Source organism: Phocoena sinus, chromosome 10, assembly GCF_008692025.1.
Source record: "Phocoena sinus isolate mPhoSin1 chromosome 10, mPhoSin1.pri, whole genome shotgun sequence".
NCBI classification, from domain to species: Eukaryota; Metazoa; Chordata; class Mammalia; order Artiodactyla; family Phocoenidae; genus Phocoena; species Phocoena sinus.
This window is the reverse complement of record NC_045772.1, coordinates 12,355,041-12,415,988: the sequence shown is the minus strand read 5'-3', so window position 1 is coordinate 12,415,988 and position 60,948 is coordinate 12,355,041. Positions and strand designations below refer to the sequence as shown.

Below are 60,948 nucleotides of genomic sequence, written 5' to 3'. Positions count from 1 at the left end.
TTCGCTCAAGTTCCAGCTCTTCCCCACCTCTACCTCCCTCCTGCTCACTCACTTCAGGGAGAGGAGAAGGCAGCAGGGGGCAGGACCAGGGCACTCATTTCTCAATCATCATAATTATAAAAACATATCCACATGCAACTAGAGAGTGTCATACTAAGCGAAGTAAGTCAGAAAGAGAAAGACAAATACCATACGATACCACTTATATGTGGAATCTAAAATATGACACAAATGAACCTACCTATGAAACAGAAACAGAATCACCAACACAGAGAACAGACTGGCGGTTGCCAAGGGGGAGGGGGTTGGGGGAGGGCTGGAGTGGAAGGCTGGGGTTAGCAGATGTAAGCTTTTATATATAGGATGGATACACAGCAAGGTCCTACTGTATAGCACAGGGAACTATATTCAATATCCTATGATAGGGACTTCCCTGGTGGTCCAGTGGTTAAGAATCCGCCTTCCAATGTGGGGGACACGGGTTCAATCTCTCATCGGGGAACTAAGATCCCACAGGCCACAGGGCAAATGAGCCTGCGTGCTGCACCTACTGAGCCTGCACACCACAACTAGAGAGAAACCCGCACAATGCGACAAAGAGCCCGCATGCCACAACTAAGACCCGACACAGCCAAAAATAAATAAATATATTTTTTAAATCATATGATAAACCATAATGGAAAAGAATATTTTTAAAAAGGATGTATATATGTATGTATAACTGAATCACTTTGCTGTACAGCAGAAATTAACACATCGTAAATCAACTGTACTTCAATTTTTTAAATATTAAAACAGAAAAAAAAAGAATAGCTTACAGGAATGAAGTGATTGAGAAAAAAATAGTTGACAAATCACATGGAAAAGCTTCTTTTAAAAACTGTTTTTTATATGTCACTTTTTATTAAAAAGAAAATATCAGTTACAAATTTTAAAACAACATATCCACGGAAATAATTACTTTTTATCGCACGATTATAACAAGCCAGGCACAATGCTAAATATTTGACATGGATAATTTGATTTCACACAAGCTAGGAGGTAGATACTATAATTATCCCCATTTTACAGATAAGAAAACCCAGGCACAGAGACAGTAATAGACTTGGCCAGGTCACACGGCTTATTACTAATGGGATTCAAAGCCAGGTCTAGATGTGTTTAACCACCAGGCTTTATAAAGAAGGAATAGCATCGTTTATAAGTCTGTTTCCCTTTGTTTAGTGAGCATCTCCCACTTGACACAAAGGCACTTTTCCTAAAAGTCCTACATAATCAGTCATAGGCCTAATAAAGGCAAATTAAAAATCTGGTAATAAAAAGCATCTAAACTCTGCCACCAGCTAACTGGATCTCAGTTTCCTTGTTTACCTTATGAGGAGGTTTAACATAACCACATAGTATTCTTGCCAAAAATGTTTCGCCAGAATCTAATCAGGAGGTATTTGTTTTTCTCTTTCTGACTTACTTCACTCAAGATGACAGACTCTAGGTCCATCCACCTCACCACAAATAACTCAATTTCATTTCTTTTTATGGCTGAGTAATATTCCATTGTATATATGTGCCACATCTTCTTTATCCATTCATCTGGCAATGGACATTTAGGTTGGTTCCGTGTCCTGGCTATTGTAAATAGAGCTGCAATGAACATTGTGGTGCATGTGTCTTTTTGAATTATGGTTTTCTCAGGGTATATGCCCAGTAGTGGGATTGCTGGGTCATATGGTAGTTCTATTTTTAGTTTTTTAAGGAACCTCCATACGGTTTTCCATAGTGGCTGTATCAATTTACATTCCCACCAACAGTGTAGGAGGGTTCCCTTTTCACCACACCCTTTCCAGCATTTATTGTTTCTAGCTTTTTTGATAATGGCCATTCTGACCAGCGTGAGGTGTTACCTCATTGTAGTTTTGATTTGCATTTCTCTAATAATTAGTGATGTTGAGCATCTTTGCATGTGCTTCTTGGCCATCTGTATGTCTTCCTTGGTGAAATGTCTATTTAGGTCTTCCACCCATTTTTTAACTGGATTGTTTGTTTTTTTTGATATTGAGCTCCATGAGCTGTTCGTATGTTTTGGAGATTAATCCTTTGTCTGTTGTTTCACTCACATATATTTTCTCCCATCCTGAGGGTTGTCTTTTTGTCTTGTTTATGGTTTCCTTCCCTGTGCAAAAGCTTTTAAGTTTAGTTAAGTCCGATTTGTTTATTTTTATTTCTGTTACTCTAGGAGGTGGGTCAAAAAAGATCTTTCTGTGGTTTATGTCAAAGAGTGTTTTTCCTATGTTTTCCTCTAAAAGTTTTATAGTGTCTGGTCTTACATTTAAGTCTTTAATCCATTTGGAGTTTATTTTTGTGTATGGTGTTAGGGAGTGTTCTAATTTCATTCTTTTACATGTAGCTGTCCAGTTTTCCTGGCACCACTTAGTGAAGAGGCAGTCTTTTCTCCATTGTATGTTCTTGCCTCCTTTGTTGTAAATTAGGTACCCATATGTGCATGTGTTTATCTCTGGGTATTCTATCCTGTACCATTGATCTATATTTCTGTTTTTGTGCCAGTACCATACTGTCTTGATTACTGTAGCTTTGTGGTATAGTTTGAAGTCAGGGAGCCTGATTCCTCCAACTCCGTTTTTCTTTCTCAAGATGCTTTGGCTATTCGGGGTCTTTTGTGTTTCCATACGAATTGTAAGACTTTTTGTTCTAATTCTGTGAAGAATGCCATGGGTAGTTTGATAGGGGTTGCATTGAATCTGTAGATTGCTTTGGGTAGTAGAGTCATTTTCACAATATTGATTCTTCCAATCCAAGAACATGGTATATTTCTCCATCTGTTTATGTCATCTTTGATTTCTTTCATCAATGTTTTATAGTTTTCTGAATACAAGTCTTTCACCTCCTTAAGCAGGTTTATTCATAGGTATTTTATTCTTTTTGTTGCAATGGTAAATGGGAGTATTGTTTTCCTTTTTTAATATTTATTTATTTATTTGGCTACGCCAGGTCTTAATTGTGGCTCACGGGATCTTCGTTGCAGCATGTGGGATCTAGTTCCCTGACCAGGGTTCAAACCTGGGCCCCCTGCAATGGGAGCAAGGAGTCAGCCACTGGACCACCAGGAAAGTCCTGAACATGGGACATTTTCAAGGCAACTGACCTAATTTTTCAAAACAATTCTTCACAAGTTAATGTCAAAAGATACTGTTAAGGGCTTCCCCGGTGGTGCAGTGGTTGAGAGTCTGCCTTCCGATGCAGGTTCGTGCCCCGGTCCGGGAAGATCCCACATACCGTGGAGCGGCTAGGCCCGTGAGCCATGGCGCTGAGCCTGCGCGTCCGGAGCCTGTGCTCTGCAACGGGAGAGCCCACAACAGTGAGAGGCCCACGTACCGCAAAAAAAAAAAAAAAAAAAGATACTGTTAAAAGATCCTAGAAAGACATGACAAGCAAAAGGAAGGTGTGAAACTTGACTGGGTTATGGGGGAGGAAGGTGTCTTTTAAAGAGCTGTTTTGGGGATCCCTGGGGAAATGGAATGTGGACAGAGGTGAAGGACGTCATGGAGTCAGCGGTCACCTTCTTTAGTGTGATGATGATAGCATGAGCCTTTTCTCTCACAGGTGAAGGGTTATAACAGTGCTGCAAAAAAGAATGCAGGCAAACCTCTTTTTACTGTGATTGCAGATACAGCATTTTTTTTACAAATTGAAGGTTTGTGACAACCCTGTGTTGTCAGATGATAGCATTTTGTAGCAGAAACTATTTTTTAACTTTTTAAGTTGAAGTATCGTTGATTTACAATGTTGCATTAATTTCTGCTTACGGCAAAGGGATTCAGATATATATAGATCTATAGATATATATTCTTTTTTAAAATACTCTTTCCATTATGGTTTGTCATAGGACATTGAATACAGTAGGACTTTGTTGTGTATCCATCCTATATATAAAAGCTTACATCTGCTAACCCCAACTTCCCACTCCATTCCTCCACCGACCCCCTCCCCCTTGGCAACCACCTGTCTGTTCTCTATATCTGTGAGTCTGTTTCTGTTTCATAGATAAGTTCATTTGTGTCATATTTTAGATTCCACATATAAGTGACATCGTATGGTATTTGTCTTTCTCTATCTGACTTACTTCACTTAGTATGATAAGGAAAGTATTTTTAAATTAAGGTATATACATTGCTTTTTTAGATATAATGCTATTACACACTTAGATTACAGTATAGTACAACTTTGATATGCACTGGGAAAATCAAAAAATTTGTGTGACTCTCTTTATTGCAATCTTGGCTTTATGGAGGTGATCTGGATCCGAACCTGCAAATATCTCCAAGGTCTGCCTATAAAAAAGAAAAGGAGGGAGAGAAACAAAAGCAGCAAAGTGTCATCAGTGTGTGACCTCAGGGACGGGTGTGCTGGTGCCCACCATGCTGTTCCATTCAGCTTTTTGGAAGGTCTGAAATGCTTTCACAATAAAAAGGGAGAAAGGGAGAAGAGGAGAGGAAGGCAGAGTTGGTAAGTCTGGTCTCTCAGGGTCCCTCCAGGTTTTGGAGTCGGGGACCCCATGTTAGTTTGCTAGGGATACCAGGACCAAATGTCACAGACTGGGTGGCAACACACATTCATTCTCCCAGTTCCGAAGGCTGGAGGTGCAACAGTCAGCAGGGCTGGTTTCTTCTGAGGCCTCTCTCCGTGGCTCGCAGATGACCCTTCCTCTGGGCATGTGCCCCGGGGCTCTGTGTATCTCTCCTCCTAGAAGGACACCAGTCACATTGGATTAGGGCCACCCTAAGGGCCTCCTGTTAACTTCATCTCCAAACACAGTCACATTCATGTGTAGAAGTTAGGGCTTCAACGTATGAATTCTGGGGGGACACAATTCTTCCTAGAACATTCCTTAAGTGCTACTGAGTCCAAGCTCGTACCGCTCACTGCACGACAGGCCAATAAATCAAGAGGCATGGGTTTCCCTGGTGGCGCAGTGGTTGAGAGTCCGCCTGCCGATGCAGGGGACACAGGTTCGTGCCCCGGCCCGGGAAGATCCCACATGCCGCGGAGCGGCTGGGCCCGTGAGCCATGGCCACTGAGCCTGTGCGTCCGGAGCCTGTGCTCTGCAACGGGAGAGGCCACAACAGTGAGAGGCCCGCGTACCGAAAAAAAAAAAAAGGCAAGTTGTTGGGGCAAGGAATAGTGACTTTATTCGGAAAGCCAGCTGACCGAGAAGATGGTGGACTAGTGTCCCAAAGAACCATCTTACCCAACATAGAATTCAGGCTTCTTTTGTTCTAAAGCAGTGGGGGCGGGTGTTTGGTTGTTGTAGACTTCGTGTTGTCAGAATCCTTTGTTCTTGCAGCTGTCCAGGTAGGTCAGGTCATGATGTTCCTGGAACCCTCCAACAAGACAAATGTTATTCTCTGTTCTGCAACTTTTTTTTTTTTTTTTTTTTTTTTGCGGTACGCCGTCATCTCACTGTTGTGGCCTCTCCCGTTGCGGAGCACAGGCTCCGGATGCGCAGGCTCAGCGGCCATGGCTCACGGGCCCAGCCGCTCCGCGGCATGTGGGATCTTCCCGGACCGGGGCACGAACCCGTGTCCCCTGCATCGGCAGGCGGACTCTCAACCACTGCGCCACCAGGGAAGTCCTGTTCTGCAAATTTTATCTCTATATGCATGGAAAAGTGTTAGCCCTTTAAAGGTCAGAGCCCTCAGAATGGGCTATCCTGTGTATTTCAGGCTCTAGGCAACATTCTTAACTTGTAGCAAAAGCAATAGAGTACAAAGGTTCAAGTAAAAGAAACAGAACCAATGTGGAGCTAGGTTCCTTCTTTCCTATTGCATAAGGCTATCTTGAACTTCATCCCATACTCCACAGGGGCACATATCAGCCTTATCAGCCAATTCTGCTTCCCCTTCTCGCAGAGGCCGAGGCTGAGCTCCGGGCGGGAGGAGGGAGGGAGGAGAGCTCTTCCTCCCCCTTGAACACAGCACCAAGCTTCTCCTCCATTCCTTATTGCCTCTTCCACCACCCCACTGCATCCCTGCACAACACATGCACACACAACACAGGCACACACACATACCTACAACCAGCTGCCCAGCCAACTGCTCAGGGCAAAGTCACATACTGATGTACTGGGGGTGAGGGCTGCCAAGTGACCTGTGAGAAGGCTCCTCCCTACCCTGGGTGCAGCATCACAGACCTCTTCCTAGAGCCCCAGAATCCTTTCTCCTTTCCTGAGGGGCTGGGCCCCGGACCTCTAGCTGCCTTCACTCACAGGACCCCGAGGTGGTCCTTCCCCCAGGCTGTCACTCAAACAAATGAAAACAACCCCCCCTCCCTCTGCTTCAATAATAAAAGTCATATTTACTATAGAAAATGTGGGAAATATTCAAAGTTTTAAAAAGCAATAACTTACTTTTACCTATAATTAGGTAAAAGACTCTAGAGGCCTTAAAAATATGTTTATGCTTTGACCCAGTAATTCTGCTCTCAGGTTTCTATGGAAACCCATAGTCAAAAATGCAGGAAACACTTTTTCAAAAAACTTTCTTTTACTGAAGTATAGCTGATGTACAATGTTGTGTTAGCTTCAGGTATACAGCAAAGTAATTCAGTTATACTTATATACGTATATATTTTTTCTCAGGTTCTTTTCCATTATACGTTATTACAAGATGTTGAATATAGTTCCCTGTGCTAGACAGTAGGTCCTTGTTGTTTATCTACTTTATATAAGGAAACACTTTTTGCCTGAAGATGTTCCTTTTGTTGTTATTCACAATGATGTGTAACCCAGTGTGTGCCTCCCTGGTGCCCCAACTTCTTGAATTATGTAGAAACACCCTGTTTTTTAATTTTCAAATACAAAGTCCCCAGCCCCCCCCCACCAAGGCACCTCTTGTTGGGGGAGCTCACAGTCCCCCAGGCCACCCCCCTTTGCCCGCATTTCTTTCTTCTGAAGCCTCCATCTCTTCTCAGGGAACCCAGTTTTTCATTCCTGCAAAGATCGCTGCCTGAGACTTTTGTGAACTGCAGATTTTGACTGAGGGTCTGGGGTGGTGGACGAGAATTACAGGGCACGCAGCAAAGGCAGCACCTTAAAGTTGAATATTTGCTACCTCTGTCCACAAGCCCAGTGGCCATTCACCACTTTCTCACCCTAAGCCTCAGTGTAGCAGCTGGGCTGTATCCTGACTTCCGTGGGCTGACTTTCCAGCTTCCGCTGAAGGACCCTGTCTCAGAAGCCGCTCCCCCTCCACCCTTTCTCCTTCTGTTTCACCTTCTCCTTTCAGACCTTGTGGGGTGGGTGCGAGGCAGCAAAGCATGTTCCAAAATCAAAAAGGCAAATCTCTGACGTGAATTATGCCCCTCCCCTGCTATATGAAATCCACTGAGGTTATTTGTGTTTGTTTGTTTTAAATACTCATCTTCCCCTTTTGATAGAAAAAAAGGAAAAGAAAAGAAAAAGCAACCCAAAGGTTAAACATAGGGGCTGGCCACTTAGGTATATTATATGTTGAATGAATATATATGTCCACTTAGTGGATTTTTGTGCAGCCTTTGAAATGATGCTTACAAGGGGCTTGTGATATTTGAGGAAAACGGTTAAGTAAAAGGGGAAAAAAAGGCACAAAATAAACATGATCACAACATATAGAATTTGCAAAGAAAAAGGCTGTAAAGAAAGACACCTATTTTTTAAGCTGTGCTGTTTCTTACATATCATATTGTATACTTACTCCTTTGTGAGTATGACACTTTTTCATTTGTTCAATTAAAAAAATGCTAGCATATTAACACTGATTGTCTGCAAGTGTGAGATTACAGATTTCACTGTTGCAAATAGCCATGCAGTACTTTCATAACTGGTGGGTAAATGAGATTATTTTAGAAATTTATCTAAGCTTCAAGGATGATAATAGACCATGGAATGTCATTAAGTGAAGGGAGCTTATCTTGTCCCTCAGGTATTTTTGTTGTTGTTAATTTCTTTTTCTTTAATTAATTAATTAATTTTTGGCGGCATTGGGTCTTCGTTGCCGCACGCGGGCTTTCTCTGGTTGCGGTGAGCGGGGGCTACTCTTCGTTGAGGTGCACATGCTTCTCATTGCTGTGGCTTCTCTTGTTGCACAGCGTGGGCTCTAGGCACGTGGGCTTCAGTAGTTGTGGCTCGCGGGTTCTAGAGCGCAGGCTCAGTAGTTGTGGTGCACGGGCTTAGTTGCTCCACGGCATGTGGGATCTTCCCCGACCAGGAATCAAACTCGTGTCCCCTGCATTGGCAGGTGAATTCTTAACCACTGGCCACCAGGTAAGTCCCTGTCCCTCAGTTTTTAGATGGGGAAACTGAAGTCTCAGAGAGACAACCAAGTATTTATTGAATCAGGCAGAAGGAAATCGCTGATCACTCGGCTGGGCCAACCACCTTCGAGGCGCTGCCGCAGTTCCCACACTGCTGAGGCAGTGAGTGGCGGTGTCACTCGCTCCAGGTCATTTGTTAAGGTACCCTGTGAACGTCTGCCATTCCAGAGCTCATGTAAGCCTCCCAACAGCCCTGCACGGTTGGCCCTGGTGTTAAACGGCTGTTGGCTCTCAGAAAAGTGAGGAGTTGGGGAGGACGCGGCGGTCAAGGCCGGCACGCTGTCCCCTTCCTGAGGACTGCTTGGGCGCCAGCGCACGTAGCCGGGCTCCGCCTGCCCTGCTGAGTAATCATTTCCCAGCGGGTACAGCTGAGTCACGGTCCCCTGCGGCTTTTCGCTGAGTCACGGTCCCGAGATGTTTTCGCTGAGTCACGGTTCCAGCTGCTCCCGGTTTAATCTCTCTGGGCAAAATCCCCGCTGCCGGGCGGGCGGAGGCGGTGACTCCTTGGATCCCGCACGTCCCCACGGACAGCGGAGTCCAGCAAGGCGAGCCCTCCTCGCCTCCTCCCTTCCCCTCCTCCCCAGCCTGCTGTCCTCGCCTCATCCCTGTTTTAGGGAACTAACATTTCTTGGCGGCCAGGCGCAGTGCTGGAGGCTTCACACTGCAGATTGCAGAGTCCAGTGGGGTGGGCGTGATGATCCTCTTTAGGAGATGGGGATCTAGTCAAAGGCAGGGTCGTCTGGGAAACAGCCAGTCCGGAGCATCCCCAAACGACAAAGTCATGAAACAGAGGCTGCAGAGGGCAAAGAAGCAGGACGACTAAATGCAATGCAGCATCTGGGTTAGAACCTGGACTGAGGGAAAGGGCTATAAAGGACCTTTGAGGGCAATTGGTGAGATTTGCATATAGGCTTTATATAATGATTTGTATAAAAGTCAAATTTCCTGATGTTTATACTTGTACTGCAGGTTACGAGAGACAGTCTTCCAGATATAATACATACTAAATGAGCCAGGAAAATTTTATTTTAAATAAATATATATTATATGGGGACTTCCCTGGCAGTCCAATGGTTAAGACTCTGCAGTCCCAACGCAGGGGACATGGGTTCCATCCCTGGTCAAGGAACTAAGAGCCTGCACACCGTGTAGTGTGGCCAAATAAAATTTAAAATTTTTTAATTAAAAAATAACGAATAAATAAATATATATTATATGAAAAAGAGTATGTGTATATATAAAAAATCAAGAGAGAGACAGGATAAATGATAAATGTGACCAAATGCTAACCCAACAACTGGTGAATCTAGGTGAAAACGCAGGAATTCTCTGTATTATTCCTGCAACTTCTGCATATTTGGAATTATTTCAAAGATTACTTTTTTGAGAAAAAAATAAAGATGGGGAATCTGATATTCAAAACTCCCAACTGAGAGCAAGGTTTGTCAGATGTTAGTGACCCCACCCTACTGAGAACCATCCAGAGACTTCTAGATAGGAAGAAGGCTCTGGGGGATCCTGAAAGGGGAACTGGATGCCCCTTTCTGACCAAACAACGCCTAACACTCATTACAGGCTTCCTGTGCCAGGCCCGGCTCTGAGCTTCCCACAGATATTAAACTGATTTAATCCTCACCACATCCCCTTGAGCTGATGCAATTATGTCTCCTCGTTTTGTCAGACAAGGAAATAAAAGCTTAGTGGGGTTGAAGTATACACATGAGGTAAGTCATGAATCCCAGATTTGACGGCAGTCCTTTTGCTTAGGGTTCATTGTTTTGACCAGTCTACACTACCTACAAGTGCTGTGATCAGATTGAACCAGGTCCAACCAGGTCTTGGAGCCATAGTCAGGCTCCATATTGGCCAAGCTCTCCAGCCGTCTAAGCTCCCAAACACTGGACTGCTGCCTGGTCTCGCCATAGGTCTTCAGCCCCTGGACCTGTGCTAATGGAGGCTAGGCAGTGTTGGAGAAAGGTACTGGTCCTTCTCCATCCCTCACTGCCTTAGGCCCAGCTCAGTGTTGTAGAACTTCAGCATGCTTTAGAGCCAGACACACCTGGCCTCAAGTCCTAGGTGAGCTGTGTGACCATCGGCAGGAGATTTAACCCTGCTAAGCTTCATTCATTTAATACATACCGATTTCTTGCCTTGTGCCAGGCTCTGGGCATAGAAGTGACACGGTCCTTACTGTCTTCAAGGAGCTCATGGTCAGGATGGGGGCAACTGGGACACAGGAACCTCAGTGGGGGGACCCCATAAGGCGAAGGGGAGAACATCAGCAAAGTCTGGGCTGAGTTACAGCTTTATGGAGATGTAACTGACATGCAATAAACTCTACATATTTAAAGTATGCAAACTGATGAATTTTGACATATGTATACCATGAAACCATCTCCACAATCAAGATAATGAGCTTATCCATCATTCCCAAAAGTTTCCTCATGGTCCTTCGTAATCCCCCCCTCCAATGAGATAACCACTGATCTGATTATATTAGTTTGCATTTCCTGAAACTTTACATAGTTCTATATACATTTCATACATAATTTATATAAATGGAATTATACAGTAAGTGCCCTTCTGCGGGGGGCCTGGCTTCTCTTACTCAGCATAATCATTTTGAGACTCATTCATGTTGTGTGGGTCAATGGTTCATTCCATTTCTTCGCTGAGTAACCAGAGTATGTTCATAGCACAATTTGTTTATCCATTCACCTGTTGATGGGTTGTTTCCAGTTTGAGACTTTTGCAAATAAAGCCACTGTGATCATTCATGTACAAGTGTGAACATACGCTTTCATTTCTTGTAGGCAAATGTGTACCTAGGAGTGGAATCACTGGGGTGTACGGTAGGTGTATGTTTAGCCTCTTAAGAAGTTGCCAGACCGTTTTCCAAAGTGGCTGTACTGTAGGGGAGGAAAAAACCTTTTTCTTCTACCCTCCTAGGTTCCCAGCTGGGGGCCCTGGAAATTAAGCCGATGAAAGATAAATTAGGGACTTCCCTGGTGGCGCAGTGGTTAAGACTCCGAGCTCCTAATGCAGGGTTCGATCGTTGGTCAGGGAACTAGATCCCACACGCATGCCACAGCTAAGAGTTCGCGTGCTACAACTAAGGAGTCACGTGCTGCAACTAAGGAGCTGGTGAGCTGCAACTAAGACCCGGTGCAACCAAATTAATTAATTAATTAATTTTTAGAAAGATAAATTAATAAGAGAGAAGCAGAGTGTATTAACCCACGCAGCGTACATCCACATGGGAGGAACACAGTGCTGAGTAACTCAAAAGAGTGGTCAGAACTGGGGCTTATGTAGCATCTTAGAATAAATGTGTAGACAGGTGACAAGAAAAAGGAAAAAGACTTTAGGCTTCGGGGGGCAGCAAGCTGGGGGAGGGTAAATATATGGGGGAAACTAATGGAAGATAAGGGTTAATCTGGTAAGTTGTGTTATGCCGATTCCTCTGAGTGCCATCCCTGGGCTAAGAGTCTGGAGTTGTCCAAGCCTGCTTTGAAGCAAGTAAGGGGGAAAGCAGAGAATGGTTTGCTGGGATTTGCTCTTTCTCAGTTGTCTTCAACTCAAAATAACCCTCATACCAAAGTGGTAGTTTGGGGGGTGTCACACTCTGGCCTCCTGCGCGTACCATTTTACGTTCCCACCAGCAGTAAATGAGTGTTCTCATTGCTCTGCATTCTCAGCAGCAGGAAGAACCAGCTTTTAATTTTAGCCATTAGGATAGGTGTGTAGTGATGTCTCATACCAGTTTTAATTTGCATTTCCCTAACCTATGAACTTGAATATCTTTTCACGTGTTTAGTTAGCATTCACATATCTTCTCTGGTAAATTGTTTTTAAAAATTCACTTATTTGCCTTCTTATTATTGAATCATATCGGTTCTTTACATATTCTACAGACAAGTCCTTTGTTGGATATATTTTTGCAAATATTTTCTTCTAGTCTCTGACGCCTCTTTTCTTGGTCACAGTGTCTTTGAAGGGGCAAAAGTCTTAACTTTTAATTAAGTCCCACTGGTTGCTTTTTTTCTTTAATATTTTGTGCTTTTTCTTTTGTTTTTTTTTGGTTGTATTTGAGAAATCTTTGCCAAATCTAAGGTAAGATTTTCCTTTATGATTTATTCTATATGTTTTGTAGGTTTAGCTATTTCATGGAGGCCTATAATCTGTTTCTGGGCTGAGTCTTGAAAGGTGACCAGCCCAGCAAAGGGACAGGAGAGAGCATTCTAGGCAAGAGGGACCAGAGGCGTGCGAGCCTTGGTAGTTCAGGGGGAGGTAGGTATTCCTGAGACTGGCACACAGGGTGTGACGGAGCAAGAAGGGTGGGATCCCTCCCACTGGAGACGTGGCCGAGGGTGTGATGGAGCAAGAAGGGTGGGATCCCTCCCACTGGAGACATGGCCGAGGGCTGGGAGTGCCAGGCTAAAGAGTTTGCACTTTATCTCAAGGGCCATGTGGAGCTAGCCATGCGTACTGACCAGAGGAGTGGTGCCAGCACTTCAGTTGCCTTCTCAGCAAAATCAGGGGCAGGAGAAGGAGTACAGGAGATAAGGAATGAAAAGGTGTTCCATCAGGGCCAGGGCCCCCCGCTTCTCCTGCATTTTTGTGGATGAGGGCACCCAGCCCTCCCAGGAAGGTCATGATAAGCAACCCCTATCAAATGCTAACATTGGGGCTTTCCTGGTGGCACAGAGGTTGAGAGTCCGCCTGCCGATGCAGGGGACACGGGTTCGTGCCCCGGTCCGGGAGGATCCCACATGCCACGGAGCGGCTGGGCCCGTGAGCCGTGGCCGCTGAGCCTGCGCGTCCAGAGCCTGTGCTCCGCAACGGGAGAGGCCACAACAGTGAGAGGCCCGCGTACCGCAAAAAAAAAAAAAAAAAAAAAAAAAAAATGCTATCATTTCCTGGTGACCGTCTTACTGCTTTGGGGAGCTCTTTTTTTTCCCTCTCTCTTTTTTACTTTATTTGTGTTAATGTACAGTTAATTTACAACGTTGTGTTAGTTTCAAGTGGACAAAGTGATTCAGTTATACACATATAACATGGGGAGCTCTTTTATTAGGAATGTTCATCTTTTGTCTGTTACACGTGGAGCAAACGTTTTTCTCCCATTCTCCTGGTGGGGTTTCAACCTTCTTTATGAGGTCTCTCAGAACCCTGAAAGATTCAGCGTTTTACAGTCCAGACTGAGGATGGTTTTCACGACTTGGGCTCGTCTGCCTTGCGGAGAGGAAGGCTGTGGTCCATTTAGGCTGCACGTCACCACTGCGCTCCCCATGCCACCCCCCGCCCCACACCCGCTGGGTCAAGGTCCGTGTGGGGCATGGGTGCGGTCAGGACACCCTGAGTGACCCTGTTTACCCAGGCGGGGGTCCACCGATTCCCCTGGAATACCGGTCCAGCTGAAGCTAGAGGCCACCCACCCCTCAACCCCGTGTTCCCCCAGCCTCAGCGGGGGCCTCGCCTCTGTTTTTCACTTTGGAGCCTCGGGAGCTGCAGCCCCGACCCCTCCCTGCGGTCCAAACCACTTCTGTTTTCCAGGCAGGCGGGCGGGCGGCGCCTTCGCAACGCTGAGTCTCCGTTTCCACGTTGCCCTCGCGCCAGCTGCGTTTCTGCTGTGTCATGGTTGGGAGGGGGGACTGGAGGAGACAGGAAAGGCAGATTTTGCTGAGTCACCAGCTGCTTCCTCAGCCTCCAACGGGGCGCTTGGTGAAAGGGCAGCTTTCACAGCTGGCAGGAGGAAGTGAAACTTCTAGAAAAGGGTAGAAGCTTCCCACTCAAGTGTTTGCACAGCGTTGGCAAAGCCCCGTCCCATACATCTCAAAATGGATTTGTCCAAGACTGAGCCGCTGAGGTCCCCCACTGCGGTAAACTGACAATTCCATCCTCCCACTTGGCTGAACCAAAATCTTTGGAGTTATCCTTGACTTCTCCTCTTTCTCACAACCCATTTCCTGTTCTTCGGACATTCTTGGTAGCGCTGCCTTTAAAATATGAATGTCCTAGGCCACTTCTCTCCCCGTCCTTTCCAAGCCACCATCATCTCTCCCTGGATTTGTGCAGTAGATAACCTTCTGCCCATGTCCTGTGTCACCCATAGCAACCAGTGATTGATCCCAGGAAACCCCAAGTGAGACCCCAGCACTCCTCCCCTCCAAGCCCTGCAGTCTCCCCTACTCGCAGAAGGTCCTTGCAAGGGCCTGCAGGCCCTACAGGCTCTGTTCGCATCTCTTCTGCTCCCATCTCTGCTGCAGCCACACTGGCCTCCACGCTGCTGCCTGTCCCTGCCGGGTCTGTGCCACCAGGGGCCTCGGCTGTGCCTTTTCCCTGCGGCCCCCAAACAACGTCTCACCCCTGACATCTCCCAGCCTGTATGGCCCACCCTGACCTGACTGTGATTTAGCATCACGATCGCTGAGTCCTTCTCACGCTTCATGTCTCTCTGACTTCTCCTGCCAGGTCTCTTCTGCCTCCAGCCTGGGAAAGTTCTCTACTTTTAAGGGCTCCTGTGACTAGACTGGGCCCACCCAGAGACTAGAGGGTGATCTCCCTACTTTGAGGTCTGTAACCTTAATTACATCTGCAAAGTATGACCCTATTCGATGGTAATAGAACATATTCACAGGTTGCAGGGATTAGGCAAGGACATCTTTTGGGGGACCATGATTCTGTCCACCACAGATAAACGCCCACCTCCTGGGTGCGGGGAGGATGAAACGTGGCCATACTTGGGAGAATGCTTGGCTCAGAGCAGACCCCAGTGTTTCTTTCCGATTTCCACTCACATTTGTCTCTGGTGCCCCCTGCCCCCTTTCTGGATCATTTCCCCAGGCCCAGACTTCGTTAGGACCCTGAGCACCCACATTCTGTCACGGTGGGCTTCTAGCCTCTTCAGCTTCGTACCTCCAGCACACATACATAACTGGCCCGTTTCAGCTGCTCAAGCATTTGACTCTGAAAGGAAATCCCAGAGAGAGGGTGGTGGGTTCTCTGATGCAATAAAGCTGTAACGCTGGGAAATGGCAGGAAGGGTCTCTCTATCCATCCCTGTCCTGCTTCCCGAAGCTGTCGTGGCAGATACCACAAACACAGTGGTTTGAAACAACACAGATAGATCCTCTGGAGTTCCGGAGGTCAGAAGTCCTGAAATGGGTGGGCAAGGCTGCATTCCTTCTGGAGTTCTAGGGGAGAATCTACTTCCTCGCCTTTTCTAGCTTTTGGAGTGTGCCTGCTTTCCTTGGCTCGTGGCCCCTAACTCCATCTTCAAAGTTAGCAGCACAGCATCTTCCAATCTCTCTGTGTCCTGCTTCCCTTATCACATCACCTTCCATACCTGTAACCCTCCAGCCTCCCTTTTATAAGGACTTTTCTGATCACATTAGGCCCATGAGGATAATGTAGGATAGTCTCTCCATTTTAAGATCCTTAATTTAATCCAATCTGCAAAAACCGTTTTGCCATGTAAGGTAACATATGTGGGGGTTCTGGGATTAGGATGTGAACCTCAGCCTACCACAGGAGGAGAAAGAATACCATTCACATCGTTCCAGTTGCTTGAGGACAGGGAAGGGGTAAGTCAGGAAGCTGAATCAGCACGGAGAAGGGCCACAAGCTCAACACTGGGACAGACGAGACACTAGATCAACTCTTACCCGGCCTCCTTTGCCCTGGGGTCCTCTGGGACGGAGGGGTAGTCTCTTCTTACCAAGTCAGGGGCTCCCAGGGAAGAAGCTGGAATGAGTAGCAAACCCGGACTGGGAGCCAGGAAGTCTGGGTCACTGAATGCTCTGTGTCCTACGGGGCACAGCCTGAGGAAGTCACTCCCCTCTTGGGCGCTCTGCTCTCCCATGTTAAGTACGAAGATGTCAGATCACACGAGCTTTACCTTCTGGGGTTTCTGAACAGACAGGCTAATGGGAAGCATTCAGACCTTCACACGCTTATCCTCTAAACTCCTGGAGAACAGACTAGCCCCCCTGTAAGAAGGCATGTGGTGTGGGGGTCAGGAGTATGGGCTGTGGCTTCAAAGTGCCATGGTTTGAATCCTGGCTCTGTTATCACTAGCTGTGTGACTTGGGAAAACTACTTAACCTCTCTGTGCCTTAATATTTACATGGACAAAACGCAGATGAAAATGACAGAGCTGTTGCCAGGATTAAATGCAATCTTGCACGTAAAGGTTCTACACATAGTAAGTGTTCAATAAAGTTTGGCTCAGATCGCAATTTGTAATTGTAGCCTGATTCCAGCCCTCCCTGGCAGCCTAGCAATATTATCATGTTTACCAGAAAGAGATTTTGTGGTAACTATTTAGTTATTCATTCATTCAATGTTGTCTGCTACTTGCCAGGCGTGGCTCCAGTCTCTGGAGATTTCACAAAACAAAGCAAAGCCCCTGCCCTCCTGGAGCTTACATTCTAATGGGGGCAACTGTTTCTAACAGTTCTTGCAACTCTTTTTTGAAATCTTTTAGCAGCTCCAGTTCTAGGTCTGACCTCTGTGAATCTTGTGAACAAGTAAATGCCACCCTCTGTAGAATGAGCCTTTCGAGGACAACCTCGGAGATGACTTCTGGGCTGTAGTGGGATAACCATGTTCCTTCGGGTGGTCTCCCCCTCCACTGTATTCTGGGAGATGACACTGCACCTTAAATTTTGAAATCTTTGTGCCACACTGCTTGAGTTCAAACCCTTAACCTCTCTGCCTCAGCTTCCTCATTTGTAAAACGGGGACAATAACAGTACCAACTTTATGGAGGTGTTATGAGGATTTAATCAGTTAATACATGCGTTCAGTACAGAGTCTGGCGCACAGTAAGTGCTCAGTGAACATTAGCTGTTAGTATTGCTATCACTGTTCATTGAAGCAGAAGGTGGGTATATAATTTATACCAAGAGCTGAACTCCTTGGCCTATAGCCCTTCTATCTAGGAGGCTCAGCAACCCCCGGGTCACTGGATTGATTTGGTGACTGAAATTCAGGTCAGTGACCCTGGAAGAGTGTGGATCATGGGCCAGAGCTCTGACTTTGGACTGGATGGACTGGACACACTGACCTCCCATACCTGCCTGGTTCTTCCAGACTTCCTCCAAACATTGGAGACTCCTATAGGGGTACAGCTGGGAAGGAATGCCTCAGCCACCGTAGTCCCCCAGTTGGGGAATCCGTGCTTGACGGGCGGTCCTCAAGCCTGTACTCACATTCCTTCATAAATGGGGCACTTGCTACCCTGTTTACAAACAACATCCTTGTAACGAGTCAAAATTACCTTTTTTGTTTGTTTAATCTAGAATCCAGTATTGCAGCATTGGGAAGGGGCTTTAGGAATCATCCTCGCTGTTTGTTTTGTCATCTGGGCTCACCCAGTGACATACTTATCCCCAGTCCTAAGGGATCAATCACCTGCATAATTCATTCCATAGTGGATCAGAGAGCCAGCTCCGTTCCAGGCCTGGTGCGGGCACTGAGGATGAGGTGAATCGGACCTGATGAGTCTTGGAAGCGCGCCCTACTCAGGTAAGCAGGGAGGTGGTCTGGATGACCAGCATTGCTGTCCAGTTGGGTACCAAGTGCTAAGAAGGCCTGGAGGAGGCAGGCAGCCACCTGGACTCACCCTGGGGCTTGGGTCCCGTCTTCCTGCTTTATGTGTGACCTTGGGCATGCCGCTTCATTCCCCAGCCTCAGTTTCACTGTCTGTAAAATGGTAGTGATCTACCCCACAGGGTAACTGGAGGGATGAACCATGAAAACAGTTCGGTCTCTAGCACGTAGTAGGTTCTCAAGAAAAAAAAAAAAAGGCCCTAAGTGGACATTTAAAGGGTGTATGAGGAGGCAGGCTGCCAGCTGAGGGACCCGGGAGGAGGTGATACTTAGGGAGTAGGCTGGGGAGGGGAAGCGGGGAACTGCAGGCAGGCTCTGGGGTCGGAGAGTCCCTGATGTTGCCACCCCCCACACACACACCTCCTGCTCTGAGAAGCACTGCCTCCCAGCCCTCTGGAACCATTCAGATCCCTGGAGCGTTCAAGTCCCATCACTGGGTGGGAGGCTCTGGAGGTGGCAGGATCACACAGCTGCTCAGATTTCCAGAAGTTGTTGGTTTTTTTTTTTTTTTTCTTTTCACGTCCTGTTTTAAATAGCTTTGTTTTCCAAGGGTCATATGACCGCGCCTACTCCACCCACGCAGGCCAGGGGCGGGCGGGGCGCCGGCCCTCGCGGGTGTCGCAATGTCGGGCCAGTAAGTGTGGATCGGCTGTCTGTCGGCGGCCACGTGACCCGCCCCGGGGATAAATAGACGGCGCGGTCTGGGCTTTGCACAGTCGCCCTCCCGCCTCCACGAGCCCGTCCCGAGACGTCGGAGCCAGCACCGGACCCCGCACCAGCACCACCGCAGGATGGAGCGCCCGCAGCCCGACAGGCAAGCGCGGGGCGAGGGACCGGCCTCTCCCGGGAGGGGCAGCCCCTGCCCCTGCCCCTGCTCTCCTGCCGAGCTGCCGAGACTCAGCCGGGAAGCAGGAAGCGACCTCGCTGGGCGGCCGGCCTCTTGGGCTTTGGTATAAGGAGGAGCGGGGTTCCAGTCCCGCCCGGTGGGGTAGTCGGAGCGATGAAAGATGAATTACATGCCTGGCTCCGGGTGGGTGACCCGATGGGAGTGTTGCCGTGGGATCCAACTTTGTTTTTGGCTTTGGACTTGTGTGTGCTTGGAGGTGGCCGTGTGCTGAATCCGAGATCCTGGGGGCTGTCCAAGGCTGGCTGTGAGTGCCTGCTTTTCTCACTAGAGCCCCCTCTTGGCCGCATCCACCTCTCACTACCTGTTGAATGCAGGAGCAGGACATCACCGTGGCTTCTGTGTCCCCATTTACTGATGAGAATGGCACAGCTGGGGGAGGCAGCAAGGCCAAGGTTCCCTGGCTAGCTGGGATGTGAACCTTGGTTTGTCCCCCTCCAAGTCTGGCTCCTTTCCTTCTCCCAAGAATTTGATCAGCACGTACAGAAGAGGGGATGATGTTTCTGGAAGAGGTGTGGGAGAGAAAGGAGAATGACCCTTTTCTCGGGAGGCGGATGCAGACATACGGCAGAAATACTCGCCGAAAGGGACTTTTTCTTGAGTAAAGCTGAATTGACTTAGCCTTTTTAACTCAAACACATCTGTGATGAGCAAAACATTATGAGGGGTCATGAGATTTGTATCTGAGCCCAACAAAGTTAATGAATTAAATCTTGGGTCTGAAAGCCAATCAAAGCACTTACAAAGCTGAACGTGAACGTGCATCCTGCCAACTGCTGCCTCTCCCGGGGTTGTGCTACTGCCTCCTCTCCTCCACTGAGAATAACTGGTACCAGGACTTCCCTCTCGGTTTGTTACATAGTATCTTAATGACTGAAAAGTGTGGATGGGGCTGCAACTTAAGGCAGTTGGGAGCGTGGCGGTTTATTAAGTGGGAGGCTGGATTTCTGCAGAGAAGCCTGATAAAAGCTGACATCTCTTTAAGTCTTGCCGACAGGCGGGGGTACCCTCAGAAGCTCAAGGTTGGGAGGAACTCTGCTCAGGGCCCCCCACCTTGTTCACGTCCCTCCCTTTCTCTGTAGTATGCCCCAGGATTTGTCAGAGGCCCTGAAGGAGGCCACCAAGGAGGTGCACACCGTGGCGGAGAACGCCCAGTTCATGAAGAACTTTCAGAAGGGCGAGGTGACCCGAGAAGGCTTTAAGGTATGTGGCCTGGTGGTACCAGCCCTGGCAGAGGGAATGTTGGGTGTGGGTGCTCCCAAGGCTCAGGGCAGTGGTTTAAGTGGGGGTGGGGACCAGGGATGCTGAGGGGCCAGATGGGCATATTCAAGGGAATCTTTTTACAGATCGTGACTTTGAGGCTCAGAGAGGGGAGGTGACTTACCCAAGGTCACACAGCAGATTCACAGCCTGCTATGTGGTGTTGTGGAGGGGCTGGGGCAGTACTACCATCAGCTGACCACCTAGGCTCTGCTTGGCATTTTACTTAATTTCTAATTAGTGCCTCAGTCTTGATAAGGAAGATGAGGAAGGGAAGGCTCAGAGAGACTAAGTAAATACCAGAAGGTCACACAGCCAGTAGGTAAATGGGGAAGGCCAAAATGGAACCAAGGCTGGTTTCGTTTCAGAGCTTATGCTTCTGATCTAGTTCTCATCTGCCTCTGAAGGCAAGGGGGAATGTGGGTTCGAGCCCGAGCGCATCCATTTCCTAATAGTAAGACTAAGGACACCTCATCTGTCCTCCCTAAGGTACCTTTTTCTCATCCATGAAATGAGATTTTTCAACAGCAGGGTTTTCTTTCCTTCTTCATTTTTTTTGTCTGTGCTGCATGGCACGCGGGGTCTTAGTTCCCCGACCAGGGATCGAACCCGTGCCCCCTGCAGTGGAAGCTCAGAGTCCTAACCGCTGGATTGCCAGGGAATTCCCTGCAGGGTTTTCTTAAGTGCCCGTTGTATGTGAGGCACAGGTTTTGCTATTTCCCAGTACAACTGTGAAATTCATACAAATAGAAGGAAAGCATGTGGCAAAGAACCAGGCAGGTGCTGGGTGTGAGGAAAGGCTCGTTCCGGTTGAGCTGTGGGGCTGGGAGCTGTAGCCCTCCACTCCTGACACCCCTGCCTTTTGCTTTCGGGAGCTCTCCCACTTCCAACATGAGAGGTGCTTCAGTGAAGGGAGATTTAAGGTGCAGCTCTAATGGGTTGGGGCCCTGGGCTATGCCCTTGCTCCCTTGTCCTCCTCCACCCAAAAAAAAAAAAAAAAAAAGGCTGACATACAGTTGCTGAAATGAGGCTGGGGCAGAGGCAGTGGGGACGTGGCTGCTGGAGTATCCCAACCCCAGCCACTGTAGACTTTGGGTCTTTCTTCTCAGCCACTGAGTTCAAAGGCAGCACAAAGGTCCGCGAGAGGATCCAGTGCTCACTCGGATTATGCTGATGGAGGTGGCATTTTTTTTATCACCATGGCCTCTGACTCAAGGGCTAAGTGCCCGGCTGCACCTAGTGCTTTACCTGTGTCATCCTGCTGGACCTGCACACCAGCCCATTACTGTGTGGTTGGATTACCCCTCTTTGCAGGGAAGGGAACCGAGGCTTGTGCAGAGCCACTCAGACCTCACATCGCCCAGAGAGGGCGAGTGGCTTATCCATGGTCACACAGCTGAGGACTGGCTGAGCCGGGTTAGAACCAGGCCGGTCAGAGTCGAAGGCCCAGGCTGTTCTGTACCAGGCTGCTTGGCTTTCTGCCCCGGTGAGAAATGGTGCTGCCGTGAACGTTTATGGCTCAGAAATCGTCTGGAAACCTCCACCAAAGCACTTATCTTTTGTCCTCTTTCAAACTCAAACTAGAGAATTAATGTGTAACAGGAGTTCCCCGAACCGAGGAGCACTGGCCCTGTCCCCCAGCTCAGCTTCCAGAGGGGTCCTTTGGGGAGGAGAACCATGCCCTGTAGATGGTCATCGAGAGGTCAAAGGCCGGAGGTGCCTGGCATCTCCTATAAGTACTTTCATTCACGTACGTTTTCCAGAGCCAGGATGGCCCCCCTAGCCATGCCTGGGCTTGGCTCCATTTCCATTTCTTACTAGCTGTGTGACCTCCATGTCACATACTCTTCTCTGGGCCTTAGTTTCCTTTTCTGTAAAATGGGCATAGCTATGCCTTTGTTGGATTTTTCCAAGGATGAAGTGAGGCTGCGTGTTTTATGCAGTGTGATAAAAGGGTTTTAGGCCCAGACAGCGCATGATCGAACTTCTCTCTTGTGACACTCCCTCTGGCTGCTGTGTGGAGGAGATCGGAGGGGCTGGCAGGAGGTGGGGGCCCGGCCCGGGGAGGTGACGAGGGTCCCTCTGAAGGCAGTAGTGTGAAGGGGCTGGATGGGGAGCTCTTATACCGACCTGCTCGCTCTGGTTTCAGCTGGTAATGGCATCTCTGTACCACATCTATGTGGCCCTGGAGGAGGAGATCGAACACAACAAGGAGAACCCGGTCTACACTCCCCTCTACTTCCCGGAAGAGCTGCACCGAAGGGGCGCCCTCGAGCAGGACATGGCCTTCTGGTACGGGTCCCGCTGGCAGGAGGCCATCCCCTACACGCAGGCCACCAGGCGCTACGTGCAGCGACTCCAAGAGGTGGGGCGCGCCGAGCCTGAGCTGCTGGTGGCCCACACCTACACCCGCTACCTGGGTGACCTGTCCGGGGGCCAGGTCCTCAAGAAGATCGCTCAGAAGGCCCTGGACCTGCCCAGCTCCGGAGAGGGCCTGGCCTTCTTCACTTTCCCCAACATCGCCAGTGCCACCAAGTTCAAGCAGCTGTACCGCTCCCGTATGAACACTCTGGAGATGACCCCCGAGGTCAAGAAGAGGGTCCTCGATGAGGCCAAGGCTGCCTTCCTTCTCAACATCCAGGTGAGGGTCTGGCCGCCCTGTGTGGCCGCCGTGTCCCCCAGCTGCTCCTCCAGGGACATTTTACGCAGAGCAGGGGAGGTGGGGGCCGAGGGTCACGGTTAGGGACAGGGGCTCGGGGGCCAGGGTTCCAGTTCTGCCACTTACTGGCTGGATGATGTTGGACAGATCCCTTAATCGCTTTGTACTTCAGTTTCCTTGTCTGTAAAATGGGGAAATGACATTATCTCGTAAGAGTTGTGAGGTTTAAGCGAATTTAAACCAATCAGGTCCTAATAGCACGGCCTGGCATGGCATCACCTGTCTAATATTAGCTATGGTTATTGTGGGTTGCGAGCATCACCATTGTGGCACTCTGTGGCAGTCCTCTGTGACAACATACAAGTTGCCTGTGCATTTGTGTGTAGCCAGGTTGGCACTGCAGGGGTTACGGGTGCTGTAGACGTGGCCTCCGCCTCCTGGGCCTCAGCTCAGCCAGGGAGGCTGGGTGTGTCTTTCTATAAGTGTCTCAAATCTAGGGGAAGGTGAGCTTCAAGTGAGGCCTTTCCTTGAAGGATGACTTCTTGGGCAGGGCTGGGGGTGGGTGTGTTCCCAGGGCGGGTGAGGTTTCTTCTAATCTGGATGTTTGAGAATCCCATCGCTCTCCCCGCACCTGGAGGCCCCATAGGGACTGGGGCTCCCAGCTTATGCTCTCCCTGGCTCTTTATTCCCAGCCTGGGACCCCAGAAGAGCCTTGTCCGAGCACTTCTTAATGGAGCAATGCCCCTTCCTTGCATTCCCCTAAAAAACAACATCATCACCCACAAAACCTGGTCAGTCCTCCAAGAAAATCTGTCCTTCAGAGAGGTGGTATAGAAAGAACAGGAGCTTTGGAGCCAGAGCCCCATGGGAGAGTTGGCTTGTACTGCCTGACCTCTGGGATAGCCTCGGCCCCAGGCACTGAATCTCTGGGAGCTGCAGTTTTCTCATCTGTAAACCCTGGCTAATGAATACCATGGAGCACACTTAGCAGGGGCGAATCTCACCAAGAGAATGGAGTGCCTGCTAGGGTACCGCTCGTGACATCAGTTGCAGAGCGATGCAACATAAGGGCGTGAGTGGCCACGGTGAACTCTGAATTCACGGTGGCTATTGCTGGGGAGTATTTGGGGAGGAGCAGGCAGGCGGGTCAGATGGACTTGTGACATCTTATCTCTTAAGCTGGGTGAAAGGTCCATGGATGATCAGTATCTTTTCCTGTGATTTTGGTATGTTCTCATGTTTCACAACCACACACCTCAAACCTCCCTTCAGCTGGCCGGTCCCCACCTCTCACAGAGTCATGTGTCTTTTGTCTTGCAGCTGTTTGAGGAGTTGCAAGAACTGCTGGCTCAGGACGCCAAGGACCAGAGCCCCTCGCAGGCACCAGGCCTTCGCAGGCGGGCTGGCAGCAGGGCGCAAGGTGAGGGCTTCCAGGGGGCGGCATTTGGAGGGAGTATGGCGCAGCTCTCTGGCTCCAGCACCTGTTGACTCTTCTGTCTCCTCAATGTTTTAAATGCGAAGTCGGGCGTGGGCAGAGGGCGTGGGGCCAGCCTTCAGCGGGTGACTGCAGCCACGTGGGTGACCCCTCCACGCCTCGGTCTCCCCAGTTCTAGAATCAGGGAGGTTGGGCTCGTTCTAGGTCACTGGCTCGAAAAGAAGACTTGCACACCAAGGACCCTCAGAAGTCACGGCAAAGCCCTCTCCCCTCTTAATTGAGGTTCCTTTGGGGACCTTTTAATGGTTCCCACGCAGAGACGCCCTGACATGGGGCAGGGAGCCCAGAACAGCTGCTAGCTCTTCCCCTGCCATGGACGCGGGGAAGACACGTAACCTCGGGGTCGTGTCTCGTGTCAGTCCCTCCCTCACACTTCTCAGACAGCTCTCGATGGGGTGGCTGTGCTGAGAGAACATCTGGGAAACTTCCAAAAGCACCGGAGTGCTCCACCAAATGTCCCCTGACACCCCTGTGGGTGGCAGTGTGGCTTTGGGAGTTGGGGGAGGGGAGGGGTGAGGCTCAGCCACCTGCTTGGCAGGTCACCTCAGGACTTTGCTCCCGGGGCCGCCCTCGCCCGCCTGCCCTGCGGCTTTCTCATGTGTGCTAGGCCCACGTCGACCCCTCTGTTGGCGGGATTGAGCCCGGGAACGTTGGAATGTGGCCAGTCCTGGTGGGATTGGCTACCTGGTGGGGGTGAGGGGACTTGGCCCTAACGCAATGGTTCTCAAAGTGTGGTTCCCTGGGTATCCTTGGAGGGTACTTCCTCACAATGTAGCCGAAAATGGAAGACTGGAGAGCTTGGAGAAGTAGTAAGCTCCCTGTCTTCGGAGGTATGTAAGCAGTGGCCGGAGAGCTACTGGTTTGCGTTGAGCGGGACTGTACTAGACCCTGCTGAGGCCCCTCTGCTTTGTCTTTCTGTGATGTCAGACGGGCCCACCTCTGTCCTCCTGGTGTTGACACTGTCCCTTTTCTCTTTCAGACTCTGCTCCCACGGAGGCGTCCAGGGGGAAGCCCCAGCTCAGCATCCTCTCCCAGGTGCCGCTCATGCGATGGGTCCTCATGTTCAGCTTTCTGGTGGCAACGGTTGCTGTGGGGCTTTACACCTTGTGAATGTAAGCATGCTGGCTCCTGGCCGTGAACTCTTTTTGGAGCGGGACAGCCTCTTGGCCGACTTCCCTCCCTTGGGCGTGGCGGGTGGGAGCAGCTGTTGGGGTCCCTGCCGTCTCCCTGCGTCCCTCTCTCTCTGGAAGAAAGGAGTCTGCGGCATCTCCCCCAACCAAAAGCACGTCCAGCCAATGACCTGAACTTTAGAGTGGGACGAGGGGTCCTGCCCAGCCCTGAGGGCACCCTCCCCACCCCGTTCCTGCAGTAGAGCCCAAAAGATGTAGCCAGAAGTGACCGCTGTCGTGAACCTCCAAATGCCCTGGGTCCCCGGTCTCCCTGTTGACATGCTGTGACCGCCTGCCCCCTGGGCTGTGGCAATTTTTGTATAAATATGCAAAGATGTTGTGTCTCGTGTTTCCGTCTTGTTTTTGTTGGAGCCACTTTTCGTTCCTGACTCGGCCTGAGCTGCGGTATTTTGTTGTGTTCTGTTTTGTTTTTATAACGGGGTTGGGGTGGGAGGGAGGGGTTTAACAGCACTGTGGCCTTGGTCGCTAACTTTTATGTGAAATAATAAACTACATGGCTTAATAGTAACCTGAAGTGTTTTTCTTGGGTTCTGTTACCTTTGGGGAGCTGACTTGTCCTCACTTGTTTCTTGAAAGCCTGGTGGGGAGAAGGGGTGAAGGTGGGGATGACAGGAGCTGGTTTGGGATGTTGTGCTCTGCTCTGAGGATGGGGGGCGGTGACCTTTAAGCAGTCGGTGGGCAGATCTTTGTGGTGAACGCTGCTTGATACAAGACTCAGCCTTACTGAGGATGGGATTCCCTGTTAGGCTGAAATGAGCAGATTCTGGGGTAAAATTTGTGTCCTGTACAGTGAACCCTAGGGACTGGAGTGTGATCCCTGGTTCAAATCCCTGCTACTCCATTTTGTAGCTCTGCCTTTGGGGTTAGTTATTAACCTTTTTGGGGCCCAGTTCTGTCACTTTTAACATGAATACATGAGACCCAGCTCATCTGTTTTGAGAAGCAAAGGAGATGCATATAAAATACCAACAGTGTATAATACTATTATGAAACAAGGGAGATCAGTGTTTTGTGATTCTTGCTAATCATCTCACCCATGATATCATCTCATTTGATCCTCAGAGAAAAGCTGTGAGGAGTGTTAACGCTCTCTGAGGGTCAGGGAGGATTTAAACCCGGTCCGGCCAGTTCTAAACCCAAGTCTTTTCCACTCTCCGAAGTCCCGAAAGCCACTGAAATGGTAGAAATGCAGCCTCCCAGTCTGGGAGAGTGAAAGCCCTTGGCTGGAGGTTTATTTAGCAAAGCAGGGGACAAGGCTTTTCCTTATACGACTCCTATGTGACTGAGGATTGGGTGCCAGGAGACCTCTCCCTAGTTCTGGCTTTGTCACCAAGTCTGGAACCTTGGTTAAGTCACTTCAAGTCTCCTTGAAACTAACAGTACACCTGCCTCCTACAGCTATTAGGAGGGTCCAGTGGCCTCCAAACCCCAGTCTGTGGATGGTGGCATCACAACACCCGCGTATCCTGGGCCCCACCCGGAGAGGTTCTGATTCTGGAGATCTGGGACAGGACTCCGGAATCGCTGTTTATGAAAAGCTTTGGCGCAGTGGTTAAGAATCTGCCTGCCAATGCAGGGGACACGGGTTCGAGCCCTGGTCGGGGAAGACCCCACATGCTATGGAGCAATTAAGTCCGTGCACCACAATTACCGAGCCTGCGCTCTAGAGCCCGCGAGCCACAACTACTGAAGCCCACGCGCCTAGAGCCCGTGCTCCACAACAAAGAGTAGCCCCCTCAATGAGAAGCCGGTGCACGGCAACGAAGAGTAGCCCCCGCTCGCCGCAACTAGAGAAAGACCGCACACAGCACCGAAGGCCCGACGCAGCCAAAAATAAATAAATAAACTTATTTTTTAAAAAAAGCTTCCTGGGAGATTCCAAGGTGCAACCAGGTCCAGGAGCCACTGTTCATGAGATATGTATGCCAAGGGTAGGCACGCAAAATAGCGACTTAGCTCTTCCCACCCTGGGCCCTGTTGCCAGTTTTTTGTGACAGGGGCATTGATACCATTTGTAGTGACGAAGGAAGGGAGGGAGAGGAGAGAGAACCATCTTAAATTCTACTAACAGGAAAATGGCTGAATAATTTGTATTCTCTTCACACGGTGGAAAATAAAAGCACTGTTAAATAGAACGAGTTAAAGCTATGTCTCCATGCAGAGGGACTTCCCTGAAGGTTCAGATTCGTTTGATCTAATTTTGAAACCCTATAAACAGACTCATATTTTAAACACTCCCCGTAAGTATGTGCCAATGTAGCCTATGGAATGAAAAGTTCTTTCCAATAGTTCAGGTTGCGGGACTTCCTGGTGGCACAGTGGTTAAGACTCTGCGCTCCCAGTGCAGGGGGCCCGGATTCAATCCCTGGTCAGTGAACTAGATCCCACATGTATGCAGCAACTGAGTTTGCATGCCACAACTAAGGAGCCCACGTGCTGCAGCTAAGGAGCCAGGCTGCCGCAACTAAGACCCAGTGCAACCAAATAATAAACATTAGAAAAAATAGTTCATGTTGCCAGTGAGAATGGAAAAGAAGGGAGGGGAGATTATGCAGTCCTTATTGCTGCTTGAGAATCCGTCAAGTTTTGCCAGATCTTCCCGTTTTTAAAGTCAGCCTGGGAATCTGGTCATGAATTTTCAAATTTTAAGCATTGCCAGATAATGAAAACTCTTATACAACTAAAAAAAAAAAAAAAAAATCACCAATTGGGTCTAAGGAAACATCCCTCGAGTCCCAAGTCTGAGTTTCGTCCTAGAGGCGCTAGAGACCAGAGGTGGCTTCTTGATGATTAATCCCCCACTTTTGGAAGCGTGTTTAGGGTGAGAGCTGGGACTCCAGCCGCTAGGGGGAAGCAGGCTCACACCCGGCAAGGGGTACTTCTCAGGGACCTATAGCTCTGAAAGGGGTCGTTTCCTCCTGAGACTTTGAAAAAGGTTTCAGAAGAGTACACAGAAAAGCCCTCGCACGCCCGCGCCGGCCCTCGGCCCGCCCCTCCGCCATCTTTGCGCCCCGCCCCGCCGCTACTTCCGGGTCAGTTTCGCGCCAAATTGTCCAGAACACAAAATGGAGCCCGGAAGGAGGCCAGGAGGCCTGACGTCATGCGCCCTGCCGCCAATCCTCTCCGGCGGCCCGCTTGTGGGGGGCGGGACTCGCGGGCGCAGCACGGTCCAATCGCTGGCCGCGGGGTCCCGGCGAACCAATGAGGGCGCAGCGGCCGCGGCGTCCAAACGCTGCGTCTGGTTTTTCCCGCGAAAGGCGGCGGCGGAGTGTTGGGGCTCTTGTCTCTTTGGTTCCAGGGAGCGCGGGAAAGGAGAGGTGAGGCCACTGGGGCTGGGGAGTGGGCACCGCGGAGCCGGGCGCAGGGGTCGACAGGCATCTGCACTTGGGGCGCAGTAGGTCTGGGCAGGGGTTTCTCACGGGAGAACTGGGGTAGGGGTCCGGGAGGCGGAACCGGGCTCACGCCCGTCCCGCATTCGGAGCCTAGGACTCAGGTGTCGGAGGGGGCGCCGCGCGGCCCCATAACCCCCCCCCCCCCCCCCCGCCACGAATCTGCTCCAGCTCCTTGTTCCCGCGCCAGGTGCAGTCATGTCGGGCTTCGACGACCCCGGCGTTTTCTACAGCGACAGCTTCGGGGGCGACAACGCGGCCGATGAGGGGCAGGCCCGCAAGTCGCAGCTGCAGAGGCGCTTCAAGGAGTTCCTGCGGCAGTACCGAGTGGGCACGGACCGCACGGGCTTCACCTTCAAGTACAGGTGCGGGCCGGAGCGGTGCAGGAGGGGAGGTGCGGTCCCAGCGGTGTTTCGTCCACTCACTGGGGCCCCGCACCCCCGTGGCGTATGGTTTTGTACGTTTCACGTCTAAAGTTAACGATTGAGTGAGTCACCTGGGTTCTTCGTCCAGGATTTGTTCCTGTTCATTTATTCGTTACTGTCCTTTCGTGTAATGTCTGCGATATCTTGTAAACCAAGTTTTCAGTGGGTGCAAAAGGTGAAGATGGTAGTTATGTCTTACTTCACTCATTCATTCATTCTTCATCCCACCCAATCACCTCCTGTTGACTGAGCACCTGCTGCATGCCAGGCACTGTTCCAGGTGCTGGGCTGCAGCACTGAATGAGCTGGGCAAGGCCCCTGTTCCTAGTCATTGTACATGGGTGCCATCGCACCAGATCCTCACAGGCCGTTAAAATGCAGAGAACGTGAGTTCGCAGGTCCAGGCTTGGGCCTGATTGATTATTAGCTGAGTGACTTCCAAGTGACGGTCTCTCTGGGCCTCAGTTTCTTCATCAGTAAAAGGGCACAGCCACTCCTGCCTCCATTTATTCATGTATCAGCCGGCATTGACCATCTATGTGCTGGACTCAGAGACGCAAAGATGAAAAGATTCATACTACTTGCAGTCAGTGGGAATGAGGCACAGGGAGCTACAAATAAATTACAAAGTGATGATTACCTTAAAGGAGGAATGTACAAGGGGAGTTAGGGAGGCTTCCAGGGGAGCCGAGGTGACCTTGAGCTGAGAGGAGGGTGTCAAGCATGGAAGGCATTTCAGACAGGAGCAGTTGCACGCAGGGGCAGGGTATGGGGTGGCGTGTTACAGCAAGGGGCTCTCGGGGCCAGGCTGGCTGTTGTATGCGGCTCCGGACATGAGGTAGACAGGGGTGAGGCCGAGTGGCCAGGTCAGTGGGCCCCGAATATGTTTTTGGGATAATAGTCCCATAGGATGCTCTGTAAAAAGATTCTGGTGGTTGACAAGACAGGCATGGTCTCTGCTGCCTTCAATCTCCAGGTTCTAGCCGTGTGCCTTGTTAGTATCTGAGAGAGGATTAAAGGCTCCGAGGAGTCCACTGAAAGGACTGGTTTGCAGTGAGAGTCTTCCAGACACCTGTGCACAGAACCCTGTCTGTGAGCGCTGAACTGTCCTTTGATTACTGCTTGGACCCCTTCCGTGGAGCTTTCTCTGGAGGATGCCTTTCAGCAGTGGGGGGACCTCTGCAGGGTTAAATAACAGAACCGCCTGGAACTAGATGTGTTTGGGAAGCGGGGTGGCGGGGCAGTGGTGTGGGAGACTCAGGGTGCGGGCGCACCTCAGCCAGCGTTGTCTCCTCTTCTCCTTCCCCACCCCCACCCCAGGGATGAACTCAAGCGGCATTATAACCTGGGGGAGTACTGGATCGAGGTGGAGATGGAGGACCTTGCCAGCTTCGACGAGGACCTGGCCGACTACTTGTACAAGCAGCCAGCTGAGCATTTGCAGCTGGTGAGTGGGACCTCCCCGCCCCCCGCCGAACCCCCAGGGCTGGCCCCGCTCTGGTCACTCACAGCCTGCCCCCCTCCTCCTCTCCAGCTGGAGGAAGCTGCCAAGGAGGTGGCCGATGAGGTGACCCGGCCCCGGCCTGCTGGCGACGAGGTGCTCCAGGACATCCAAGTCATGCTCAAGTCGGATGCCAGCCCGTCCAGCATCCGTAGCCTGAAGGTGGGTCCACTCAGGCCAGTTGAAGGGTGGCGGTGGCGGCTGCATGTGAGGAGGGGCTTTGGAGAGAGACCTGGGTGCCAGCTGTGTGACCCTGAGCAACTCACTCGACCTTTCTGAGCCTCTTTGCGCCCCTGAAAACTTAGCTCGTTGGGCAAATATTTGCTGAGTTCTTCCTGTGGGCAAGGCGTGAGTTGGGTCCTGGAGAAACAGTGGTGAACTCAGGACAGGCTGCTGTACCCGGGGAGACTGGATAAGCCGGTGAACATCACCCATGGTCACTGTAGATGACCGTAAGAGCAATGGGAGAAACCAGGAGGGTGATGAGAAAACGTGAGGGCCCCTCTGGAAAACATCAAGAAGGCTGCTTTGAGGAGGGCACGTCTGAGTGGAGATCTGAGGGTGAGAACAGGCAGCACGCAAACAGCTGGGAGAGAATGTTCGGGGGAGCAGGGAGGGCACAGCTGGTACAAAGCCTGTGAGGCAAGGGGGGCAGGGTGTGTGCCAGGCCGAGGGAAGGACAGCCAGCACGGCTGGAGAGTGATGAGGCCGAGGGAGAGTTTGGCAGAGCCAGTCTGCCATCCAGTCTTTTCTGGTTTTATTCAACGAGCACTTATCGAGTGACTGCCCCTCGCCGGGTGCTGGGGGACCCTCACTGTAGACAGACAGGACCTGGTTCCATGGAGCTTACAGTGGGAGAAACAGACAAGGAGCAGTGAGCTGATTTCAGGTCCTGTGATACGAGTCAAGAAGCAAAGGAAACAGGCAATGTGACAGTGGCCAGGGGTCCGGGAGGTGGTCGGAGAAGGCCCCTCTGAGGAAGTGATGTTGGCGCGAAAACCTGAGGGATAACGCAGCCCTGTGACAGCCTGAGGGAGGAGCGTTCCAGGCTCCTGGAGAAGCAGGTGCAAAGGCACTGGGGTGGGGACAGCGGCAGGTTTCACGGGACAGAAAGAAGCCAGTGTGGCTGGACCTCAGGGAGTGAGGGTGGGAGGAGAGGAAGGGAGGGAGTGGGTAGAGAGGCCAGATGGCCAGGGCCTTGGCTGCTGTGGAAAGCAGCTTGAGTTGAAGGTTAGGTAGGAGGGTGGGCCGATTCTATCTTCAAAGGTTCCCTTGGGCTGCCATGTGAAAGAATTGATACAACAGGCAGGGGTGGGACAGGAGAGCTTCCTGAGGAGGAAGTGAGAGCCTGACGTTGGTTCTTCTGTCACGAGGCTGTCGTGAGAAGCAAATGAAAGGATGCGTGTAGCTGTGCCTTTGAACTCTGGGCCCAGGTAGTGTCACCTCTGTGTTACTCACCAGAAGGCCACGCCCTGGTCTTTGCTGGAATCCCCGTGTCCTGCAGCTTGGCTGGGGTCCCTGCCAAATCCTCCTTGATTAGCACAATGGCAGTTCTGTTCCAGAAGCAGGGCTGGGCTGTGGGCTCTCGAGGCTGTGGAGCGTGTTGGCTTCATCTATGTGCCCAGCACCGGGGAGGGGACCTGGGACCGTGTGTGGAACTCACCCAAGCATCACGCATTTGCCTGTCTCCGGAGGCGGTATAGGACTTGTTTTGCGAGGCAGCTGTTTCCTCAGAGAAGCAAAGCTCAGCGCCACATGGGACAAGCTTCCTATTCTCAGACCCACTGGAAAACCCAGTGACTGGCCTGCCTCGGGTGACGGGTGTCCAGTGGTAGAGAGGGGTCCTCTCTAGAAGGATCGCTTGTCGGGGTGGCTTATGGGCTGAGGGAGCCTCAGTCTTTTCCAACCCAGGGGTCCTGGAGGGCTAGGCTTCCTGCAGCTTGTAGATAGTTTTCCAGAAGACAAGCTCTGGCGGGGGCGGGGGTTTAGCAGGTCTGGGGTCCCCGGGCCGTGGCAGCAACACATACCTCTGGTCTCACTTCTTCGGGGGGCAGCCTCCTTCCCGAACCTTTCCCCTCCCCTCCCCACCTTCTGGGATTTGAGGGGCCTCAGCACGAACCTGTAGCCTGCCTGTCTGTCCCAGAAAATCTCCTGGGAGGGGGAAGAAGAGATGATGTTGAAAGGAACTTTTCTTATTTTTTGCTTTTTATTATAAAAAAAAAATCACACAGACAAAAGTAGTGAGAATAGTGTAATGAACCCCATCTACCTTTGCTTGGATTTAATGGCTGTTAACATTTTGCCTTATTTGCTTTCTTCTTTTTTCTGCTAAAGTATTTTATTTATTTTTTAAATAAATTTATTTATGTACTTATTTATTTTTGGCTGTGCTGGGTCTTCGTCACTGCGCACGGGCTTTCTCTAGTTGTGGTGAGCGGGGGCTACTCTTCGTTGCCGTGCGCGGGCTTCTCGTTGCAGAGCATGGGCTCTAGGCGTGTGGGCTTCAGTAGTTGTGGCACATGGGCTCAGTAGTTGTGGCACGTGGGCTTCAGTAGTTGTGGCGCCACAGGACTTAGTTGCTCCACGGCATGTGGGATCTTCCCGGACCAGGGCTCGAACCCGCGTCCCCTGCGTTGGCAGGCGGATTCCTAACCACTGCGCCACCAGAGAAGCCCCCTGCTAAAGTATTTTAAAGTAAGTTACAGACATGGTCCTGTATCCCTGAATACTTCAGTACACATTAGAAAAAGATGCTCTTACGTGATCTCAGGTCTTCCCGGCTCCCTTTAACCAGCCACCCTCCCCGTGGCTCTGTTGCAGTCGGACACGATGTCACACCTGGTGAAGATCCCCGGCATCATCATTGCCGCCTCTGGGGTCCGTGCTAAGGCCACCCGCATCTCCGTCCAGTGCCGTAGCTGCCGCAACACCCTCACCAACGTCGCCATGCGCCCCGGCCTGGAGGGCTACGCCCTGCCCAGGAAGTGCAACACGTGAGTGGGCTCTGCATGGCCCTGTGGCACGGTGGGGGTGACAGGGTGACATCTCAGCGGAGATGTGAAGGAGGAGGACCCGGCCTGCACCACCTGCAGCAGGGAGGGGCTGGGGCAGCGGTGTGCCCTGTGGGCCTGGGGCAGACCTGGTACCCTGGGGCGGTGGCGTCCCTCTGCAGTGGTGAGTTCTGTCCCTCCAGGGCGCCCAGGCAACCTGAGCCGGGAGCCAGGGTTGGGAGTCCACCGGGAGTCTTCTACAGCAAACCTTGGCTCGCTGGGGCAGGTCTGGAGGGAAGGCCCAGGAACATGCCAGGCTCCTTTGTTTACACATTGCCTGTGGCTGCATTTGCGCTTCGGAGGCAGAGTGTGTGGCCTCGTGGCCCACAAAACTGAAAATGTTTGTCTCTGGCTCCTTACAGAAAACCATTGCTGACCCCTGATCGCAAGGGCCCCTACCCTCTCTGGCTGCTGGTTCCCCTCAGCTTCCTGACCTCAGGCCTCAGCCGCCTTTCTTTTCTCTATATTTAACCCCCTTGCCTGTCTCGGGCTTTGAATACCGTTTGTGTGCAGGTCTCCCCACTCCTAGCCCTGTGGTGTCCCCCGCTGAGCTGCCCTCCTTTAGGGCCTTCTCCCAGGGTCCCAGAGACCCCTAGCTTGTTGCTGGCCTTGGGGCTCTGGGGGCAGCTCTGGTGACCCTTCTCCTCCCCACCGACAGGGATCAGGCCGGGCGTCCCAAGTGCCCGCTGGATCCATACTTCATCATGCCGGACAAGTGCAAGTGCGTGGACTTCCAGACCCTGAAGCTGCAGGAGCTGCCGGATGCGGTGCCCCACGGCGAGATGCCCAGACACATGCAGCTCTACTGCGACAGGTGAGCAGGCTCCCTGGCCGTGCCCCTGAGTTGCGTGCCGCGAGTGGCCGGCTGAGTGCAGTGGGGTGCGGGGGAGGGTGGCTGGTTACAGGACACTTGCTCCGTGCCTGGTGCCGCCCCCATGCTTCCTCTCATCTCGTCTCCCCATAATCTGTGGGGGCGCGTCCACCCCTCTTTGCAGACGAGGATGTGTGACTGGCTCAGTGAGTGGAGGGGCTGGGCTGCCAGCCCGCGTTCTTCCTGCAGAGTCTCCGCAGCCCTCTTAGAACTGGGAGGCCCAGAACTGGACAGCCAGTAGCTGGGGGAGCCTCTTTCCAGCCTGACGCTCACCCCAGGCTTTCTGTTAAGATTCTTCCTTGGATGTTGCTGGGTGATTGGAAAGGGGGAGAGGGTACTGGGCCAGCCCGGTCCCCTCCTGGTGACCTGGGAGGAAGGTGTGGAGGTGTGGACTGGGCTTCTTCAGCTGGGCTCCTGCACCCCGACATCACGTGCACATGGTCTGTGCTGCACGTTTCTCGGAGGAGGGGCTCTGTAGGTCATTAGCTTCCTTAGTGGCTGTGGAAGGTGTAGAGGTCAGGCTCTTGAGCAAGTTACATGGGCTCCTTACCAGGAGAACCGGGACAGGGACAGGCCTTAACCTCGTCAGGCTGCTGGGAGATTTAAATTGGAAAATGCATGTTGAGTGTGTAGCACGGTTCCTTTTTCTTTCTTTTTTTTTTTTTCAGTCGAGATATAGTTGTTTTACAATGTTGTGTTAGTTTCTACTGTATAGAGAAGTGGAGTTCCCCGTGCTGTACAGCAGGTTCTCATTAGTTATCTATTTTATATATATTAGTGTGTATATGTCAATCCCAATCTCCCAATTCATCCCACCCCCCTTTTCCCCCACTTGGTGTCCATACATTTGTCCTCTACACTGTGTCTCTAGCACAATTCCTTAATACAGATTAAATATTCGGTATTTATTAGATTATTCAAATGGTCTATGATTAGATTATTCAAAGCTGAGGAAGTGGGGTCTGGGAAGAGGGGAGTCATAGAACGTTAACAGAGACAGTGAGGGTCCTTTAGAGGATATGACTCTCTAGTGGATAAAGCACTTTTGGGTCTCGTACCTCACTTGATCCCACAGTAACCCAGCAGGTCAGATCACTTTATCATCCCCTTCCAGGCTCAGAGAGGTGACACAGCTTCTAAGCAGCAGAGTACGGATACATGCCCCAGTGTCCTTTCTGTGCTGCACAGGCTGGAGGGGCTCAGAGACTTCCCTGCTTCTCTCTCTTTCTCTGTCTACATATATATATATATATTTATTTTTAAAGTATTTACTTACTTATTTAGCTGTGCTAGGTCTCAGCTGCGGCAACGCGGGATCTTTGTTGCGACATGTGGTATCTTTTGTTGCGGCGCTCAGGCTTCTGTCTGGTTGTGGCGCGCAGGCTTAGTTGCCCCGCGGCATGTGGGATCTTAGTTCCCCGACCAGGGATCGAACCCGTGTCCCCTGCGTTGGAAGGCGGATTCTTAACCACCGGAGCACCAGGAAAGTCCCATAACACCTTTTTTTTTTAAAGAGGAATTTAAAATCCAGAGGCAGAATGACTTGGCTGAGCTCGTGGAGCCGTGAAAGAGGCAGAAGCGGTGCGCGGCCCTTGCAGGGAGGCTGGGAGGGCGTGAGGAGGGGGGCTTCCCCCGAGATGGCCGAGGGGAGGTCCTGCAATGCGTCTGACAGCAGATGAGATGGAGGCGGGGCACCTGAGGGGCTGGGGTGGGCGCCCCCCAACTCCAACCAGCATAATGGATGAGCTCCTGAGGCCCGTGGAGGGGTCAGGCCAAGGCCTGTCTTCCTCCCAGCAGCTGGGCCGTCCAAGCATGGGCTGGGTTGTGGTGAGAGGGAGAGGGCCCTGTGCGGTGCGGGGGCTGGAGCCCACGGTGCTGGGGCCTCGTGTAGAGATGGCGAGGTGGATGGACGGTGAGTGTGACGGGGTTGGGGGAGCTGGGGGCTCCCTGCCCCCACCAGCCTCTCACCTTCTTCCTCCCCATCCTCTTCTCAGGTACCTTTGTGACAAGGTCGTCCCTGGGAACAGGGTCACCATCATGGGCATCTACTCCATCAAGAAGTTTGGCCTGACCGCCAGCAGGGGCCGCGACAGGGTGGGCGTGGGCATCCGGAGCTCCTACATCCGGGTCCTGGGCATCCAGGTGGACACAGATGGCTCCGGTGAGTGTGCTTTGGGCCGAACCCCCGTCGTCCCTCCCCTGGGCTGTCGGTGGGCCTCGTCCTGGTCTCCCCGTGTCCACCTTTGCCCCTGCGCTCTGTCCCACACGGCAGCCGGGTGAGCGGTGCTGTTCTCACCAGAGATGCCGTGTCACCCCCGTTGGCAAGATGGAAGATGTCCCTGAGGGCCCCTGTCACCTGGCCCTCCTCAGGTCACGCCCCCCCGCCCTCCACACTCTTCCGCTTGCTCACTGGACCCTGGAACACACAGGCCCATGCCTGGTGCCGAGACCTGGGGTTCTGTCTTTGCTCAGACTGACGCTTGTGCTGCTCGGCTCTGAGGGCCCTGCTCTGGGAGGCCCTGGGCCGGCCCAGGGCGATGGGCCGCAGGCAGCACGTTCTCCCTCAGGGCGCTCACGCAGGCCCCTGCTCTGACCACCCAGGCCGCAGCTTTGCTGGGGCCGTGACCCCACAGGAGGAGGAGGAGTTCCGGCGCCTGGCCGCCCTTCCCAGCGTCTACGAGGTCGTCTCCAAGAGCATCGCCCCCTCCATCTTCGGGGGCACAGACATGAAGAAGGCCATCGCCTGCCTGCTCTTCGGGGGTTCCCGAAAGAGGTGGGTGTCCAGGCCCCCCAGGTCCGGGGAGGGGAGTTAGTGACTTGCCCGCAGGAGGGCAGCTGCCAGGTGGTCAGGACATGAATGCCCTTTTCATTTATTTGCCCAGGACCCTCAGCCCCGCCTGCCCCTCTCAGGCACCCTCCCCGCCTCCCAGGCTGGCTGCCAGCCGGGTGGTGGCTGGCCCACACCCTTCCTCCGGAGCAGTTGCCCGGCTCTGGCTAGGCCGGGGCCTTGGCGGTGTGAGGGGCCTGGCCAGTGCCGGGGAGAGCTCGGGCTTGGAGTCTGAGACCAGGGTGACATCTCTCAGGGCTGCTTATTTACCTTGCGACCTTGGGCAAGAGACACCACTTCTCTGAACCCAAGTCTCCACATGAATAAGACGGGTGAAAGCCTCTTACTCAGGGGACATCCCGTCCTTTTAAAATAAAATAGTAGAGGTAGAGGAAGTAATAATATTAGCAGCTACCAGTTACCGAGTTCTTAACCACGTGCCAGACATTCTTCTGAGTGCTTTTATGTGTTTCCAACCCAGTCAGTCCCCAGATTAGCCCTGTGAGAAAGCTACAATCGAGCCCATTTCACAGATGAGGAAGTTGAGGCATAGAGAGCTAAAGGGACTTGCTCACAGGCACGTACGCTGGGGCCAGGAGTCTGTCCTCGCGGTGTCCCCTCCACAGTACCGCGTGCGGCCCGCTGGTGGCTCCCTCTCTTTCCTTCTTTCCAGCTGGGTTGGGGGGTGTTTATCAGATGCTGACTGTGTGTGCCCAAGCCCAGCTCTAAGTGCCGTTTCCTCTGAACCTCCCCTCCCTTGGAAGCAAGTTACCACGGATGAGGCTAGGGGACACAGCTCGCTATGAACGTGGCTCTCAGGCCAGAGCCCCCGCCTCCCCGCCTGCTCTGAGGCCCGTGACAGGTCGGGGGGCCGCCAGCCAGACCACTGTGACCAGCCAGCCCTGGGTTTCTCGCCTTGCTCACCTGGCCCGCCTGCCCGCCTTCCCCCAGGCTCCCCGACGGCCTCACTCGCCGAGGAGACATCAACCTGCTGATGTTGGGGGACCCGGGGACGGCCAAGTCCCAGCTGCTGAAGTTTGTGGAGAAGTGCTCTCCCATCGGGGTGAGTGCCCAGGGTGACCTCTGTCCGCCTTAGCTGCGCCGCGGAGAGGAAGGCTGCGGGCGGGGCCGCAGAGGATAGAGGAGGAAGGGGGCCGACGGCGTGTGTAGGTTTGGGGCAGCGGGCGGAGTGCTGGACTCGATGGGGTTTGTTTGGTCTCAGCCTGGCTGGTAATTGGCCGTGGGCCTTGAGCAAGTCACCCAATCTCTCTGAGTCTCAGTTTATCCATCCGCTAAGTCTTAACATCGATAGCAATAGATGACAAGGGACTCAGGGTGGGGATGCCTTTCCTGGGAGTCAGGAGTCGACCCAGCCCTGAGGCCCCTTGGAACAGTGTCACTGCTCTCCTCTCGGCCTCAGTTTGCTCCTCCGTGAGCCGGGCCCCCAGGGGCTGCTTCATGGGACAGTTGTGGGGTTCAGGTGAGTGATGGATGTGAACTCTCCCCTGTGGGAGAACCGCCAGGTTGGGGCTGGGGTGGTCCCCGCATCAGAGGAGGAACACTGAGATTGTCTGTGCTCTGCAGCCAGCTGTGATGTGTGACCTTGGTTGAGCCCTAGCTCCTGGGGCCCCTTGACTTACTGGGTCAGCATGGAGCCATGATGGGCCCTGACCCTCCCGCCTCCCTCCCCTAGGTGTACACGTCTGGGAAAGGCAGCAGCGCGGCTGGCCTGACAGCCTCGGTGATGAGGGACCCCTCGTCCCGGAACTTCATCATGGAAGGGGGAGCCATGGTCCTGGCCGACGGTGGGGTCGTCTGTATCGATGAGTTTGACAAGGTGAGCCTGGCAGGGTGAGGTGGTGGCTCAGTGGTGGTGGTGCCTGCTGGCCGCGGGCTGGGGGTGTGGCCTTCTGTGCTTGGATGGCAGAAACCACCTGTGATGTGGAGACCTCCCGGTACTATCGGGAAGTAGCTGCACCTCTCCGAGCCTCAGTTTCCGCACCTGAGAGTGGGGAGAGGAGAGCCAAGCCCACACACTGTCCCCGTGACTAGAGGTGACCCGGTTCCTGCCATCGGCCTGGCACAGGGTCGGGACTTGGGAATGGTAGCTCCTGTAGGGTTTCCTGCTGCCACCGTGCCTCGGCCCCTCACCTGGGTCTGGTGGACGTTTCTATCTCCTACACAGATGCGAGAAGACGACCGCGTGGCCATCCACGAGGCCATGGAACAGCAGACCATCTCCATCGCCAAGGTGAGCATCCTCCCTGGTCCAGCCCGGCAGAGCTGTTCCAGGGTGCTGGGAGGGGCCGGGTTCTGGCCCCGTCCTCAGGCTGCCCTGAGCGGCCCGACCTCTGTTGGCCGCAGCAGTGGTCCTGGAATCCTGTGTGTGTGCGTGTGTGGGTGTGTGCGTGCAGGCATGGGTGTGCGCACCTGAGAGGGCTGTGACCCCGCGTTCCCATCTCCCTGTCCTCTGCTTCCCCGTCAGGCCGGCATCACCACCACCCTCAACTCCCGCTGCTCAGTCCTGGCTGCTGCCAACTCAGTGTTTGGCCGCTGGGACGAGACGAAGGGGGAGGACAACATCGACTTCATGCCCACCATCCTGTCCCGTTTCGACATGATCTTCATCGTCAAGGACGAGCACAACGAGGAGAGGGATATGGTGCGTGGGGGGCTGGGCTCCAGCCAGGCCCGCGGTTCTAGGGGTTGGGGGGCGAGGGTGGGCAGACAAGGGGCTTGACCCGAAGTCCTGGCCCCCAGATCGGCCCATGAGTGGGCCACCAAGGAGGCGGGGTTGTGGATTCCAGGAGCGCTGCACTGGGCGTCCCGGGTCCTACCTCTCCTGTGCTCGATGTGCCGTGAGATTTGGGGTCAGTCATTCCCTGGGTGTCGGTCCCTTCTGTGTGAAATGAGGTGGTTGGCCTTTGGATGCAAGTACTGGAACCCCAGTTCCGGTCAGTCAGCATCTGAAAGGAACTCCAGCGCTTACGTAACGGACAAGCCTGGAGGCGCAAGGCTCGGCTGGGTCAGGTCTCTGTCGTCTGGGCGCCGCTGTCTCTGCCTCTCGGCCTGGCCTCCCTTAGTGGAGGCTTGTTCTCAGGCAGCTGCACTCCTCGTGCTGGCAGAGAGGGGCCTGGCAGCTCTGGGATGTCGTCTTACCAGCTGACAACCCACAGGAAAAGCGAGGGCCTCCTCCTCTCCACCACTTCTAGCCCTGGCAGCTCTTCCCTCCCTGCCTGCTCCACCTCTGTGTTGGGACCTGGCTTGGGAAGGCTTGTGGGCTGACCCCGTGTCCCCTCTGCCTCCCAGATGCTGGCCAAACACGTCATCACTCTGCACGTGAGCGCGCTGACACAGACCCAGGCCGTGGAGGGCGAGATCGACCTGACCAAGCTAAAGAAGTTCATCGCCTACTGCCGCGCGTGAGTCCTGGATGCAGGCCCCACAGGGGTGGGGCTGCCCGGCTCCCCTGGAGTGGGAGAGAGCCCCATTCAGGATGCCTGAGATCAGGCCCTGAGGATTTTAGCTCTGCTCCTTTCTGACCCCGCACAGTTGCTCAGTGGCTCTTGGCCTCAGTTTCTCCATCTCCGAAGCGAAGGTGGAGAATTTAGATTGTCTCTGGACTTCTCTGGTGGTCCAGTGGTTAGGACTCCACGCTCCCGATGCAGGGGGCATGGGTTCAATCCCTGGTCGGGGAACTAAGATACTGCATGCTGCACGGTGAGGCCAAAAAAATAAAAAGAATTTAGACGGTTTTGAAGACCCCCTTGACACTGGTGTGCAGGGAGGCTTGTGGACATGGGCTCTGGGTAACTCCTGCCCCCACTGTGTGACCTTGGGCAAGTCAGTTGAGCCTCGCTTTCCCTGGGTGGTTGTGTCCTAGGGTTTTTGTAAGGATCACACAAAATGATGAGTGAGTGGCACAGCCCTGCACCAGGAAAATACTCAGTAAATGGCAGCTGCAACCTTAAATATTGTTGTTCTCACAGATGGCCAATGACAATAGTCATACACATAGTAGTTAGTCTGTGCCAGATGTTATCCTGAGAGTTTTATGTATAAGTGAACACCATCCCTCTCCCCAGACCTATGAGGCTGGTGTATTATTATTCCATTTTACAAATGGGGAAGCTGAGACAGAGAAAGGTTAAGTAACTTGTCCAGGGTCACAGACAGGAGGTAGTGGAGCCAAGACTTGAACCCAGGTACCTGGCTCCAAAGGCTGTGCTTTTAGCCCCTGTACCAAGATTCTGGACACACACCTCAGCTGTCTCTTATTGGAACTAAAACCCAAGGGTGGAGGGATCTTTGAGTGCCTTTCTAATGGGAGGTGAAGTGCTGCATTCAGGTGGGTCCCTACTCACCGCTTCCTCCTGGGTGATGGGTGGTGCGGTGCTCATTGGTACCCGGGTCTTTGTCACGCCTGAGCTCTTCATGGCCCTGTCCTCAGAGGCTTGGGCCCTTGGGTGTGAGTCTGAGAGCCCCAGATTCTAGTCCTCCCTTGACGCCAGGTCCCACGTGGCTTATGGGGAGTTTCCTCCCTCCCTCTGGCCTTGCTCACCTCATCCGCAGCATGAGGGTTGGATTAGGTGAGCTAAGGCTTCCCTTAAATCAGTGACAGTTCAGTTGGCTGGGGGGGGTGCTGTGGGGTGGTGGGGGTAGGGTGGGGTTAGATCCTGAGCAGACACCCCTGCTGCTCCCCTCCCCCACCCCCAGCCTGGCGTGCTCCCTGCCCTGGACGGCGGTCTCTGTGAGCCGCTTGTGGGTGTCATTGTGCATCTTGTCCCTGAATGTGTTGGGGGGAGGACCGCTGAGAGGCCACCGTCTGGTGGGCCCGGAAAGCATATGTCTGCAAGCCAGCAGAGGGCCGGGGATGGGGTGAGTACCCCAAGATTTCTTCCTGGCCTCACGGCAGCCGCTCCCCATCCTGCAGGAAGTGTGGCCCTCGGCTGTCGGCAGAGGCTGCGGAGAAGCTGAAGAACCGCTACATCATCATGCGGAGCGGGGCCCGTCAGCACGAGAGGGACAGTGACCGCCGCTCGAGCATCCCCATCACCGTGCGGTGCGCAGCGGGCGGGCCAGGGCCGGGCTGGGCGGGTGGCCTCGGTGTACAAGGCACGATGTGCCCAGCACGTCTGGGGCCGGGGCTCTTGCTGACTACGTGGTGCAGGCCATGGTCAGGGCTGCTGGGCGGGGAGCACTCCTTTGGGAGTGAAAACAGTGGCCTCCCTGATTATCTGTATCTCTTGTTTTGTTTACTGTTGAGAAAATCTGGAACCCTTTCTTCTGAATTCGGTCTAGCTTCCCTCATCGCAGGGAAGCCTGAGGGTGAAGGAGGGCCCAGGCTGGGACCTGGGGTCCAGGGAGACCTGGTCCTAGCCTCCAGCCCACTGTGTGACTGCAGGGAAATTGCTTTCCTTTTCTGGATCACAGTTTTCTCAGCTGTTAGCTCTTGTCACTCTTGTGAGTTTATGCAGTGGAGTGACTAAGAGCTTGAACCTACCTCGTTTGAATCTTGCTTCCAGCACTGATTAGTTAGAAGTGGATTTGGCTGTATGTAATAGAAAACCCACATGAAGTAGCTTAAGTAAATTGGGAGTTTATTTCTCTCTTCTGTAAAAACATTTGAAGGTAGGTAGTCCTACCTATGTGATGGCTCCTCAGTCATCAGCAACCTGGGCTCCTTCAGGTTCACCCTTATCCTCAACGTCCAGGATGGCTGCTGGAACTCCAGCCATCGCCTCCACATTCCAGGTGGCTGGAGAGGAAGAAAAAGAAAGGTCCATCTTTTAAGGACACTTCCTGAAGTTCCCATAAAATATTTGGACTTACAGCTTACTGGCCACATCTTAGTCACACAGACACATCTAGACGCAAGAGAGTCTGGGAAATGCCTTTTAGGTGGGCGCCACTTGCTAGAATAGAAGTCGGGGTTCTGTTACTGAGGGAGATGGATCACGGGGACAGCCAGCAGTCACCCCTGTACTCTTAGTGCCTGGGGCAGGCATCTCCCGGAGGTCAGGGTGGGATGAGGAGAGAAGATGGGCTGAGTCCGCCCTGGCGTCCCATCGCTCCCACACAGGCAGCTGGAGGCCGTTGTGCGCATTGCTGAGGCCCTCAGCAAGATGAAGCTGCAGCCCTTCGCCACGGAGGCGGATGTGGAGGAGGCTCTGAGGCTCTTCCAGGTGTCCACGCTGGACGCCGCCTTGTCCGGCACCCTGTCAGGTGAGCAGACGCAGGGACCCGGACTCGGGTGGCTTGTGGGCTCTGTGGGCAGGGCTCATGCTGGACACCTGCTGTGCTTGTTGCTTCTCTGCATTGCTTCTCCATGCTTCCTCCTGGGAATAAGCCCATCTCCTGTCCCCAGCCCCCACCAGCCAGTTTCCCCCAAGATGGGAAGAACAGCCTCTCTCCAGACTGGAGCACAATTCTTTTGACCCAGTTCATTATTATAATTCACAATTTTATCATCTGTTAAGAATGGTAGTTGGCACCTGTTTTTTTTTTTTTTTTTTTTTTGACTGCACCACGCAGCATGTGGAATTTCCCTGACCAGGGATCGAACCTGTACCCCCTGCAGTGGAAACATGGAGACTTAACCACTGGACCTCCAGGGAAGTCTGCATGTACCCCTGTTTTTGAGCCGTAACCATTTGAGTGCTTCCAGAGCTCTTCCTCCGTTTCACTTACAGCTGCCCTCAAAACCCCCAGAAGCCAGGCTGGGCACTTAGCCCTTCACCTCTTAGAGATGGGAAAACTGACACCCAAAGAGGCCTTTTCACAGTGCCCAAGGTCACCGTTTGCCCAGCGAGAATGCATGTCTCTTGACCCCGAGGCCAGCGGGGTTCAGGCTGCCGTTAAGTCCTGCTGCCTGCTTCGGGCTCAGCCTCTGAGCACCTCTGGAGCGCTGATTCTGTGCCAGGCTCCCCTGGGATGAATTCATTCCTTCCCCAGCAGGTACTTAGTGCTTAGAATTTGCCGGGTTGTTCTAGGTGCTGGGAGTCTAGGAGTGAGCAGATCTCTAAGTCCGCGCCTTGTGAGGCCCCCCTTCTCAACGGGGGAGACGCAGCAAAGAGGCAAACAGATCAAGCTCAGGGGGTAAAGAGCACAGAGGGGAGAAGCCCAGCAGGTCAGGAATGTTGGGGACCATCCTCGGGTGGTCCGGGTGGGCTCTGAGGAGGTGGCAGGAAGCAGGGACTGGCGTGAGTGAGGACACATGGCTCCCCGGAGTGTGGGGTTGGGCACCGCACGTAGAGCGAGGGCTGAGTGGCAAGACCCCAAGGACAGCAGGCTCGGTGTGTTCAAGGGCCCTTGTGGCTGGAGCCAGGGAGGTGGGTGGTGTCTGATCGCCCCGCCGTCCCCTCGGTGAACATGACTCAGCCTCTGCCCTGGAGGGCCTTCCTGGCAGCGAAACTGGAGCTGGGCTTCCCAGGCTGGGTAGGAGTTTACCTTGCAGACTCATTTCAACTTGGAGCCTTGACGTCCCTCTCAGTGGCTCCCCCACCACGGTCCCACCCTCTCTGTAGCTGAAACACCAAGGCCTTTGCAGGCCTGGGTCAGCAGGGGAGATCCATCCTGGGGCAGCTTGCTTGCCTGGGCTGCTTGCTGGGGTGCCTCACAGATGTGGTCTCCGGGGCAGCCTGTGCGCCTTTCTGGGTCACTGCTGGGTCCCCTCCAGCTCTCCATCTGAGATAGATTACCCCAGGAAGTCTTCCTGCTGCTGCCTATCCCGCTGCCTGGGGGCCAGGTGCTGTCGTCAGCTCGTGGCCCTCCTCAGAGCCCTCTAGTGGCTGTTCTGCTCACCAGAATCAAAGAGAAACCTGTGCCGTGGCCTCCAGGGCCCGCAGGACGTGCCCCCACTCTGGCCATGTCCCTGGCCCCCTGACCGCGTTTTGATCGAGATGGGCATATTTCCCACCTCCAGGCCTTTGCACCTGCTGTCCCCTCTGCTTGCAGCATCCTTCCCACACGTCAGCCCCTTTCCTGACCCTGGGTCTCTGTCGGTCATCTCGGTCAGGTCCTGGATGTCCCCGGGCACGCTCTTCCTCTTCCTCTCATTTTCTCTTCCGGGCCTGGCTCACTCTTACCCACTGTGGGCAGACTGGGGTCCCCACCCATCCGTCTCCCTCCTCACACCCACAGGGGTGGAGGGCTTCACCAGCCAGGAGGACCAGGAGCTGCTGAGCCGCATCGAGAAGCAGCTCAAGCGCCGCTTCGCCATTGGATCCCAGGTGTCGGAGCACAGCATCATCCAGGACTTCACCAAGCAGGTGGGCCTTCCCGGCGTCCCGGTGGGAGTCCTGCGGGCTCCCTGTGGCCTGGTTCCCAGCCACCTAACACTGCGTCCTGTTGCTCAGCAGACAGGCCCAGGATGGGGAAGGGGCAGCTGTTCCTCGGCCCGGGCCCATCCCCAGTGTGCCTCCCCTTGTGACTTTCTCTGTCACGTTGGGAGGAGAGGAGAGGTGGCTGAGGTCCTGCTGGAGTCTGCCAGGCTTCCCCAGCCCTCCATCTCTCCCTTCGCCTCATTGCCTGGCCTTTGTGTGGGGGGGGGGGGGGAAGGGAAGGGCAGAGCCAGGAGGATGAGCCACCCAGCTCGCCGGGGACAGTGCTCTTGACCCCATAGAGAAGGGATGGGTCTTCTAGAAGCTGTGCGCAACTTGTCACCGTCTTTGAAATCGCAGGGACAATCCCAGGTTCTGGGCTCAGCTCCCCTCATGTGCGTCATCTCCTCTTGATCCTCAGAGCAGTTTTATGCAGTAGGTGATACCACACCGGTTTGAGAGATGAGCAGACGGAGGCTTACAGGGGTTTAGGGGTGTCAGGAGCTTGGGTTCTAGAGTCACGTGGGCTCAGCTGAGGTCTCAGCTCTACTACTTAATTGCTGTGTGACTTGGAGTGACTTAACTTCTCCGTGCCTCAGTTTCCTCTTCTGTATAAAGGTGGTGATCACAGTACCAGCTGCGTGAGGATGTTATGGGATAGAACGAGTTCAAGTATGTGAAGACTTAGAACAGGGCCTGGCACGTGGTAGTCGCTCAGGAAGTGTGAGCTTGTCTTAGGATGCAGAGAGGTAGGATGTGAAGGCTGGAGAGTCCCCCATGAGCACGGGACACCTGGGCTTCCGGAGGGAGGGGTGTCTGGGGTTCCGTGGGAGGCACGCCCCTCATCCGACCCCGTGTCCTGCAGAAATACCCGGAGCACGCCATCCACAAGGTCCTGCAGCTCATGCTGCGGCGGGGCGAGATCCAGCATCGCATGCAGCGTAAGGTCCTCTACCGCCTCAAGTGAGCTGCGCCTCCCGCCGCAGGAATGCTGTTGTCACCCCACCTCCACTTCCTTGAGCCTCCCACGTGCTCTGGACAGAGGGACCCCAGCTGCCCTGCCTCGCTGCGTCTGGCTTCTGCCTCAGCGTGCAGATCCAGGAAAGGTGCTTTTGGAGTTTATTGAAATAATAAAGCCGTGTTGTGTTTGGATGTCTGTGGGCTTCTGCACTGGGTGGCCTGTCACCCCCATCCTGCCCTCATGCGGGGCAAGGACAGGCTTTGGAATCTGACAGACCTGGGTTTCTGACCTGCATCTGCCCCTTGGGCTCCTGGGCAGGGCATTCACCTCTGTGCTCAGGTTCTGCAGCTGCTCGGTGGGGAGGGTCCAGCCCACTTCTCGCCAGCACTGGTGAGAGTTCAGCAAGATCCAGTGTGCGGAGGTGCTTGGGAAAGTCTGTGGCTGTTCCCCAGCAGCCAATGTGTGGGTGACGGCCGTGGGTTTGCATCAGTGGATTCACCGAAACTTGCCACGCCTCAGTTTCCTAATCTGTAAATGGGGGTGACACAGGGTTGAGTTTAGGAGAAGAGAGCTACTGGTAGTGAGTGTCCAGGAAGGACCAGGCATTGTGGGGAGACTGATGGCATTTGGATTCAGGGAGGTGGATTCTCACTGAGCCTTAGAGCAAAGTAGGTAAGAGAGGGGTGCTGGAATTCAGTAGACTGGATCTCTCCTGGCGGGCCACCTGCAAGCTGTGTGACCTTGGGTGAGGCTCCTGACTTCTCTGGGCCGGAGTTTGGTTTTTTGTTTTTTGGCTAGCCACGCGGCTTGCGGCATATCAGTTCCCTGACCGGGGATTGAACCTGGGCCACAGCAGCGAAAGCCTGGAATCCTAACCACTAGGCCAACAGGGAACTCCCAAGTTTGTTTGTTTTTTTGATATGCCGTAATTTATTTTGCCATTTCTTTCTTTCTTTTTTTGGTCTAGTTAGCGTCCGCCACCATACATAGTTACACACTTTTTTGTTGTTGTTGTCATGAGATCTTTTAAGATCTATTCTCTTGGCAACTTTCAAATACCCAGTATATATTATTAACTAATAGTTCCCGTGCTGTACATTACATCTCCATGGCACATCTTATACCTGGAAGTTTGTACCTTTTAAACCCCTTCCCTTGTGTGTTGTACCTTCCGGCCCCCTCCTCTTCCCGATTCTGTCAACCGTCACCCTGTTCTCTATCTCTGAGCTTGGCTTTGTTGCTGTTGTTTTAGATTCCATATTGTAAGTGAGACCATGCAGTACTGCTCTTTCTGCGTCTTGCTTAGTGTGCCTAATACAACGCCCTCAGGGTCCATCCATGGCACAAATTGCAGGATTTCCTTTTTTTTTTTTAAGGCTGAATCATATTCTGTTGTGTACATGCACCACATTTTCTTTATCTTTCCATCTACTGATGGACACTTAGGTTGTTTCCGTACCTTGGCTATTGTAGATAATGCTGCAATGAAAATGGGAGTGCAGATACGTTTTTGAGTTAGTGTGTGTTTTCTTCAGATAAATATCCAAAAGTAGATTGCTGGATCATACGGTAGTTCTGTTTTTAATTCTCTGAGGAACCTCCATACTCTTCCCTAGTGCCTGTACCAGTTTACCTTCATACCAACAGTGCACAAGGGGAAGTTCCCTTTTCTCCACACCCTCACCAACACTTAATGGTTGTCTTTGCTAATAGCCATTCTAACAGGTGTAAGGTGATAACCTCCTTATGGTTCTGATTTCCTTTTTCCTGACGATTAGTGATGTTGAGCATCTTTTCATGGACCTGTTGGCCATCTGTATGTCTTATTGGAAAAATGTCTATTCAGATCTACCCTTTTTAAAAAATATTTATTTATTTAGTTTTGGCTGTGTTGGGTCTCCGTCGCTGCGTGCGGGCTTTCTCTAGTTGCTGCGAGCGGGGGCTACTCTTTGGTGCAGGTGCACGTGCTTCTCATTGCGGTGGCTTCTCTTGTTGCGGAGCACGGGCTCTAGGTGCGTGGGCTTCAGTTGTTGTGGTGCTCGGGCTCAGTAGTTGTGGCTCGTGGGCTCTAGAGCACAGGGTCAGTAGTTGTGGTACATGGGCTCAGTAGTTGTGGCACACGGGCTTAGTTGCTCCGCTGCATGTGGGATCTTCCCGGACCAGGGCTCCAACCTGTGTCCTCTGCATTGGCAGGCGGATTCTTAACCACTGAACCACCAGGGAAGCCCAATGCCAGTTTTTTGGTCATTATTTTGCCTAATACTGAAATACTAATATGAGTATATTTTGTTTTTAAAAAGGTAGAATTCACAAAATTAACATATCAGTGAAATAAAATATTTGATATTTAAAATACATTTGGAAATAGAAAACCTCAAGCAAAGCACGAATGTACCACTATATGTTAAACATCTTATTCTAATAAATTATTAAAGTGTTTAAAAATAACTACCATATAAAAATGAAAACAATCATGAGAAACCCAAAGTAAGGCGATTTGATTTTCCTAAAAACTTGAACAGGAAGACTTGATGCCCCAGTGTGGTCATTGCTGAATCACAGTGTATTTTTGTGCCACAATTTCCAGCTGCTTCAAGCTCTCTCAGACGGCACCGTTGCGGGAAACGGAGAGATGAGAAGGGCTAAATCAGCTTTCCTCTGACTCACTCGTGTTCAAAGCCCATTTCTGCTTTGATAATTGGAGGAGGACCTTTCACACAGCGCTTTGTTGTCTTGTCTGGATGCCGACCTTCCTGAGAGCATCAGAGCATTTCCGGTTCCTCTTTACCTTTCATCTTGTTTAGCCGGAGACACTTGAGTGTTTGCTGCATTCATTGCAGGACCCATCCTTCTGTTCCTTTGTTTGAGGAGTGTGGGAGCCTTAACCCTGCATCCGGGTTGGGTTGCATTTCTTGGGGATGGAGAGGGAACTTTCTCCCAGGAATATGCTCACTGGAGGTCTCAGCCAGTGAGTGTTGGTGCCCAAACCCATGGAGACTGCAAAGCAGTGATTTTCCAGCTCCATCACCCCACATTTGTAAGCTGGGATGCACTTGTCCCCCCAGCAGTCATGACTGCTGTTACTGTTACAGATGGGGAAACTGAGACTCGGAGAGGATGGGTCACAGCGAGTGAGGGCGGGGTCAGGATTCAGACCCAGCTGTGCTCTGAACCTGCCCACCACGCAGCCTCCTGGACCACAGCCTGGCGGAGGTACCGGTCCAGGGGCCAGACCTCCCGGGCATAGTCACTGTCCCCTGGGGCAGATGGCCCGACTGTGGCAGGCAGAGGGCTGAGGGACCGGATGGGGTGCGACTAGCTTGGCTGTGGCTGGTAGGGGCGGGAGTGGGGCTCATGCTGAGAACTTGGACAGCTACAGGTCGTGGAGCCCCGAGCCTTCCAGGCAGAGGGGCTGTGAAGGTGGAATACTTGGGCATTTGGGGAAGCCGACGGAGCCTCCACAGAGACTGGAGGGAGGAGCAGGAAGGCTGTGTGGATGCATCCAGGGTGGGAGCAATGCGGGACTGGGCCCGGGGTCTTGGTGAAGTCTGAGCAGAAGGGTCCTGGCCCAGGTTGGGTCCGTCCCAGGCAGCTCCCTCTCCTGAGACCTCGCTGCTCTCAGATCTCTCCCTTCCCTCGCCCAAGGAGAGCTCTCCTGCAGACTCCTCCACTGGGCAAGTCCCGTAATCTCTCACCTCCCTTTTCTCATCTGTAAAAAGGAGGTGACAAGTAGTCTTTCCCTCCTGGGGTGGCTATGAGGACGCATGAGGTGACCGATATCCCATCGGGCCTGTGCCTGGTACAGAGGAGGAGATCCCAGGAAGGGCTGGGCATCTGTGGTTTTCTCTGCCTCTGGCTTCTGCATTCTGTCTCCACCTTTTCCTACCCAGATGGCTGAGCGCCTCTCCTGGCACCCTTGTCCCCCACCCATCCCCGGTTTCTGTGGGTCTTTGAACTTCTGTTTCCACTAAGAGAACCACCCTGTACCCCATCTCCAGTCCAAAATTCAGGAGAAAAAGCATGAGTGAGGAGAGAGCTGATGAGGATCTGTGACTTAGGCCCTCTGCCCGTGGTCTGGAGACTTACACCGCTGCAGTTGCCCTTAGTCAGATACGGCTTAATTTATGCCCACGGTGGGAACCCTCAACGTGATCTTCCCCTGTTAGTTCACACGCGCTGGATCAGACGTCTTACGGTGCAGATGTGCTCAAGACCCATATCATGAAGGAGAGTGTAGTGAAGACTGTGTGAGTTCGGCTTTTTTTGCATTGGAAATAAACACAGTCCCCACTTGAAATGTGTGATTTTGGAGAAGTGCTTGTGAGTAGCAGCCTAACGCATTCTCTACTCTTCAAGAAATAAAACCACGAAAAATACTGGATTTAAAAAAAATACTAGAGACAAGCATTCCATCTATCAGCTCATGAAAGGAGATTTTATATTTTGGGATGCCATAACAAATTTATGTATTTAAACATAAAAGTCTGTATGTCAGTTTTTTATTTGACAATAAATGATGTAAATGGAACCTTCATGTCTGGAGGAGCCAAAGTAGACTTTTTTTTTTTTTTTGGCTGTGCCGTGCAGCATGTGGGATCTTAGTTCCCCAACCAGGGATTGAACCCATGCCCCCTGCATCGGGATGTGCGGAGTCTTAAATCACTGGACCGCCAGGGAAGTCCTGATGTTTGTTTTAATCATTACGGTCTGGCCAGGGAGTACATTAAAAGGATTTCTAATACAACTTTTGATAGGATATAGATCAAAAGGAACAATTTTTCTCTTACACTGTGAGGCAATAAGGCATAGTGGTTAAGAGCGTGGACCTGGAGCCGGGTGGCCTGGGCTCAAATTACAGCTCTGCTGCTTTCTAGCTCGTGACCTTGAGCCACTTAACTGCACTTCTCTGAGCCTTGATTTCCCCACCTGTCAAATGGGGGTGACACTGTCTCTTCAGGAGAGATGTGAGGATTCCATAGGTTAGTGTTTATAAAGCGCGCTGGACTGTACCTGGTGCACAGGAGGTGTTCTGGGTATGTGCTAATATTAAGCTTAGAAAAAGCATCAACATTTCAAAGTGGGTTCCAAGTTCACGGTGCATGTTACTGTCTGTGAATCAAAAAAGAAAGCTGGAGAACGTGGCAGGCCCTGGGGACAGTGGATCGGCCACCTCAGCCGAGCATTTAGAACATTCGAGCACGATGCTGAATGAGCAAGTTGTCATGTGGAAACTTTGCAAGAGGCAGTTATGATTCCCACCCCCATGTTCCGAGTCTCGAGAGCTGTTTTAGTGGGAAGTGGAATTGGCTGGGAGCAGTCGACTGGTAACCAGCACCTTCCACCCAAACTCAGCCAAAGGCCAGTTCCGGTGAGCGTGTAACTTGTCCTTTGGGTTTGGGGGGCGGGGTGGGGGGGAGTGGAGCGCTTTGCTAGGGCTGCCATAACAGTATAGCACAGACTGGGCGCCGTAAACAGCAGACATTGATTTTCTCACAGTTCTGGAGCCGGAAGTCCAAGATCCAGGGGTTGGAGAGTTTGGTTTCTTCCGAGGCCCCTCTCTGTGGCTTGTGTGTGGCTGCCTTCCTGTCGTTGCCTCACGTGGTCCGTCTAGGCCAGAGGGGTTACTGGGAGCAGGCTTCACCTGGGGACCAGGGTCTTCTGGTGCTTTCCTTTACCCTGGCCTGCTCCCTGGCAGTTCATGTGTAGGTTGAGTCTAGTTCCCCAGCACAATGCTTGTTGAATGAATGAACGAATGCAGCGACACACAGTTATTGAGCACCGCTGTGTGCTAGGCACTCCTTGTACATTCTATGATCTGATCCCCCCTGAGACCCCGTGAATTCGTGGTTTATTACCCTCGTATGATAGATGAGGAAACCGAGCACAGAGACGTTAAGTAAGTCTCCCAAGGTCACACAGCTGAAGAGTGGTAGCAGTGGCATCACACTGAGGACGCTCATGTACAGATGAGCTGCCTGATACATGTATCAGACAAAGACAAGTCTGATGTGGTGGTGTCCACAGTGTCGGAAGACCCCTGAGACTTTGCCAGGGTCTCTCAAGCAGTCCCCTGCAGCTCCAGAGAGGACTTTACGTGACTTTCAGCCTTGTTCTGCGGCACAGATGTTGGGGGGAGGCCTGGGGCTAGGATGGACCTCGGAAGCTGGAAGGGCCGGAGCTGCTGCTCACTGGAAGGCCCAAATGCTCAGCTTGCTCTCCGGGTTAATGCCTTCCTGGGTCAGTTCGGGGAGCAGGGTGGGTGGGCGGGGGCTGATGATGCCACCACCGCTGCAGTGGGGAGGGTGCTCACAGCCAGACCTCCCCCTCCCAGAGAGCCCTGGGGGCAGGGAGGTCCTGCTGGGGCTGGGCCAGGTCGCCAGTGAAATCTTTGCCTGAGGAAGCAGATCAGTAATCAGGGGGGTCAGGTGATATCAGGAGGGTGAACCCCAACTCAGGCAGAACCCTGGCAGAGGCAGAGAGAGGGAGGAGGGGTCCACATCTCAAATTGGTCGGAAAGCTTTTTCCTTCTCTGTCGGCACAGACTGCTCCAGCCCAAACCCTGCCCAGATACTGAGGGCTGCCGTGGGGATTAAATGGGTTAAAACATGGAAAACACTTAGAAGCTCCTGGCACAGAGTAAAAGCTTACCAAACGTGGGAATTCCCTGGTGGTCTGGTGGTTAGGACTGCACTTCTACTGCAGGGGGCATGGGTTTGATCCCTTGTTGGGGAATTAAGATCCTGCAAGCCGCGGCCGAAAAAAAAAAGCCTCATAGATAGGACTTCCCTGGTGGCGCAGTGGTTAAGAATCCGCCTGCCAGTGCAGGGGACACGGGTTCAAGCCCTGGTCTGGGAAGATCCCAGATGCCGCGGAGCAACTAAGCCTGTGGGCCACAACTACTGAGCCCGCGCTCTGGAGCCCGTGAGCCACAGCTGCTGAAGCCCGAGCGCCTAGAGCCCGCGCTCCCAACAAGAGAAGCCACCGCAATGAGAAGCCCATGCACCGCAACGAAGAGTAGCCCCTGCTCACCACAACTAGAGAAAGCCCGTGCGCCGCAACAAAGACCCAATGCAGCCAAAAGTAAATAAATAAATAAATTTATTTATTAAAAAGAAACGTTTGTAGACATACAGGAACCGACATGCATTGGCACATGCTAAAAGATTGGCAGCGTTGTGGGATAGTAAGCGCCCTGTCTCTGTAGGCAGTCAAGGACCCATTGCAGGGCTTGGTCTTCCAGGTCTGGGGGCCTGGAATTCTCCCTGGTGACTAATCAGTACTTTGTGCCTGGGACTCACACCCATTCATTACACGCTACTGTGTTTACGTTGTTTCGTGCCGGGTTTGCCATAGGGACTCAGTAAATAGCCGTTGTATGAATGAGCGGCATATCCTCAATTTACAGATGGGGAATCGAGGCTCGGATTTTAAGGAAAAGAATGTCTCAGCCCGTAAGTGGAGGGTCCAGGTTACCAACCTAGGGTGGTCTTATTAGTGCCTTCAAGGGCTTCTTGTCTCTCCCACTGTTTCTCCTGACCCCCTCCCACCCTCTCACTTTGTTCTTCCTTATGGAACCAGCTCAGCCTGTGGGTTTTTTTTTTTTTTTAATATTTATTTGGCTGTGCCAGGGTCTTAGCAGCGGCATGCAGGATCTAGCTCCCTGACCAGGGATCGAACCCAGGCCCCCTGCAATGGGAGCGTGGAGTCTTAACCACTGGACCACCAGGGAAGTCCCTCAGCCTGTGTTTCTTTCTTCTTTTTAAAGATTTTTAAAATATTTATTTATTTATTTGGTTGCACCGGGTCTTAGTTGTGGCACGTGGGCTCCTTTGTTGCGGCAGGTGGGCTCCTTTAGTTGCAGCTTGCCAGCTCCTTAGTGGAGGCATGCATGTGGGATCTAATTCCCCGACCAGGGATTGAACCTGGGCCCCCTGCTTTGGGAGCGCGGAGTCTTAACCGCTGCGCTACGAGGGAAGTCCCTCAGCCTGTGTTTCTGAGCTACTTGACCTGGCTTATTCTGGATCCAGACTTCAGGCTCCACGCCTGATAGCAGTGCTGTCTATCACGATCTCTGAGAATTTGTCTGTTTCTTCTAGGTTGTCCATTTTATGGGCATATAGTTGCTTGTAGTATATCGCCCTCTCTGGATCTCAGTTTCCTTGTCTGTAACGTGGGTAGGGCATTTCTGGTGTTAGCACCAAAAGTCCTACATCCCAGAACTCCCTCCATCCTGGGCAAACCAGGACAGTCGGTCACCCTGCAATGGGGGAAATAAACTACGCCGAAGAGTTGTAATCAGAGTTGAATGGCATGTGTAAAAGCACTCAGCTCGGTACCCATCACAGGGCCAGTGCTCGATCAATGGGAGGTGCAGGTACTGAGCCTTTGGTGGAGGCCGAAAGGCCTGAGCCTGGATCCTAATGCCGCCACAACCTGGCTGTGTGCCCTGAGTTTAGTTATCTCCCTGGGCCTCCGTTTCCCCAGATTTTTATTTATTTATTTATTTTTGCGGTACGCGGGCCTCTCACTGTTGTGGCCTCTCCCGTTGCGGAGCACAGGCTCCGGACGCACAGGCTTAGCGGCCATGGCTCACGGGCCCAGCCGCTCCGCGGCACGTGGGATCCTCCCGGACCGGGGCACGAACCCGTGACCCCTGCATCGGCAGGTGGACACTCAACCACCGCGCCACCAGGGAAGCCCACTGTTTCCCCAGATTTTAGAAGAGGTTAATAGTCATGCAGACTGAGTAAGTGTGAGGAGCTTGAAGTGAAACAATGCAGGCAGAGCGCTTCGTTCGAGAGTGCGGGGCATCGCCTTCTGCTCAGCAGGTGGTGCCTGTGGTTAATAATGTGCTTACTAAGTCATTGACAAGAGCTGCGGAACTTTTGCCAAGTGCTGTATATTGGGCTGGGGCCCCAAAGCAGCCAGTGGGCCTCTTACGTTGTCCCTAGCGTTGGTCCTTTTTTAAAAAATAACCCCAAACAAAGAGATTTTTGATAAAAGTGAAGCCTCCCGTTCTCCCAGGGGTGTAAGGAGGACAGTGTCCAGGAGGGGGCGCCAGAGCACCAGCCACAGCAGCAGTGTCTGTTTCCCTCTCTCCCTGCCCACCTGCTGTCACCAGCGGCTTCCCAGGGACCTCCTGTTCCTCCCTGGGAATCAGGAAACGCCCTGGCTGGGACTCAGCCTGGAGAATCCTCTAGGTGTCCCAGACCCTGGGAGGACACCTGACATACTTTATCTAATTTAATCTTAAAAAGTTCCAGGGGAAGAAGGTATCCTTGTCTCCGATTCCAGACCAGGAAACGGAGGCACCGTGAGATTAAGTCACAGCAGTGGGTGCAGCCAGGGTTCAAACCCAGGGGCATCTCACCCCCATGTCTTTGCCAGCTGCCTCTGAGAACCCTAGTCTTAGAAGGATCTTACAATCTTAGAGGCTTATAAAGCCTAGACCCATAGAAATTTTTATTCAAGTCAAATATATACTTGTTTAATTTTTTTTTTCCACTTAGGTAATACCTGGTTGAAAAAGTAAAAGGAAGAATCAGTCCCCCTTCTCTGCAGGCTGGCCCCAGCCATCCACTTTCCCTCCCTGGTGGTGACCACTGTTACAGTTTCTTGGGTCTCTTCCCAGATGTTAGAATTCGGTGGATTTCTGGGTGACCTGGTCTCCTGGGCCCCAGCTGCTTTTAGCCCCCTGTCCTCAGGCTCCCACTGGTGTCTCTGTCACAGCCCAGGTGATCTAAAGGGTCTTTCTTGGCTCTTGGAATCCCCCCCGACACCCGGCTTCAAGTCCACCCATCCCTTTAGAAGGGGCAGTGGTACTTAGAAGAGTGTCCCCACCAGTACAAAGGAGGTTGGTCCTGCATTCTCTCTCTGTCCCTCCTCCTCCAGGGGTCCTCATCCCAGAAAGGCCCCCCTGTTCCTGGTGTGGACCCACTTTCTATTTGCCCCCTGTGGAGGGAAGAGCGGAAGTGCCCAGAGTCACATGGTAGGCATTGGGCACCGAGGCTAGACCCCTGTCCCCATGGGGTACCCTGCAAGATGGGGGCTTAGGGTGGTGGGTCCACGCAGGGCAGGCCTTGCCGTGTCCTTTCTCCACCTGGGATCTGGGTTGGAAGGCTGGCCTTACTCAGCTATTATTTCCTCTTTCAGAAGCCCTCCTCCCCGGGGCCAGGTCAGGGACCCCTCTGAGCATCCCTCTCCTCTGTCAGAGCTCTAGTCTCACTGGATTGTGATTTTCTTCTGTTTATCTGTTTCTGCATTAGAAGGTGTGCTCTGGGAGGACAGGGCCCTACCAAATTTCATGTTTCTTCCCATTGCTTAGCACAGAGCAGACACTCCATAGATGACTCAGTTAACCCAATACTTTCCACCCAGACCCACAGTTCCGCCTGCTTCTGGGCCCACCGAAGATTACACATCCCAGCCCCTTGAGTTTGCTGTGTGACATGCTCTGGCCAATGAAGTCGGAGCCAAAGTAGCATGTCACTTCCGGGTGGAGACCTTTCAGAGCTAGTGCATGGTTCTTCCTGCTGCCCTCCCCCTGAGCAGTGATGGGAAATTCCAGGTGGGTTCCTCAGCGGGGACAGCAGGGAACAGAGATCCCTGTTCCCACCCTTCTACTGGATATGTTGCACAAGTGAGAAATAAACCTTTTTTTTTTTTTTTTTTTTTTTTTTTTTTTGTGGTACGCGGGCCTCTCACTGTTGTGGCCTTCCTGTTGCGGAGCACAGGCTCTGGACTCGCAGGTTCAGCGGCCATGGCTCACGGGCCCAGCCGCTCCTCGGCATGTGGGATCTTCCCGGACCGGGGCACGAACCTGCGTCCCCTGCATCGGCAGGCGGACTCTCAACCACTGCGCCACCAGGGAAGCCCTATGACGGTATTTTTTAAAAAATTACTTTATTGAGGTATAGTTGATTTACAATGGTGTGTTAATTTCTGCTGTACAGCAAAGTGATTCAGTTATACACACACATACACACAATATTCTTTTTCATAATCGTTTATTACAGGATATTGAACATAGTTCCCTGTGTTACACAGTAGGACCTTGTTTATTTTTGCCCTTTATACCTCCCTGGAGAGTTGTGATAATCAAAAGAGATGTATGTAACAGGGAATAGATTATTATCTTATCACACCCTCACACCCTCTCATGCTTTATGCCTGGTGATGTGTCTGATCTCCCGTGGGTTAGTGCCTTCCCATTGAAAGAATATGGCATTCACTCATGCATGCATTTGTGTTGTGGAGATATTAATAGTACCTCCAATATAAGATGGTGATGAGGATTAAGTACATTAATGTGTATAAGGTTCCTAGAGTGGTTGGCACGTGGTGAATACTCTATAAATGTTTCCATTGTTATTATCAGTCTTTTCTAGTTCATTCAAGAAAATTTACTGAGCATCCACTGTGTTTCCTGGGACTAGAGAGAACAAAGCTTGTTCCTTCCTACCTTGGGGGAGTAAGGCCCAGAAAAGAATGTTGCTGCCAGTGTAAAGGTGCTGAGCCTGTCGGCAAGCACAGAGCGCTAGGGGATCTTCCAATAGGAAGGGACTCCGTGCAGGCCTGGTGTGTGGGTACTGGGGTGGCCTTGTGCTTTGAGATGGAGCCGCGGGGGCTGGCTGGGGCTGGGGGTGGCCGGCAGCGCTTACAGAAGCCCCCAGCCTGGGAGCCAGAGTGCTGCTCTGCCGGTTCTATTCACGGTCCCAACACGCACCTTGCCTCTCAGCGGCAGCAGGGCTGGGGTGGCTGGAGGAGAGGGAAGGAGGTTGGGAGCAGGCTGGGCTGTGTGAACACACAGATGGTGGGTCAGGAAGGAAGGCCAGGGAACCAGCACTAAGGAGGGAGGCAGAGGGAGAGAGGATGGAGGGGAAGGTGAGGGCTGCTGGGGGCAGGTGTCTTGGGGGCAGGTGGTGGAAGCCTAGGCCAAACCCCTATGTTGCCTCCATCTGATCATGAGCCCCTTTGCATGGAGGGGAACTCTGACCATTGGGGCCCAAGAGCACCTGGGCAATATCAGATCACCACCCCTGTGTTACAGCTGGAGAGACTGAGGCCCAGAGAGGATGTGTAACTTCCTCACAGACACACAGCCAGTTAGGGGCTTACCCAGAGTCAGAACCCAGACCTCTTGATTCTTAGTCCAGTGCTCCTCACATGATACCACGCCGCCTTTTGGGACCTCGGGGCCTCCTGTTTCATTGGAAAACCCTAATCTGAGGGGGGCCACGTTGCTGCCATTGCTGATGTGTGTAACCCTGCACTCCGTCCTGTTCTCCCTCCTCCGTCTTCTCCCCTCAGGGGAAAGGGCACAAGCAAGTGCAGATTCAGTTCAGCTTTTCCACCCTCGGCCCAGGGCTGGTGCAGAGGAGCTGGGAGCAGCCTCCCTTACCCACCGACCCATCTTCTCAGAGGCAGGCTGGGCCTGGGGGGCAGGGACCTGTGCTGGGGCTTCTCCCTCAAGCTCTGTGGTGGGTGCCCTCTCAGATGGCCTGGGTGAGCCCACCTCCTGGTACGTGCACTCTTGTGTCATCCTCCCCCCTTGAGTGTGGGCTGATCTAGAGACTTGAGTCTAAAAATGGAATGAGTAAGTCCCCTACATACTAACCTTCAAGTTGCGATCTTTCAAAGATGCGAACATGCGTTTGCATGTCCAGTCACGTTTAGTTCACGTGTCTGGCGTCCATCGTCACGTGCGTGCATCCTCTACAAGAGGCTGTGCTTCTGTGTACTTTACAGTACTGTGTAGAGTACGGGGTAGTACAGTATCTTTACTGCAAGCCCAGGGTGTCTGGAAGCAGGTGTAAAAGCAGCAGCGGGGTAGCTGGCGCAGTACGTACGGTACTACCCAGACATCCCTGGATCGTTTTTTCAAGAGGGTAGATAGAATTGAATCCAGCAAGGAACCAGAACCTGTGCCATCCACATCAGGCATGAGTGGAACTGCAGCTCGCCCTCTGTCTCCTATTGCTGACAGTCCTTCGGCTCTACCATCTCCCACCTCCCCTCCCTCCAACAGTCAGTCACTCTTCTTGCCTGTTCACTCGGTGCCAGCCCCTGGGTGCCAGCTGTTATAATGTACTACTGTACTTTTCAAGGGACTGTACTGTAAGATTCAAAATGTTTTCTTTATTTTTTCTTTGTTTTCTCTGTATTATTTGTGTGAAAATTATTATAAAGCTATTACAGTACAGGACTATATAGCCGATTGTGTTAGTTGTGTACCTAGGCTAACTTTGTTGGACTTATAAACGTGCTGTCGGAATGGAACTTGTTCGTATGTAGGGGACTTACTGGATATCACTTCTGAGATTTTGTTACTAAAGACGGTGGCTTGTGTCGGGAGTGCCCTCCCCCCTTCCTCTCTCGCTTGCTGGCGGCCAGCTGCCATGTCATGAGCTGCCTGGTAGTGCCAGCAGCCAGCCAGCACCTGAGGCCGACCAACAGCTGTGGGAGTGAGCTTGCAAGTGACCCCTCCCCAGATGAGCCTTCAGATGAGACCCTGACACCCTGACTGCAACCTCAATGGGAGACTCTGAGCCAGAGACCCCAGTTGAGCTCTGCCCAGATTTCTGATCCTAGAAACTATAATAAATGTATGTTGTTTTGCTCTACTACGTTTTGGGGAAATTTGATGTACAGTCATGGACAACTTAATACAACCCATCACCACCACCTCCTAGAGCCACCCCCCCCCCCACTCTCCCTGGTCCTCCTCACTCCCTCCCACTCCCCTGAGACCTAAAGGAGAGTTCACAGTCTCAAGTTCTAGTCCTCCACATTTTATTGCCTTTGACCTGACCTTGGGGAAGTCATTTCACCCTCTCTGGGTTTATTTTCCTCTTGGTTAAAGCCACTTACTGACTAGTAATAACTTCCCCAGGTGCTCAGGTCTGTGCAGTGGACAGGGCCTTTCCCACCTACTCTCTCACCTTGACCTTCACAACTGCTTGGAGATGTATTTGGGACAGGTCTCCACATCCCCAAATGACAGAAGAACAGACTGAGCCCCATGGTGAGAGATGGTTTGCTGGAGGACACACAGTGAGGAAACAGCAGGACCCGGGCGAGGTCCCTGACTCCAGCTCAGGGCCGTGTGGGAAGTGGT

At 52.5% G+C, this 60,948-nt stretch overlaps 2 protein-coding genes across 3 annotated transcripts; both read left to right on the top strand.

The window, feature by feature from the left end:
* The first annotated feature begins 18,642 nt into the window (after positions 1-18,642).
* On the top strand, positions 18,643-25,815 carry HMOX1 (heme oxygenase 1). The gene is made up of 5 exons (XM_032646473.1): positions 18,643-18,793; positions 19,966-20,086; positions 22,293-22,784; positions 24,123-24,222; positions 25,277-25,815. The coding sequence occupies exons 1-5, from the start codon at positions 18,771-18,773 to the stop codon at positions 25,405-25,407; spliced, it is 867 nt and encodes a 288-aa protein (XP_032502364.1). The 5' UTR covers positions 18,643-18,770; the 3' UTR covers positions 25,408-25,815.
* A 2,631-nt stretch (positions 25,816-28,446) lies between these two features.
* On the top strand, positions 28,447-47,023 carry MCM5 (minichromosome maintenance complex component 5). 2 transcript variants are annotated; one of them, XM_032647030.1, is made up of 17 exons: positions 28,447-28,804; positions 29,067-29,241; positions 30,622-30,748; positions 30,836-30,964; positions 33,623-33,795; positions 34,511-34,666; positions 36,718-36,884; positions 37,325-37,496; positions 38,502-38,613; positions 39,244-39,387; positions 39,736-39,801; positions 40,036-40,212; positions 40,860-40,972; positions 42,484-42,612; positions 43,633-43,775; positions 45,693-45,820; positions 46,737-47,023. In XM_032647030.1, the coding sequence occupies exons 2-17, from the start codon at positions 29,075-29,077 to the stop codon at positions 46,836-46,838; spliced, it is 2,205 nt and encodes a 734-aa protein (XP_032502921.1). In that variant the 5' UTR covers positions 28,447-28,804; positions 29,067-29,074; the 3' UTR covers positions 46,839-47,023. The 2 variants fall into 2 exon arrangements, with proteins under 2 accessions (XP_032502921.1, XP_032502922.1); XM_032647031.1 differs by having other exon boundaries at positions 28,720-28,799; positions 46,737-47,022.
* The last annotated feature ends 13,925 nt before the right edge of the window (positions 47,024-60,948 follow it).

Bases quoted from the DNA above. Each gene is read 5' to 3' on its own strand.
- HMOX1 (XM_032646473.1), top strand. From the start codon at position 18,771: ATGGAGCGCCCGCAGCCCGACAG. The intron at 20,087-22,292 runs GTATGTGGCCTG...CTCTGGTTTCAG, and splicing joins TGACCCGAGAAGGCTTTAAG to CTGGTAATGGCATCTCTGTA. The intron at 22,785-24,122 runs GTGAGGGTCTGG...TTTGTCTTGCAG, and splicing joins CCTTCCTTCTCAACATCCAG to CTGTTTGAGGAGTTGCAAGA.
- MCM5 (XM_032647030.1), top strand. From the start codon at position 29,075: ATGTCGGGCTTCGACGACCCCGGCGTTTTCTACAGCGACAGCTTCGGG. The intron at 37,497-38,501 runs GTGGGTGTCCAG...GCCTTCCCCCAG, and splicing joins TTCGGGGGTTCCCGAAAGAG to GCTCCCCGACGGCCTCACTC. The intron at 39,802-40,035 runs GTGAGCATCCTC...CTTCCCCGTCAG, and splicing joins AGACCATCTCCATCGCCAAG to GCCGGCATCACCACCACCCT.